The 71,706-nt window shown below is 46.1% G+C and overlaps 2 protein-coding genes across 2 annotated transcripts; one reads left to right on the top strand and one right to left on the bottom strand.

The window, feature by feature from the left end:
* The first annotated feature begins 22,550 nt into the window (after window positions 1-22,550).
* LOC123406036 lies at window positions 22,551-43,007 on the top strand. The gene is made up of 20 exons (XM_045099537.1): window positions 22,551-24,048; window positions 25,988-26,281; window positions 26,383-26,625; window positions 26,750-26,882; window positions 26,976-27,115; window positions 27,202-27,835; window positions 28,356-28,420; window positions 28,500-28,601; window positions 28,802-28,944; window positions 29,449-29,504; window positions 36,414-37,057; window positions 37,159-37,349; window positions 37,468-37,765; window positions 38,869-39,156; window positions 39,244-39,353; window positions 40,039-40,369; window positions 40,918-41,322; window positions 42,013-42,250; window positions 42,355-42,395; window positions 42,887-43,007. Exons 1-19 carry the CDS (start codon window positions 22,615-22,617, stop codon window positions 42,378-42,380), a joined length of 5,775 nt encoding a protein of 1,924 aa, XP_044955472.1. The 5' UTR covers window positions 22,551-22,614; the 3' UTR covers window positions 42,381-42,395; window positions 42,887-43,007.
* Window positions 43,008-54,304: 11,297 nt separating this feature from the next.
* LOC123406034 (L-gulonolactone oxidase 2-like) lies at window positions 54,305-62,561 on the bottom strand. The gene is made up of 2 exons (XM_045099536.1): window positions 61,466-62,561; window positions 54,305-55,590 (listed from the first exon to the last, which is right to left on the bottom strand). The coding sequence occupies exons 1-2, from the start codon at window positions 62,159-62,161 to the stop codon at window positions 54,490-54,492; spliced, it is 1,797 nt and encodes a 598-aa protein (XP_044955471.1). The 5' UTR covers window positions 62,162-62,561; the 3' UTR covers window positions 54,305-54,489.
* Between the last annotated feature and the right edge of the window lie 9,145 nt (window positions 62,562-71,706).

Raw genomic sequence — 71,706 nt, 5'->3', positions numbered from 1 at the left:
GTAAGCTAATTATGTCATTTCGTAGGATAATTAGCCAATTTAGCCTTTCTTGGAGGAATCTAAGCTACGTAGAAGAAGAGATAGAGAAGAAGAAGTAAAATAAGGAGGAGGAGGAGGTGGAGGAGAAGAAGAAGGAAGAGGAGAATAAGAAGAAAAGAAGAAGGAGAAGGAGAAGAAGGAGAAGGTCTCCTTCTCCCTCTCCTCCTTCTCCTTCTTCTTCTCCTCCTCCCTCTCCTCCTTCTTCTCCTCATTTTTCCTCTTCCTTCCTTTCATTTTTCCTCTTTTTCTCTTCTTGCCCCCTTCTTCGGGCTAAATTGGCTAAGAATGCCTTTTTGGAGCTAATTATGTCATTTCGAGGATAATTAGCTAAGTACAGGTCATTTCTTCCTTAAATAGGCCATTTTGGAGCTAACTAAGCTAATTATGTCATTTCGTAGGATAATTAGCCAATTTAGCCTTTCTTGGAGGAGTCTAAGCTACGTAGAAGAAGAGATAGAGAAGAAGAAGTAAAATAAGGAGGAGGAGGAGGTGGAGGAGAAGAAGAAGGAAGAGGAGAAGAAGAAGAAAAGAAGAAGGAGAAGGAGAAGAAGAAGGAGAAGGAGAAGGAGGAAGAAGGAGGAAGAAGTTCCTTCTCCTCCTTCTCCTTCTTCTTCTCCTCCTCCCTCTCCTCCTTCGTCTTCTCCTCATTTTTCCTCTTCCTTCCTTTCATTTTTCCTCTTTTTCTCTTCTTGTCCCCTTCTTTGGGATAAATTGCCTAAGAATGCATTTTTGGAGCTCATTATGTCATTTCGAGGATAATTAGCTAAGTAGAGGTCATTTCTTATTAAATAGGCCATTTTGGAGCTAAGTAAGCTAATTATGTCATTTCGTAGGATAATTAGCCAATTTAGCCTTTCTTGGAGGAATCTAAGCTACGTAGAAGAAGAGATAGAGAAGAAGAAGTAAAATAAGGAGGAGGAGGAGGTGGAGGAGAAGAAGAAGGAAGAGGAGAAGAAGAAGAAAAGAAGAAGGAGAAGGAGAAGAAGAAGGAGAAGGAGAAGGAGGAAGAAGGAGGAAGAAGTTCCTTCTCCTTCTCCTCCTTCTTCTTCTCCTCCTCCCTCTCCTCCTTCGTCTTCTCCTCATTTTTCCTCTTCCTTCCTTCCATTTTTCCTCTTTTTCTCTTCTTGTCCCCTTCTTTGGGCTAAATTGGCTAAGAATGCCTTTTTGGAGCTAATTATGTCATTTCGAGGATAATTAGCTAAGTAGAGGTCATTTCTTATTAAATAGGCCATTTTGGAGCTAAGTAAGCTAATTATGTCATTTCGTAGGATAATTAGCCAATTTAGCCTTTCTTGGAGGAATCTAAGCTACGCAGAAGAAGAGATAGAGAAGAAGAAGTAAAATAAGGAGGAGGAGGAGGTGGAGGAGAAGAAGAAGGAAGAGGAGAAGAAGAAGAAAAGAAGAAGGAGAAGGAGAAGAAGAAGGAGAAGGAGAAGGAGGAAGAAGGAGGAAGAAGTTCCTTCTCCCTCTCCTCCTTCCCCTTCTTCTTCTCCTCCTCCCTCTCCTCCTTCTTCTCCTCATTTTTCCTCTTCCTTCCTTTCATTTTTCCTCTTTTTCTCTTCTTGTCCCCTTCTTCGGGCTAAATTGGCTAAGAATGCCTTTTTGGAGCTAATTATGTCATTTCGAGGATAATTAGCTAAGTACAGGTCATTTCTTCCTTAAATAGGCCATTTTGGAGCTAACTAAGCTAATTATGTCATTTCGTAGGATAATTAGCCAATTTAGCCTTTCTTGGAGGAGTCTAAGCTACGTAGAAGAAGAGATAGAGAAGAAGAAGTAAAATAAGGAGGAGGAGGAGGTGGAGGAGAAGAAGAAGGAAGAGGAGAAGAAGAAGAAAAGAAGAAGGAGAAGGAGAAGAAGAAGGAGAAGGAGAAGGAGGAAGAAGGAGGAAGAAGTTCCTTCTCCCTCTCCTCCTTCTCCTTCTTCTTCTCCTCCTCCCTCTCCTCCTTCTTCTCCTCATTTTTCCTCTTCCTTCCTTTCATTTTTCCTCTTTTTCTCTTCTTGTCCCCTTCTTCGGGCTAAATTGGCTAAGAATGCCTTTTTGGAGCTAATTATGTCATTTCGAGGATAATTAGCTAAGTACAGGTCATTTCTTCCTTAAATAGGCCATTTTGGAGCTAACTAAGCTAATTATGTCATTTCGTAGGATAATTAGCCAATTTAGCCTTTCTTGGAGGAGTCTAAGCTACGTAGAAGAAGAGATAGAGAAGAAGAAGTAAAATAAGGAGGAGGAGGAGGTGGAGGAGAAGAAGAAGGAAGAGGAGAAGAAGAAGAAAAGAAGAAGGAGAAGAAGAAGGAGAAGGAGAAGGAGGAAGAAGGAGGAAGAAGTTCCTTCTCCTTCTCCTCCTTCTTCTCCTCCTCCCTCTCCTCCTTCGTCTTCTCCTCATTTTTCCTCTTCCTTCCTTTCATTTTTCCTCTTTTTCTCTTCTTGTCCCCTTCTTTGGGATAAATTGGCTAAGAATGCATTTTTGGAGCTAATTATGTCATTTCGAGGATAATTAGCTAAGTAGAGGTCATTTCTTATTAAATAGGCCATTTTGGAGCTAAGTAAGCTAATTATGTCATTTCGTAGGATAATTAGCCAATTTAGCCTTTCTTGGAGGAATCTAAGCTACGTAGAAGAAGAGATAGAGAAGAAGAAGTAAAATAAGGAGGAGGAGGAGGTGGAGGAGAAGAAGAAGGAAGAGGAGAAGAAGAAGAAAAGAAGAAGGAGAAGGAGAAGAAGAAGGAGAAGGAGAAGGAGGAAGAAGGAGGAAGAAGTTCCTTCTCCTTCTCCTCCTTCTTCTTCTCCTCCTCCCTCTCCTCCTTCGTCTTCTCCTCATTTTTCCTCTTCCTTCCTTCCATTTTTCCTCTTTTTCTCTTCTTGTCCCCTTCTTTGGGCTAAATTGGCTAAGAATGCCTTTTTGGAGCTAATTATGTCATTTCGAGGATAATTAGCTAAGTAGAGGTCATTTCTTATTAAATAGGCCATTTTGGAGCTAAGTAAGCTAATTATGTCATTTCGTAGGATAATTAGCCAATTTAGCCTTTCTTGGAGGAATCTAAGCTACGTAGAAGAAGAGATAGAGAAGAAGAAGTAAAATAAGGAGGAGGAGGAGGTGGAGGAGAAGAAGAAGGAAGAGGAGAATAAGAAGAAAAGAAGAAGGAGAAGGAGAAGAAGGAGAAGGTCTCCTTCTCCCTCTCCTCCTTCTCCTTCTTCTTCTCCTCCTCCCTCTCCTCCTTCTTCTCCTCATTTTTCCTCTTCCTTCCTTTCATTTTTCCTCTTTTTCTCTTCTTGCCCCCTTCTTCGGGCTAAATTGGCTAAGAATGCCTTTTTGGAGCTAATTATGTCATTTCGAGGATAATTAGCTAAGTAGAGGTCATTTCTTATTAAATAGGCCATTTTGGAGCTAAGTAAGCTAATTATGTCATTTCGTAGGATAATTAGCCAATTTAGCCTTTCTTGGAGGAATCTAAGCTACGTAGAAGAAGAGATAGAGAAGAAGAAGTAAAATAAGGAGGAGGAGGAGGTGGAGGAGAAGAAGAAGGAAGAGGAGAAGAAGAAGAAAAGAAGAAGGAGAAGGAGAAGAAGAAGGAGAAGGAGAAGGAGGAAGAAGGAGGAAGAAGTTCCTTCTCCCTCTCCTCCTTCTCCTTCTTCTTCTCCTCCTCCCTCTCCTCCTTCTTCTCCTCATTTTTCCTCTTCCTTCCTTTCATTTTTCCTCTTTTTCTCTTCTTGTCCCCTTCTTCGGGCTAAATTGGCTAAGAATGCCTTTTTGGAGCTAATTATGTCATTTCGAGGATAATTAGCTAAGTACAGGTCATTTCTTCCTTAAATAGGCCATTTTGGAGCTAACTAAGCTAATTATGTCATTTCGTAGGATAATTAGCCAATTTAGCCTTTCTTGGAGGAGTCTAAGCTACGTAGAAGAAGAGATAGAGAAGAAGAAGTAAAATAAGGAGGAGGAGGAGGTGGAGGAGAAGAAGAAGGAAGAGGAGAAGAAGAAGAAAAGAAGAAGGAGAAGGAGAAGAAGAAGGAGAAGGAGAAGGAGGAAGAAGGAGGAAGAAGTTCCTTCTCCCTCTCCTCCTTCTCCTTCTTCTTCTCCTCCTCCCTCTCCTCCTTCTTCTCCTCATTTTTCCTCTTCCTTCCTTTCATTTTTCCTCTTTTTCTCTTCTTGTCCCCTTCTTCGGGCTAAATTGGCTAAGAATGCCTTTTTGGAGCTAATTATGTCATTTCGAGGATAATTAGCTAAGTACAGGTCATTTCTTCCTTAAATAGGCCATTTTGGAGCTAACTAACTTAATTATGTCATTTCGTAGGATAATTAGCCAATTTAGCCTTTCTTGGAGGAGTCTAAGCTACGTAGAAGAAGAGATAGAGAAGAAGAAGTAAAATAAGGAGGAGGAGGAGGTGGAGGAGAAGAAGAAGGAAGAGGAGAAGAAGAAGAAAAGAAGAAGGAGAAGAAGAAGGAGAAGGAGAAGGAGGAAGAAGGAGGAAGAAGTTCCTTCTCCTTCTCCTCCTTCTTCTCCTCCTCCCTCTCCTCCTTCGTCTTCTCCTCATTTTTCCTCTTCCTTCCTTTCATTTTTCCTCTTTTTCTCTTCTTGTCCCCTTCTTTGGGATAAATTGGCTAAGAATGCATTTTTGGAGCTAATTATGTCATTTCGAGGATAATTAGCTAAGTAGAGGTCATTTCTTATTAAATAGGCCATTTTGGAGCTAAGTAAGCTAATTATGTCATTTCATAGGATAATTAGCCAATTTAGCCTTTCTTGGAGGAATCTAAGCTACGTAGAAGAAGAGATAGAGAAGAAGAAGTAAAATAAGGAGGAGGAGGAGGTGGAGGAGAAGAAGAAGGAAGAGGAGAAGAAGAAGAAAAGAAGAAGGAGAAGGAGAAGAAGAAGGAGAAGGAGAAGGAGGAAGAAGGAGGAAGAAGTTCCTTCTCCTTCTCCTCCTTCTTCTTCTCCTCCTCCCTCTCCTCCTTCGTCTTCTCCTCATTTTTCCTCTTCCTTCCTTCCATTTTTCCTCTTTTTCTCTTCTTGTCCCCTTCTTTGGGCTAAATTGGCTAAGAATGCCTTTTTGGAGCTAATTATGTCATTTCGAGGATAATTAGCTAAGTAGAGGTCATTTCTTATTAAATAGGCCATTTTGGAGCTAAGTAAGCTAATTATGTCATTTCGTAGGATAATTAGCCAATTTAGCCTTTCTTGGAGGAATCTAAGCTACGTAGAAGAAGAGATAGAGAAGAAGAAGTAAAATAAGGAGGAGGAGGAGGTGGAGGAGAAGAAGAAGGAAGAGGAGAATAAGAAGAAAAGAAGAAGGAGAAGGAGAAGAAGGAGAAGGTCTCCTTCTCCCTCTCCTCCTTCTCCTTCTTCTTCTCCTCCTCCCTCTCCTCCTTCTTCTCCTCATTTTTCCTCTTCCTTCCTTTCATTTTTCCTCTTTTTCTCTTCTTGCCCCCTTCTTCGGGCTAAATTGGCTAAGAATGCCTTTTTGGAGCTAATTATGTCATATCGAGGATAATTAGCTAAGTACAGGTCATTTCTTCCTTAAATAGGCCATTTTGGAGCTAACTAAGCTAATTATGTCATTTCGTAGGATAATTAGCCAATTTAGCCTTTCTTGGAGGAGTCTAAGCTACGTAGAAGAAGAGATAGAGAAGAAGAAGTAAAATAAGGAGGAGGAGGAGGTGGAGGAGAAGAAGAAGGAAGAGGAGAAGAAGAAGAAAAGAAGAAGGAGAAGGAGAAGAAGAAGGAGAAGGAGAAGGAGGAAGAAGGAGGAAGAAGTTCCTTCTCCTCCTTCTCCTTCTTCTTCTCCTCCTCCCTCTCCTCCTTCGTCTTCTCCTCATTTTTCCTCTTCCTTCCTTTCATTTTTCCTCTTTTTCTCTTCTTGTCCCCTTCTTTGGGATAAATTGCCTAAGAATGCATTTTTGGAGCTCATTATGTCATTTCGAGGATAATTAGCTAAGTAGAGGTCATTTCTTATTAAATAGGCCATTTTGGAGCTAAGTAAGCTAATTATGTCATTTCGTAGGATAATTAGCCAATTTAGCCTTTCTTGGAGGAATCTAAGCTACGTAGAAGAAGAGATAGAGAAGAAGAAGTAAAATAAGGAGGAGGAGGAGGTGGAGGAGAAGAAGAAGGAAGAGGAGAAGAAGAAGAAAAGAAGAAGGAGAAGGAGAAGAAGAAGGAGAAGGAGAAGGAGGAAGAAGGAGGAAGAAGTTCCTTCTCCTTCTCCTCCTTCTTCTTCTCCTCCTCCCTCTCCTCCTTCGTCTTCTCCTCATTTTTCCTCTTCCTTCCTTCCATTTTTCCTCTTTTTCTCTTCTTGTCCCCTTCTTTGGGCTAAATTGGCTAAGAATGCCTTTTTGGAGCTAATTATGTCATTTCGAGGATAATTAGCTAAGTAGAGGTCATTTCTTATTAAATAGGCCATTTTGGAGCTAAGTAAGCTAATTATGTCATTTCGTAGGATAATTAGCCAATTTAGCCTTTCTTGGAGGAATCTAAGCTACGTAGAAGAAGAGATAGAGAAGAAGAAGTAAAATAAGGAGGAGGAGGAGGTGGAGGAGAAGAAGAAGGAAGAGGAGAAGAAGAAGAAAAGAAGAAGGAGAAGGAGAAGAAGAAGGAGAAGGAGAAGGAGGAAGAAGGAGGAAGAAGTTCCTTCTCCCTCTCCTCCTTCTCCTTCTTCTTCTCCTCCTCCCTCTCCTCCTTCTTCTCCTCATTTTTCCTCTTCCTTCCTTTCATTTTTCCTCTTTTTCTCTTCTTGTCCCCTTCTTCGGGCTAAATTGGCTAAGAATGCCTTTTTGGAGCTAATTATGTCATTTCGAGGATAATTAGCTAAGTACAGGTCATTTCTTCCTTAAATAGGCCATTTTGGAGCTAACTAAGCTAATTATGTCATTTCGTAGGATAATTAGCCAATTTAGCCTTTCTTGGAGGAGTCTAAGCTACGTAGAAGAAGAGATAGAGAAGAAGAAGTAAAATAAGGAGGAGGAGGAGGTGGAGGAGAAGAAGAAGGAAGAGGAGAAGAAGAAGAAAAGAAGAAGGAGAAGGAGAAGAAGAAGGAGAAGGAGAAGGAGGAAGAAGGAGGAAGAAGTTCCTTCGCCTCCTCCTCCTTCTTCTTCTCCTCCTCCCTCTCCTCCTTCGTCTTCTCCTCATTTTTCCTCTTCCTTCCTTTCATTTTTCCTCTTTTTCTGTTCTTGTCCCCTTCTTCGGGCTAAATTGGCTAAGAATGCCTTTTGAGCTAATTATGTCATTTCGAGGATAATTAGCTAAGTAGAGGTCATTTCTTATTAAATAGGCCATTTTGGAGCTAAGTAAGCTAATTATGTCATTTCGTAGGATAATTAGCCAATTTAGCCTTTCTTGGAGGAATCTAAGCTACGTAGAAGAAGAGATAGAGAAGAAGAAGTAAAATAAGGAGGAGGAGGAGGTGGAGGAGAAGAAGAAGGAAGAGGAGAAGAAGAAGAAAAGAAGAAGGAGAAGGAGAAGAAGAAGGAGAAGGAGAAGGAGGAAGAAGTTCCTTCTCCCTCTCCTCCTTCTCCTTCTTCTTCTCCTCCTCCCTCTCCTCCTTCTTCTCCTCATTTTTCCTCTTCCTTCCTTTCATTTTCCTCTTTTTCTCTTCTTGTCCCCTTCTTCGGGCTAAATTGGCTAAGAATGCCTTTTTGGAGCTAATTATGTCATTTCGAGGATAATTAGCTAAGTACAGGTCATTTCTTCCTTAAATAGGCCATTTTGGAGCTAACTAAGCTAATTATGTCATTTCGTAGGATAATTAGCCAATTTAGCCTTTCTTGGAGGAGTCTAAGCTACGTAGAAGAAGAGATAGAGAAGAAGAAGTAAAATAAGGAGGAGGAGGAGGAGGTGGAGGAGAAGAAGAAGGAAGAGGAGAAGAAGAAGAAAAGAAGAAGGAGAAGGAGAAGAAGAAGGAGAAGGAGAAGGAGGAAGAAGGCCATTTTGGAGCTAAGTATAGGTCATTTTTTATTAAATAGGCCATTTTGGAGCTAACTAAGCTAATTATGTCATTAGATGGAAGTCTAGCTATTTTGGAGCTAACTAAGCTAATTATGTCATTAGATGGAAGTCTAGCTATTTTTTATTAAAACACTAGAAATAACATACCTAAGTTAGGGTGAAGCACGGTGGCTCTGGCTTGTTTCACCTGGAGAAGGCTGCCCTGGAGAAGGCTCGACTGTAGAAGGGTCGTGCGATGCGTTTCGGGACATATTCTGCACCAAACGTCGTTTGCAATGTGTAGTTAGCATGAGGACACTCTTAAGATCACTCCAGTGAAATGAAACTCACCGTCCCCGCCACGTTAATGACTGGCATCGGCGGAGGGACTTGGCCGTTCTTCTCGCACATAGACTGTACATTTGGTTTCGACAGGTCAAACTTTTTATTTATTAATGAAACGGACATTCAAATGCAAGATTTTAAATAACATGAAGAAGAAACTTACCACGAAGAGCTCGTATATGGCCCTGGTAGACGCTTCATTCCGTGCCCTCTCCGCCTCCACCAATGCAGTCGTCCTCTCCTCCAGCTCCCTAATTTCCTTATCCTTCTCCGCCATAGCCGCCTGCATTGCCGCTCTCTCTTTCTGAATAGCAGCCTGCAACACAACTCATTGTTAGCAATGTAATCATATTGGTTCCAACGCACAACTTAATGCGGAAAGATAGTTGAGTCCATTAAACTAACCTCGATGGCGAGCTCGACTGGCCGTGGACGACGTGTTATCTCCGGACAAGAGCTCGTTTGGCGTGCCTTTATCTGCCGGAGAGTGCTAGGACAACGTATAAGGCCGTCTCCAATGGCGATCGAGCCATGGGGCCTCCCGTTGCCAGCTATCATCACCAGCTCTGGATCAATAGGCCCCTCGCTCGGGTTAAAGTCCTCCCCTTTCCTCGCCTTCCCGTGATCTCTGTACTTCACGAGCTTGTCGTGGGAGGAGATGTTGGTGAAGTTTTCTGGATGCTCGAGGTCAGACTCAGAGAATGCCTTGACCTTCTTGTACGAGGCAGTATGGGCCATCGCATACAGGTCGTACATCTGTGGCGCCTCCGTCTTATTGTGACGCGCCTAAAAGAGAGAGAGCAGAAAATTGTATTGGTAAAGGGCTCAAGATAGCATTAAGAATTAATTGCATGAGGCATGAAGCAAACCACATACCCAGTTCTCGCCAAATTGGATTAAGTTGACGCTCCCTTGATGGTGTGGCACGCCAACCATTTTGCCACGCCTCTCCTTGGCGTTGTTGTGGCTGGTCTCCCACGTTTCGGAGCACCACTGATCCACCAAGGCCTCCCAACAATCCATCTTATCCACACACCATCTCGGGGGCACCTAAGTTAATAAAGAGAAATTTGAGTGCGTAAGAACCAAATCAAGGAAACTAACTACAAAGCCTTAATAATATGTAATTACCTTCATGTAATTCTCCTTCTCCATCTTAGCATCACGGCACTTCGCCTTATCAATCCTTATACGCCGCATGGCATAGTAGTCTCGAACAGCCTGCACCCGAGCCTCGTGCCGAAAGTTTTGAAGTAGGCGGCGACATTCGGTTTCGATAACCTTTGCCGCGTCGTCCTCGTATCCCTCCTCACACCTGTAGAAGGTCTGCAAACGAGACAACATCGATTAGTACAATAAATAGCTATGGTTAATTTATAATTGTGTGAAAGAGAAATTACCCAGAACTTTCGGATCACCATGTCCGCCCTCGTGTCACACAAAACACCGTCGATCTCCACCTCCGGCGGGGCCGGGGCACCCAAGTAGTGCTCCCAGGTCATCCCTACCTCTCGCTCCCGACCGGGCAACGTAACAAACCCTGGGAAGTTTTGACGGCAAAGAACACCAAGGACGCTGTTGGGCTTGCGGACACCCTTGGCAACAATCCAACCCCTACAGTATGACAAATTGAAGCCAAAACATTAGATATTTGAGAAAACGCGAAGGCAAAAGGTTAAATAAGAGTAAATTAACTTACTTGTCCCCATTTGGCCTAATCGACCACCTCTGGTCGGGGGTCGCTGGCACGAGCGGGAGCCCCGAACTACCACGCTGGTAGACGGTATCCCCCTCACCCAGCTCCTCGTCGCTACCAGCATGGCCAGTTGGCTCAGGCCAGGTATCCCACTGGGTCTCTTGGGACGTACCCTCATCCCTGCTGTGCTCTGCAGTCGTCTGGAAGGAAGCCTCTGGGACACGAGTCTCGTGGGTCGAAGGCTCGTCGACCTGAGGCTCGTCGACCCGAGGCTCGTGAACCGGAGACCGTGTAGCCTCCACCTCAGACGAATCCACCCTAGAAGTCCTCCTGTGCTCAGGTGAATCAGCTTGGGGTGGTGGCGGAGACCGTGTAGCCCTACCTCTCCCGCGGCCACGTGTACCTTTAGTACAACATAAATACCAACATGAGTAATAAAATGTATATAAATACCAATATGCATACAACATGAGTACAACATAAATACCAACATGAATACAACGTGTACCTTTAGTGCCTCTCGGCTTCGCGGGTGGTCGACCTCCTCTCACGGGGGGCGCTCCGTGCATAGTAGAGAGCAATACTCTCCGAAGAGGCGAGGCAGGAATGGAAGTACCCATCCCATCACCCGCCGACGAAGAAGCAGCCGCGGCGTGCTTTCGACCCTTTCCCACCATCTTTCAACACCCGTCATGACAAAGAGTAAATGAAATTAGTACAACATAAATACCAACATGACTAATAAAAATTGAATACCTAACATGAACTCAAAATTTATATATAGTATAATAGTTGAATACCTGACATGAACTAATAACAATCGTCCTCGTCTATATATGCTTCGGGGTCAATAAATGCATCATGATCATCACTATCATCAATAAATGCATCATCATCATCACTATCTAGAAGAACATGTGGAAGGCCACCATTATGTAATCGGTCAAGAAGTGACAGGTCATCCGCAGCAGTAACCTCTTCTTCTTCCAGCTCTTCCTGTTCGGGCTCAGGGGTTAAGACGGATTCACTGTCGCTGTCTACTTCAATGTTCTGGGGTGAAGTAGAGCGGTTCTTGAAACGTTTCTTGGACATACGTGTTTCTTGGAAGAATTCTCCTTCATATGTGTCTGGGTTAATGTGAGGTTCGTAATCCTCTTCATTGAGGGTAGGTGGTCTAAAATGTGGTGGCACTTCATAAACGACATCCCAACCTTTGAGATTTGGATCAGTTTGGCAGGCCCACGGTAGATAGAAAACTTGTGTCGCCTGTTGAGCCGTAATATAGACATCGGGAACATCTAAGTGGGTGTTTTGGTTGATTTCGACTAGTCCTATATGTTCATGAGTCCTTCTAGTCTCCCTCGGCTCAAACCAATAACATTTGAAGACTACGACAGTCGGTGGGTTTTCACCATAGAATAGAAGTTCATAAATTGCTTCAACCCTTCCATAATACTCGGTGTCTCCTTCGCCGATAGCAGAGACAGAACAATTTGTAGTCTTTAGGTCGGGCATAGATAGCTCTTTGCCAAAGGTACGAAAGTGATACCCGTTGATGTTGTATTTGTCAAATGAACGGACCTTATAGTCAAAACCATTAGCGACTTGTCTCAACTCGGCGTCCATAGACTCTGCATCAGCCTACAAGTTTAATACGAAAGAATGGATGCATTAGCCGCAAATTAGACCAATAAATCAAATGGGCCCTTAATGGTAATTAATTACCCTTTGTTTGAACCAAGAGATGAAACCAGGATAGTCGCCTCCATGCTTTGCGAGAAGCTCATACTCTTCGACGGAATCCTTTTCGATGACCGCTCCATCCGAGAATTCGGCGACGTATCGACTATATCAAATATCCGGGAATAAGAGTAGTTCAAAGCAATTAGAAGTTGCGGAACAATAAATTACCGAGAACTTACTCGATATACGGCCGCACTTCTGTTAGGTTGGTGAAGATATACAATGAAATGGTCCGCCATTCTTCGACATCCAACGATTTCCCTTTCGAAGCACCGGATGGTGCGAGCTTACCTTTGAATAGGCTGAGGTTGGATCGAACTTTTTCTCGATCGCCATTATTGTACCGAGGCTTCGGGTTATGCAAATGATGATTTTTGGCTTCGTAGTGTGCTGTCACGAAGTTTGCCGCCTCCTCAGTAATGAATGCCTCGGCCATCGATGCTTCAATTCTACGTTTATTTTTACACTTAGCTCGAAGCGTCTTCTGCATCCTCTCAGTTGAGTAGCACCATCGATTTTGAACGGGCCCCCCCATTCTTGCCTCGGTCGGGAGATGCAAAATCAAATGTTGCATTGGATTAAAGAAGCCCGGTGGAAAGATCTTTTCTAATTTGCAGATCAACTCCGGCACCAACTCTTCCATTTCATCTAGCACGCTAGGCGATAGTTCTTTCGCACAAAGAGAACGGAAGAAATAGCTCAGCTCTGCCAGTACTAGCCATTCATCCTCAGGGATAAAGCCACGCAACATCACCGGCATTACCCGCTCAATCCATATGTGCCAATCATGACTCTTGAGCCCAAATATTTTCAATTTCTCAAGACTCGCTCCCCTCTTTAGATTCGCAGCATACCCATCGGGGAACATCAACCGCATTTTCACCCACAATAGCATTTCCCTCATAGCTGGCCTTTCAAGATTGAACCATGCTTTTGGCTTCGCTATGCTTTGCTTTCCTTTCCGTTGTCGCAAGTTTTGTAACGGTCTATCACATAGAGCCTCCAGGTCGATTCGAGCCTTAGGATTATCTTTTGACTTCCCCTCTATGCCGAACAATGTACCAAAAATGGCCTCCGCAATATTCTTTTCAGTGTGCATCACGTCAATGTTGTGTGGGCAAAGGAGGTCTTTGAAGTAAGGGAGATCCCATAAGCATGACTTGTGAGTCCAGGCGTGTTCCGTATTATACCCTTTGAAGTATCCTGGACGCAAAGGATCAGGCTCAAGAGCGTTTAACTGATCAAGGGTCTGTTGGCCTGTCAACGCAGCTGGTGCAGTGTTTTTGACAACTCTACCTTTGATGAAATTCTTCTTGTCTTTTCTGAACTTATGGTCAGGATCCAGGAATTGTCTATGCATGTCGAAGCAAGAATACTTGCGACCAGCCTGCAGCCAACGGAACTGAAGAGCTGCCTTGCATGTGGTGCACGGGAACCTTCCATGCACACACCAGCCAGCGAATAGCGTAAACGCCGGATAATCATGCGTCGAGTACATGTACCACACATGCATTTTGAAATTTGTTTTGGTAGCCGCGTCGTAGGTCTTGATCCCATTATCCCAGGCTTCTTGCAACTCATCCTTAAGCGGCTGCATGTACACATTCATATTCTTCCCCGGATAGTTGGGCCCTGGAATTATCAACGTCAGGAAGATGTTCTTTCTTTTCATAATCTCTCCGGGTGGCAAATTTAGTGGAATGACAAATACAGGCCAACAACTGTATTGTGCTGCCGTCATACCATACACATTGAACCCATCCGTGCTGATAGCAACTCTAGGTTGCCTTGGATCTTCCGATTTATCCTTATGTAATGCATCGAAGTGCCTCCACGCAAAACCATCTGAAGTGTGTACCAGCATCTTGTTCCCATCCGCATCTAGTTCGGTTCTTTTGCCCAATTTGTGCCATGTCATCTGTCTGGCCGTCTCTTCGACCATGAAAAGACGTTGAAGTCTTGGTACGATTGGCAGATATCGAAGAACACTAATGGGGATTTTGGTCTGATTCTTCTCACCCATGCCATTGTCTACCACAATATACCTTGAAGAATTGCAAATGGGGCAATAGTTCAAGGCCGCATACTCAAGCCTAAATAAGGCACATGCATTCTCACAGGCATGTATCTTCTCATAGGGCATCTTAAGTACACGGAGGATTTTCTCTGACTGGTACAGGTTTGCAGGCAGTACATGGCCTTTGGGTAGAAAGCGTCCAAATATCATCATCATCGCGTCGTAGCATTCTCTGCCTAGGTTGAATTGAGCCTTCAGAGCCATTACTTGCGCGATGGCATCCAGCTGACAAAGCTCAGTCTGCTCGTGGAGAGGACGTTTTGAAGACTCCAGCATTTCATAGAAGGCCTTTGCAGATTCCTCCATCTCATCGTCCGAATCACGAGCATCATCAAAGTCTTGCACCATGTCTTCAATCCCGGTACCATGCTCGTCGGTGCGACGACGAATCACCTCAGCTCTAGCATGTTGGTCAGACTCACCATGAAAAGTCCACACCGTATAATTAGGCGTAAAACCCCACTTCTGCAGGTGTTTACCCATTTCAAACTCTGTCTGCTTTTTCCAGTTGTCGCAGTTGGGACAGGGGCACCATGTTTTATGCTGGCCATTTGCAAATGCGGCTCTCACAAACCCCCTGGTTTTTGTTAACCATTCATGGGTCATGTCTTTCTGACTAGGGTGACCAGTGTACATCCAAGCACGATCACTCATGTTGCCTAGCTACCTATGGGGGCACAAGAAATAAATATATAATTCATCATCTATATTCATACGCTAATCAAGTTTGTCAGTTTTATTACGTCCATGCAACCTACACGCTAATAGGTAAAGATAGGTCCTAATCCCACCCGAGTATGTGTAGACTGGGTTCGTTTTCCCATGCTCTGCTCCAGATGCGACGCAGAATTTCGACAGCACCTCCCCGTTGTTCTCCTGATACACGTCTCGGCAATAAGCAGAGAGGATGTGTACCCGGAGAACAACAGGGGAGGCACTGACGAAATTCCGCATCGGATCCGGAGCACAGCATACGGGAAAACAAACCCAATCTACACATATTCGGGCTGTCCATGGATAATGTTGGACAATTCGAAAGGATGGCGGTTATAAATATGCAAAGAAATGCATATTTATAGATGTCGCCCTTTCGAATGGGAGACGCATACTGGTCACGCATACTCATGATTGAAGAAACCTATAGCTAGCAAGTTTCATCGGCACGAAGACCGGGACAGAGCAAATTAAGGGGGTAGGAGGAGAAGTCATTTGTGCTCACCAACAAACGCAAGGGCGAAGCTCGTCCAACGCACGTGGAGGTCGTCGAACAACTGCACATTGAAATTCACCCGATCAACACAAATACGATGTTTTTATAATTAACATAACTATCTGACCTAACTCATAACTATGTGGGTCAGTGTCATCGGGGGTCGAGGGTCGAGGGTGAGTGTTGTCGGGGGTCGGGGGTCGGGGTTACCTATTATGGATCTGCATGGGGCTTTCATATATACCTTCATGAATCGCTTTACGCCTTGATTTCCAGATAGCCCAAAGAGTTACTATCATGCGCGCAAACTCCTCTTGTGACAACTTCTCATGCATTGTAAAGACCCAAGCTTTAGCATTGAAATTCAGATTTTCACACATGAGCTCCACCGTGTCCTCAAACGACAAAGACCAAAAGCACCTGGCAGTAGTGCAGTTGATTAATGCAGGTTTCCAGCTGTCCTCTGCCAAACAGAAAGAACAAGCTGGGGTGGATGACATATGACGATGGCGTAGCATATCTGAAGTTGGAACTGTCTCCTTGCACAATCTCCAGACAATTTTTTTAGCTTCGACGACGCATTGATACTCCACCGGGGTACCCATGCTTTATTCTCAATCTCAGCCGCTGATGAGCTCCCAATACTCGCCAAATAGTTTTCCCTATGAGGTTTAACCTTGTAACCTGGGGCGCCGCCTCCTCCTCCGACGTGTGTGTCTCTTCCTTGGGTTCCTCCCCCATCTCCTCCCCCTCCTTAAAATCCACCTCCAATTCCATAGGTAGCCCCGCAACCCTTCGGATTCGGACCAGCTCTAGGAGGAAGAGAAAGTGTTGGACCGTGTAATGCCAGCGGCGTGGTGGCATGGCTGACGGGCTCGGAGAGGGAAGTGCTCGGGTGGTGACGGAGAGAGGGAGGAGGCAGATGTGCTAGGCTGGGGGGCGTCGGACGACTTAAATAGCCGGCCCCGACTCCGAGAGGGAGGAGGCAGTTTTATAGCACAAATCTGATGCCTTTTCATTTGTTTGTAGGCTGCTGGTTGGTGGAGAAGTGGAGGCCCTGCACACTGGATGCAAATGCCACAGTCCCAGGTTCCTCTCTGCTCACTATGGCATCAGCATTTTCAGTATTTACAGCTAGACTGCTAGACTACATATCGACAAGTCTATGACTAGTCACGACTAGTCATGACTTGTCTACTTGTCGGTACCCCGGCGACAAGTTGCGATAGGTCGACTCGTAAACCTTGTCATCGCTACACATCGATCCTTAACTGATCAGATTTATGAAGATCAAGAGGTACAACATCTCGGATTGATTTTCCTACTATGAAGCACTCGACTTACGAAAACTGCACGGTGCCATGAAGACGCTATCACCGACAGAAAAAGCCAAGCAAAGAAAACACATGGTCCTACATACTACTCCCTCTGTCCCAAAATAAGTGTCTTAAGCTTAGTATAACTTTGTACTAGGGCTAGTAGAAAGTTGAGACAGTTCTTTTGGGACGGAGGGAGTATAAAATTAAGCAAACACGAACTAATACACGGAATTAGTTGAGGATAATGGATACGAGTGGACGAATCATCCTAACTGATCAGAAACAAACATTGTGTAGTCACTTGACGCTAAAACAATAGATGTTAAACACTAACTGGCTTCGTAAAGAAGAGCGATAGTAATAACCAGCAGGTATTAACGAACAACTAGCCTCAAGGTGTTCTAAAAACTTACCATTGTACTGTAAGGGACAATTATATCACCCGCAGATATAAAGGTTTACAAACTAGGCGATTTAGTCTCGACTAATAATGAAGGATACTTCCCAGTTCCCACCGCCATATATCTAACTATTATGATGTCGATCACTGAATCTCTCCACAGCAACACTCTTGTGTGCAGGTTTGCATGTTGATGACAGTCATATTCATAACAGCACTGACAGCTATTCCCCATCGCAATAACACAATACCACACACATTTGTACCCGATTCGATTGTAACTGTCAAACTCCAGGATTTTACAGGGTTATTTTTAGTGGATATATAAAATTAATCTGAGACTGACACATCCAGCCAATGTAAATGTGGGGTGAGGCGCTGCGCCGGTTTACCTTGGGAGAGGGAGCACCAGCAGGTGGAGTCGACGGCGATGCAGGACTTGAGGCGCGCCGACGCCACCGCGGTGTGCAGTGGCAGCAGCGTATCCAGCCCCGCCACCGCCGACCTGCAGGAGCCCTCCATGTCACACACACAGCCACGCCCATCGATCCATCCATCTACTGGAGCACCAAGCAACATACCTGCGGAGGATGCGGGCGGCCAGGTGGTGGCGGCGTCGGGTGGGAGAGGTGCCGGGTGGGGGAGGTGCCGGGTGGGGGAGCCGCCGGTGGGTGGGGGAGGTGCCGGGTGGGGGAGCCGCCGGTGGGTGGGGGAGGTGCCGGGTGGGGGAGCCGCCGGTGGGTGGGGGAGGTGCCGGGTGGGGGAGGCCTGGGGGAGGGGGCCGTCGCGGGGGAGGCGCCGACGGGTGGGGGAGGCGCCGGTGGACGGGGGAGGCGCCGGCGGGGGAGGCGCCGGTGGGTGGGGGAGGCGCCGGCGGGTGGGGAGGCAAAACTTCGATGGGGGAGGCCTGCGGGAGGGCGTGGGCGGGAGGGAGGGCGACGGGAGGTTGGGGTTGGATCGAGCCGTTAGTGGGGGAGGCATCGCGCGGGCGGGGGCAGCCGTTTAGGACGCCGTCCCCTTTGCCGTCCGCTGTATTCCCAGGCAGACGGCAAAGGGGTTTCCGGCGGACGGCAAAGAGCGGCACATGGCAAAGGCAATGCCTACACCTGCGATTTTTCTTTGTCGTCTGCATTGGTCGTCCCCTTTGCCGTCCGCTGTACTCCAGGGCAGACGGCAAAGGGGTTTTTGGCGGACGGCAAAGAGCGGCCCATGGCAAACGCAATGCCTACACCTGCGATTTTTCTTTGCCGTCTGCATGGGTCATCTTTGCCGTCAGCCGTGTCTTTGCCATCAGCTTGGTCCATCTTTGCCGTCCGCTAGCGGACGGCAAAGAAGCGACTCATGGCAAAGTACTTCTTTGCCGTCTGTCAGCTCTTTGCCATCTATTTTTTTGTAGCTGACGACAAAGAGCTTCTTTGCCATCAGTCAGCGGACGGCAAAGAGGCGGCATACGGCAAATTCTCTGATTTCAGTAGTGATGGATAATAAACTATTATCTTGATACAGGAATTATAATAATAACTATACATTTATTATTGCCTCTAGGGCATAATTCCAACACTATATTGTTTTCGTCATCTTCCATGTCTCGATTTCTTATATTATCATCATTCAGTTCCAAGTCCACTAAAATGACAACTAGTTTTGTTCAGAAATCTGCCATATGATCCTATTAAAGTAGAAATAAGATTTAAATAATGAAACAACATAGAATAAGTATTACATAAAATTTACCTGCGTAGGAGTGTCAGACAAATAATTTCCAGTGAAGTACTCCATAAAATTTATCATCCACGGACCACAAGATGACCTATATATGATTATAGAAATTAAATCAAAATTAACTGAAGTTTAAGATAGATAAGTAATTTACGAATGAAGATGTGAACACACACCTGCATTGCATCCATGTGATCTCTATACACAAACAGAATTGTCATATGCAAGAGATGCACAATTGCTTTGTTGTACTGCCATAGCATCACCTTTTTCCACCCTGTTGACATAGACACATAAGTTAATTTTAATTTTAGCAACTCATGCTATAATAAATAAAAATGTGCAGCTTAAGACAAGTTACTTGCAACAGAACAGTGTCAATGAGACATAAAGTGCAAGAATGTAGTTACATTGAAATGATCCAGACGTCGATAATAATTTTCCTTCTTTGTGGTCTTATCAATTAACTGAAGTTTCTACTACAAAGTATGTGCAGCTCAGATTCACATGCTCAAAATAAATCACTCAAACATTAACAAAATATGGTGCATGGAACCAAGAATGCATGCACACACTTCTGTGTTCCGAGGATTTTATCAGGATAGTATACACACTTAAAACAGAAATACTTATGTTATTCCCTGGCATTATCTCTCAGCTCATCAATTTCGAAGGAGAAAAATAACCTACTATCAGATAGGATATGTACCTTTATGAGCAGACATGAAGTAATGGTTCCGCATATGAGTGAGACGTTGCAGCACCCGAGCTCCAGTGCTCTTTGTATTTAAACATTTTGAAATTCGTGTTTTTAAAGTTTCAAAAATATATGATTTTTTTCTCAGTGATACATATACACATTCTGAATATCTGTGACAAGTTTTGGTACAAAACTCGTTTTATTTTGTGTTACAGAAAAAAAAACAATTTTCTAACAGTGTATAACAAAAAAGGGTGTCATTTTTGTCAGAAATTTCACTTTTTGGTATTTCCCAAAATACAAAGTATTTCGTTTCCAGATTTTTACCAGACCTTAGGAATGTGTTTGTGTATTCCGTATTTGTTTTCATATATTTTTTAGTACCAGAAGTGTGTTTGAAAAAACAAATATCAAGAGTTGTGGAGCTCGGTCGGTTCAAGCACTTTTCGATTCCCCATATACTCTTTTTCCTGTAGAAGAAAGCGAGTCACGAAGCACATGTGAGGGATGCAATACTTACATGACATGTGAGGCAGGAAGCACGTGCGAGGGATGAAATACTTCCACTTCTGACAAATTACTCTGCGAGAAGCAGTGGTCGTTTGCAGTAGAATCAGACGAATTACTCGGCGATCTTCCCCATGGTGAGTGCAACAGCAAACTCTGCACGTTTATGAGGAGAAAGGGGAGATGGAGGGAAGAGTGGCTAGCAGGGAGGATACCGCTGCAGATCTCAAACCGGCAGGGAGCAGAGGGCTCAACGCCGCCGCGCCGTGGGCTTGTTTGGCGGCGGTCACCCTGCATGCCCACTTCGTGCTTAGGGAGCAGACTGGTGCGATCGGAGAGGCGAGGGATGCAGGCGCCGCAGCACCATGGGGTCGCTCGCGGCCTCGTTTGCCGGATGCCGCCCTTCATGCGTCCGCTTCGTGCTGAGGGAGGAGAGCGGTGCAGCCGGAGAAGCGAGGGGGAGTAGTCGCCGCCGCGTCGTGGGAGACTTGTTTGGACGGAGATGGAGGTTAGCGCTAATTTCGGCGACGTGGGTGCGGTGAAACTTTCGTTCACTTCTCGCAGAGTTTTCGTCCGCGCTAAGAAATTGCTAAACGCACCTTCGGATGAGGGTTAGTTTTATCTCTATGATTAGATCTAATTATGTGATCTGATCGTGAGGCTGTTATTGATTCGTGTTTTTACGTGTAGGTTAGGCTGGGTGTACTTAGCAATGAACACGTTCTCATGTTTATTAGTAGTAGAGATATAGGGCTTTATATAATGGGGCCACATGTTATTGGAAACGTGTCATCCGAGATATTCTACCTTCTCGCTATGAGCGAGACATCGGGACCTCCTACACGACGCTGCAGGTGCCCTTTGCCTCCCGTATTGGGCCAGCCCATCTAATAGATCTGGCGCTCGTGCAGGCCTTGAAAAAGTTTATTGATTTTCAAAAAATAAAGTAGACCGATTTTGCGAAAAATGTTGCGAAAAATGTTTTTCTAAAAATAATAATAATCAAATTTGAAAAACGTTTATCACATTTGACAAAGGTTCATTTATTTTCATAAAAAGGTCAGTGATTTTGAAAGACGTTCCTCCAATTTGAAAAAAAGATAATTGCTTTAAAAAAAATCATCAAATTTTTAAAAAGTTCATAGAATTCGTAAAAAGTTCATCAAAATTTTAAAAAGTTCAATAAATATTAAAAACAGTTCATTGGATTTGAAAAAGTTCATCAATTCTTTTAAAAAGTTTGTTGAATTAAAAAGAATCATTGATTTTGGGAAAACGGTTTATCAAATTTCCAAAAATGTTCGTTCAATTTGAAAAAAATTCATCAATTTTGGCAAAAGTACAGTAAATTTGAGAAAAACATCGATTCGAAGAAAAGGATCCTGAACTATAATACAATCATCGAGCCAAGCAGAAAAAAAGGAAAAATAGAAACAAAAAACATAAGCAAAAAAGGAAAACCAAAGGAAGAAATAAGAAAAGAGCAAAAGAAAATTAGTCCATGCATTGGCACGGTGGTTACTGCTTGTTAACCCGAGGTTGAAGATCGAGAGTTCGATTTCCCGCGACGCTAGTCCATTTTCTGTCTTCAAAACAGAAAGAAAAAAAGCTGAGATGGCCCGGCCCCGCGCGGGGCGTTGCAGGCGCCCATAGCAGAAATTCACTGTAACAAACGCCTGCGGCGCTAAATAGGATTTCCCCGAGATATAGCTCGTGCCATCATCATCTTGTTCCAAGTAAAAGCCCTGCCCGAAATCACTAGTAAGCGAGTACACCTTTTAATGGTTACTCCCACCTCCCAGATTGCGACAAGTGGTGTAGTATATGCGTGCCACTTGTCACGACCTGGGAGTTTTTCCTTTTTTGGTAGATTCGTATTTTCAAAACGTTTTATCTCCTAAATCGTGCGTTCAAATCTTGAACTATTTTCATCGTCGGGTTTCTCGCGTCGAGATCTTCAAAACTAGATTCCATATTGATAGGTTTTGACAAATTATTTTTTCACGAAAACACTGGACGAAGAAACCATCGTTTTTTTCCTTTCCGAGATGCATGATCGTGCCTCTCGCGGAAGCAAAACCGTGCCTCTCGCGGAAAAAAGAGGGAGAGAGAGCAGAAAACGCGTTTTTTTTTCCTTTTCCCGTGTCTCTCGCGATAGCAAAAGCGTACACCTTGCGGAAAAGAGAGAGAGAGAGAGAGAGAAGAAAACACGGAGGCATGCCTGTGCCTCTCGCGGCAACAAAACCATGCCTCTCGCGGAAGTAAAATCGTGTCTCTCGCGAAAAAAGAGAGCAGAAAACACATTTTTTCCTTTTGGAGAGGCACGACCGTGCCTCTCACGATAGCAAAACCATGCCTCTCGCGGAAGCAAAACCGTGCCTCCCATAAAAAAAAGGAAAGAGAGAGAGAGAGCAGAAAACACGTTTTTTCCTTTACAAGAGGCACGACCGTGCCTCTCGCGGGAAAAAAGAGAGCGAAAAACACGTTTTTTTTCTCTTTCCAAGAGGCACAGTCGTGTGAAAAAACCTCGAAAAAAATCACTCTAAAAAGCCGAAAACACGTGCGAAAAAATAAAAAAAGTAATATACGAAGGGAACACTCAGAACACGACACATGACGGCGGCTGAGAATGCGTCTAGTGGCGGCGCGTGGGAGCGATCGCTGGGAGGCTCTCGAAGGAGCGCTTGCTAACTAGTTGATCCCAGCCGTGCCACGCAGAAAATAAATAACCGCTGCCATCTGGGCTGTTTTTTCTGTGTGAATATGTGATCTGGGCCTAGGACACGAGCCTTTCGAGCCCGCTCAACGCGTATGCTCTCGGCCCGTGTAGGCCTACTTTGCACCTGGCCGACTGATACAACCGAAGCAACACCGGAAACGAAAGCATCCCAACCTCCGCACCACCGCACCTCGGCGAGACGGCGACCATCTCCCTCATGCCGTCGTCGTCGCCGGCGATGGCATCCCAGCCACCGCCGACGCCTCCGGCTCAGGAGCTCGACCTCGACGCCTTCCTCCCGTCGTCTCCCGCCTCCTCCTCAGCCTCCGACGCCGACGCCGATCACCGCCGCGCCGTCGACGACCTGCTCCTCCTCCTCTCCTCGTCCGACTCCGACTCCGACGACGAGCCGACCCGTAAGCCCACCACCAACCTCAAACCCCTAACCCGTACCAAAGCCCCACCGCCGCCCCCTAAACCTTCTTCCCCATCCCCTCCCGCGTCTGCCTCCGCCTCCGCTTCACCCGGGAGATCCACATCCGCATCGCCGTCGGCGACGCTCTCCTCCCTCGTCTCGAGAACCTTCTCGAGCAACGCAGCTTCCTCTTCCACCTCCTCGGCGAGGCCACTCCCCTCGCTCTTCCGCGGTGTCCGCCCCAGCCCCAAGCCCGGCGCCGCCCTGGCCGCGGCGGCAGCCGCGTCCCGCGCCGTTCTCACCCCGCACGCCGCTGCAATTAAGTCCCGGCGCACCGCCTCCGCGCCCATCGGGAAGCTCCTCGACGAGGGCTCCAGCTCCGAAGCCTCCGAGGGGATCCTTTCCACTGGAAATTTCGAAGCAGAGGAAGTAGCTGAGAAGGTCAGCGAGGAAGTGGTTGCTAGGGTGACCGAGGAAGCTGTCGGTGGGAGTGGGGATGAAGAATTGGAAGAGTACAAGCATGGGGAAGTGGGGACTGAAGAGAATTCCGAGCCCTCCGAATTGGTGGACCTAGGCAATGTCGATTCTGTTGCTGTGGAAAATCTCAACGAGCAGGAGCAACTTGGGGGCGAGAATTTGGCAGAAGCAGATCAAGTTGGGAGTCAAATTGGGCTTGTTGATGAAGAAAATAGTGATGAGGAAATTACTGATGGAAATTTAGTGGAATCTGGTGAGATTGTGGATCAAGATGGGTCAGTATCCGAGGAAAAGACTGATGATGGACTGGAAGTTGAACGTTCTGACACTGATTTGGAAGAGCAACTGGAATCTGAGAGCATCATTGATAAGGTGATCGAAGAGAGGTTGGAGATCACCAGGATGGCTGAAAAAAATGCAGAGAAAAGACCGAAGGTACCGATGAAACCATTGGAGCGGGCTGAGGAGCTTGAGAAGAGGCAGGCCTCATTTGGGCAACACTGGGAGGAGGGAGCAGCAGCACAACCCATGCACCTGGAGGGGATTGGGAAGGGGCAACCAGCTATTGGTTACATGCAGATTGAGGTGGACAACCCAATAACTCGTGCCATGGCATCTCCGTCTTTTAGACAGGACCATGGCTCTCCTCAGGTCTTAGCAGTACATAGGAGCTATATTGCCATGGGCATGTCCACTGGATCTGTTATCATCATCCCAAGCAAATACTCCATCCATCAAGCTGATGATACAGATGCAAAGGTTAGTCATTGCCTCCTTGGTGCTGGTGTGCATATTGCTTGTTTTGGTCAATACTATATGGTTTACTGGCATGCTTCACATGTTGGAATTTAAGATATTTCCGTATTATGTGGTATAAACTTGAAGATGATTCATTAGATAACAATGAGTCGTAGACACTACTACTTGGGGTCACAATTTTGCTAGAGTTGTAGGCATCACTTGGTGTTACAGTTTGCCGGACTTCACACCTTCCTTGACTTGAAGAGAAATTTGGGAGGAAAACAGATGTAGTCATACCAATTTTACTGGGATGACCGTACATTGTATTTTGTGCACCATCATTCTGAAACAAGTCTTGTGATCAGGGTTGTACTTACATCTTGTATAATTAAGTCAATCCAGATTCAGTGTGGTGCAAATAATGATATTGAACTTGACATGCAAACATCTGGTGTTCCCATTACTGCCCTAGTATACCAGACTTGAATACAAACATGTCATTTAGGTAGAATTTCAAAAGCATACAGAATCTTAGATTTGGAGCAGAAACAAGAGATACAATAAGGTCCCCACAAGGAATCTGCTGAAGTGGCTCATTTGTCATCTGAGTCCTATTAACAAGACTGAAATTCCAGTTGCTGCTATGCTATGCATCAGTGACAGTAATACATTGGAATAAATCTACATAGTGGAGCTTGTTATTTTCGGTAATCTATCTGGTTGTTTAATAGGGAATAAAGAAGAAAACACTACATGCAGCACATAATATAAAAAATACTCATCTGTTGCCAGCAGGACTTACGCATCACCCTGTCAGATCTGCGTGTTTTATGGTGCTGCCAGAAGTTGACCATGTGGGGTTTATGTACACACTAAATTTTTTGTGAGGCCTATTCCCTGATCTCATACTTATGTCCAAAGTTCACTAAGGCAAGGCTGTGGGAAATAGGCCAAACAGTACCAGATCCTCCATAGTGGGGCCCACTTATAGTCTTTAGCAGTTGATAGCAACAAAAGAATACAATGGTTGCCTTGATTTTTATTAGATGGCTCCGTACTCAAATATTCATACATTTAAAGCAACTATTCCTTGTTGCCAGAATTTAATCACGCCAACTTTGATTGATTACCATAATTTCTATTAAAAAAGCTGATTTGATTGTATGACATTGATTGCCATGCCATACATAAATGGTAGAAACAGTTGGATGCAGCCAGATGTTTCAGATGATTATGATACATCTCTATGTTCTTCTACGAACAAGGAACCAGACGAAACTTTTTATTTTTAAATGTTTAGCTTGCTCAAATCATCAAGGCACTTTTAACTTATTGTTCCACAGTTCGCCAATTAATCTCTGCGCGATTCACCCTTGTGTTCTCTTCTCTTGCTTGCTCGCTGAGAATTAGTATTTTTCCAATATAGTACATGAACTTGAAAAGTAATCTCCTGGATTGGGGTGTACTGCACATTTCGGGCCTGTTTGGTTGGAGACTAATTTTGCCAAGTCAAAGTGTGGCAAGCCATTAAAGTGTGGCAAGCCACAAAGTGTGGCTGAAAAAACGAACGCCAAACTTTGGCAAAAGTTGGCAAAAAAATTGACTATGACAAATGGGCCATAACGACAATAAAGTGTGGCAAGCCAAAGTGTGGCAAAAACCAAACATATGCCAACTAAACTGTGGCATATAGCTATTAATAATCTTATAACCAAAGTGTGTCAGTCATATAATCATTCAGTGGTTGCACATATAGGCATATAGCTATTAATCTTATAAGCCAGTAGCCATTTGCTGTTCAAAAATCTTGTTGGATGAACTCAAACGTGGAAAATATTAAAACCGTAATGCTGGTTATGAAATGAGGACAGTTGTTGTAGATTAGTGGTTCTGATGTCCTGGGAATTATATGTCGCTTTGATTTTTCGGTCTGTAAAGATTGCTTTTATAATTTCAGATGCTGTTCTTTTGGAACCAAGGTGAGAAAACCCAATCACCAGTGACTGCCATGTGCTTTAACCCGCAAGGGGATCTTCTGCTAGTAGGGTACGGCGATGGTCATATGACAATTTGGGATGTACAGAAGGCTACTGCAGCAAAAGTCATACATGGTGAGCATACAGGAGCTGTAGTGCATGTTTGTTTTATCCGCCAATCTAAAGCCATCACTGGTGATTCAAAAGGGCTTGTTCTTCTGCACACATTCTCTATTATCCCCGTCATTAATCGCTTGACTATCAAGGGAACTCAGGTATGAAGAAACATCATTCTTTCCATTGTACACATATCAACTCCCTTGACCCCCTTTTAAATATATGTCTGCTCTGACAAGACATAGCTACACTTTGCCAGCGCCTTTTTGATGGAAACACTGGAATCGTGCTCTCAGCCTGTCCTCTTCTAGCAGATGAATCCTTCGGTTCTGGCAACTCATCTACGCAGGGCAACCTACCAACTTCCTCCAGTGGTGGTCTTGGGAGCATGATGGGAGGTGTAGTTGGAGTAGATTCTGGATGGAAGTTTTTCAATGAAGGTTCTTCTCCATTGGAGGATGGTGTTACAGTCATGTTCATTATGCATCAACATGCTCTTGTGGTACGGATGATATATTTATTATAATGGCAACATTTTATAATTTTTTCACTATCTGTTATCTTGTGAACTCACAATTACCGTGACTCTTGTACTGATTTATGATGTTATGTGTTTCTCCTGTTAGGTTAGACTCCGTACCAACATTGACCACGTTGACCATATTGAGACCTTTTCTAGACCGGAAGGAGCACGCGAAGGGTCAATTGCTTATGCTGCATGGAAATACACATCGTCCTCCACAGATTCATCATCAATTGGTAAGATTAGACCTCCTTGGACATTGACAATGATTGGTAGTTTCTTATATTGGTAAGTTTTAGTTTCTTGGGCTAAAAATGACAACACTATAGATGAAGAGCGAGTATCTTGGCTTGCGCTTGCATGGGACCGTCAAGTACAAGTTGCAAAATTTGTTAAATCAAAGATGATCAAACATAAGGACTGGAAGCTTGATAGTGCCGCTGTTGGCGTTGCCTGGTTAAATGATCAGGCATGCAAAATTCTCCCCTTTTGGTTATTCATTTAGTCTATGTTCTTTTCCCAGTTGTAAAATCAAGTTACTTTTTTTCCATTCAGATGTTAGCTGTCCTTAACTTAAAAGGGCAGCTCTGTTTGTTCTCAAAAGATGGCAGTGAGCTTCGGAGGACTATCTTTATTCTTGATGGTTTTGTCTTTGATGACAGCATACTGTACCATACACATTTTTCTAACAGGTTTGGCAATCCTGAGAGGCATTTTAACAACTCAGTAGCAGTAAGAGGTGCTACAGTATATATTCTTGGCCCAAGCTTTCTTACAGTTTCGCGACTTCTTCCATGGAAAGAGCGGATTGAAGCACTAAAGAGGGCTGGTGATTGGATGGGTGCACTGGACATGGCAATGAAGCTTTATGACGGTCACACACAGGGTGTTGTTGATCTTCCGAGAGCAGTTGATTCTATAAGGGAAGCCATAATGCCGTATTTAGTAGAGTTGCTGCTGTCATATATAGGTTATGTCTTTGAATATATTTCAATTGCATTGTCAAATCATGCTGGAAAGGGGGGAGCAGCAGATGGCCTGATAGATGCCGATAGATCCCTGCTGACACAGAGAGAAGAACAATATGCTCGTGTAGGAGGGGTTGCTGTCGAGTTTTGTGTTCACATTGGGCGGAATGACATCCTGTTTGATACAGTCTTCTCTAAGTTTGTTGCTGCTCAAAGTGGAGGTAGGCTTGTTCTAATTAACTCATAAGAACTAGCAACCTTCTCATTTTGCTTAACTCTGATGTTTATTCTGTTCATGCCTGAAGTTGAAGCAATCCTCCCTTCCGTGTTTAATACATCTTTCTTTAGATCATATGTTGATACATCCTGTGGTCCTCCTATTTTTTTTCTCTACAAAGAATGCAAAGGAAGATACTTTCCTGCTTCCGTTCCAAGCTGCAGGCATTCTGTAAATCTCTTTTGATGGATGCTTTAATGGGCTCTAGTTGCATAGCCAGGCATTTTTCCTTTCTTTTAGTGCTTTGACTCCATTTAATTTGGAATAATTTTACTTGCACTTTTGAAGATTCTAGTCTTTAAAGGACATTCTAGAGGATTTTATATTAATTTTCATGTGGTATAGTATAAGAATTGTTTTGCGTATGTCAATTTATCTGTTTCCTGATAAGATTGTGCACGCACATGTTTTTGTTATTAAATTACTGCTATAACTTGAAAAGGCTGACATGACATAAATAACAGGTATATTTCTGGAGGTACTAGAGCCATATATATTGAAAGATATGCTGGGTTCTTTACCCCCTGAGGTGAGTGCCACCGAGGATTTTCTAGTGTCAGCACATGAACTTGCAAATGATTATACATTTATGCCAATTTGATTTGTAGATCATGCAAGCTCTAGTAGAGCATTATAGTGGCAAAGGATGGTTGCAGCGAGTCGAACAATGCATTCTTCATATGGATATTTCATCACTGGACTTTAATCAGGTATACATAAAAGTTGCATCCAAATAGTGTAAGAGGTACATTTGTAGAGCTTTCTCGGACATGTTTCATTGTCATTGTCTACATTAATTGACCAAGGAAAAACCCTTTTCAGTATCTTCTGGCACCGTTTTTGTAGTTTGGACTAAAGTGTTGCACAATTATGCATCCGCATGACATTGTTCTACTTGTTCTGTATGCAGGTAGTCAGACTGTGTCGTGAGCATGGGTTATATGGTGCTCTAATTTATTTATTTAACCAAGGGTTGAATGATTTCCGTACACCTCTAGAGGAACTTCTATCTGTCATCCAGAGTGCTACTCGAAAAGATGCTACTTCTACTTGGTATGCCATACTCTTGCCAGTAAGAGTTGTATTAAACTCGCTCATAATCAATCACCTTTCTCATATATGTGAGATAATAGTACACATTATGTTCAAGTTATTGATATGTAATTTGAGCATACTTGTGTTATTCTGAAGTTCCTGATTGAATATCTGTTCTGGTAAATTGATTAATCAGAATTTGGTAATTTTCTTAGCATTAGTTACTTGGTTATCATTGCAATTTACATGACTCTTTATCATTGCAATTTACATGAATCTTCATTTGAAATGCATGTTATGTTTCCCCTGAGATTTCTCTATGACATGCATGAGTGTGAACAATTTTTTTGATACTAAGCAAAAAACATCCCATGCCTTCAAAGGGCATGGTTAGACTTGCTTGATTTTGTTTGATACTGCTAGCGTCCTAGTTTTGTATATGCAATTGGTGTTTCTTTTAGAATAGTATAATACTAGTGCTATACGGTAGGCCAGTATCTTACCATATTTTCACTTTAACAGCTACAGAATGCTTGTTTATCTGAAGTATTGCTTCCAGGGCCTAGCATTTCCTCCAGGTTAGTAATGCGAACCATTCACGTCATTTTTTCTTTACTATTTCATAAATTCTATGCTAGTTTAGTGTTGACCTTAGACTGTTTTTCGTGTGCTGTTCGGCTTTTGGTGGGCCTTGAATCTGGTAGATTGGATGAGACAACTACTACCTCGAATGTCTCTCTCCGCCCCGCTCCCCTCCCTGTTCCCCAGCCGCCTAGCCTAGCCAAGCCCTCCGCCGCCGACGCCCTCCGCCGGTGAACCTCCTGCCTACCCCGCCCTCCCCGGCCCTCGCCCTCCCCGGAGCCATGGCCCCCGCTGACGCTGGCTGTGGCACGAGCCGCCACCACCGCGAGGACCGCTGGAGAGACTCGGACAGCTCCTCGTCGGACTCGCGCTCCTACCGCGACGTGGTGCGCACTCCTCCGCCCCCACCGCCGGCGCGCCAGCCTCCGGCCGCCCCCGCGCGCCCCTGCGTCGACCCGCCTGGGGCCCCGCTCGGAGATCCACCGCGTGGCTGATGCGGCCGTGGACGCGGCAGACGCCGGCGGCGCCTGGGAGCTGCCGAGGAGCAAGCGCCCCCGCCGCGAGGATGCCCCCGCGCCGCGTCTCCGTCGCAGCCCAACGCCGGAGGAGGCCGCCGGCCTCTGCTTCCGTTGCCTCGACCCCAACCACACCGTCCGCAACTGCACGAACTAGGTCCGGTGCCGGCGCTGCCTCCTCAACGGCCACGAGTCTAGAAGATGCACGCCGGAGCGTCGGGCCAGGGACCGCGCTCTGTTGCCGACGTCCACTCCGCCCCAGCAGCGTGAAACCCTGCCGCGGCCCAGCCAGCCCCCGTGCGCCACGGCGCCAGCCGTCGGCCCTGTGGTGCAGCCGCGCGTCTTCATCCCGCGCTCCGTCGAGATCGAGGAGGCGGAGGCGGTGCTGCAGCGCGGGATGGTGGCCACCATCACTGGCTCCAGGCCGCCAGTTACAGCCGACGAGGTCGCGGACACGCTCTTCGCCAACCTTGAGCTGCACCCCGGCGACTTCTCAGTCCACATCCACCACCCGGAAGACTTCCTCATCATCTGCGCCTCCCAGGCCACCAAGGACCGCATCTATGGCGACCACCTCATTGAAGGCCCCTCCTTCACGCTGTCTCTCCGCCCCTGGAGCAAGCTAGCCCACGCCGGCTGCGAGAGCCTGGATCACCGCGTGGAGCTCGAGCTCCGCGGCATCCCTGCGCACGCCTGGAACCTGGACACCGTGGAACGCATCCTTGGCGACTCCTGCTGGGTCGAGCGCCTCCATCCAGGGACGCATTCCCGGACGGACCTCGCCACCTTCCGGCTCTCCGGGCGCGCCCGCGACCCGGCGTCCATCCGCCGCCATGCCACCCTCGAGATCGTGGAGACCATCCCAGCACGTGTCCCCTCCCAAGCGTCCGCGGTGCGCACTCTCACGTACCGGATCTCCATCCGGCTGGTGCAGGCCGAGCTCGACAGGCCGGTGCCCCCGCCGGGCGACCATGCTGGAGGCCGCGGTGGCGCCGGTGGGGCACCCCCTCCTGGGCGCACCGATGGCCGCGGCCCGGATCATCGCCGCGGGCGCAAGCGTCGCCGCCCTAACGCGCCGGCCATGCCCGCCGGCCGGGCCTGCGACGCCACCCTCGATGCCCTGACCTGGTCGGCCGCAGGGGGCTCGCGTCGGGCCGACGGGGTCGCCATGGAGACTGACTGGCGCACCGCCGTTTCCCGCTCTCGTACGGCGCCGCCGCCACCCCAATCGCGGCCCGCCACCAACGCGAGGAGGATGTCACCATGGCCTGGCCAGGAAGGGGCCCGCCGTCCTCGTCGCCGAGCCAAAAGAGGAAAGTGGGTCTGGCAAAAGAAAGCCCGACAGCCTGATCCTGCAGATGCGGACCCCCCCACGGTCCAAGCTGCGACCGAACCGCCTCTGGCCGGGACAGCTGGCGCCTCCCAGTCCACAAGCTGCCCCACCACGCCAGCTTCGGGGCCCGCAACTCCTGTGCACCGTTTGTCGCCTCCCTCACACGACCAGAAGCTGACCGGCGACTCGCCAGGAACGCCTGTCTCGCGGACCCGCTCGCCACCAGATCCCACGATTGGCAGCTGCGACATGGTCCCGGATTCGCAACCAGACAACGGTGGGCCCACTGGCTCGCAGCCCCCCCTGCCGCCCCCGATCCCCAAAGACGATACTTTGTCGGGACAAAGCGATTCTTTGGCGGAGTCATCCGCTGCACCCGAGGAAGATCCCACGTCGGGGCCACGCGATGCTCTAGCGGCGTCATCCACTGGCGCAACGCACAGTCCCGCGGCCCCGCCTGCCAGCGCTACTGGCCAGCCAGCCAGCGACCACGCCCCCGCGGGTTCGAATAGCGCAAGCAACGGGTCGGGCCCCGAGGCGAGCCCACAACAAGTGCCCTCGGTTGGGTTGGGCCGTGACGCCACCGCCGAGCCTTGCTCCGGGATGAGGACACCCAGCCCCCTCCCTGCGAAAACGGCCCGCCCCACCCCTGACCGTTTCGCCTCGCCACCGATCACGATGAGGAGAGCGCGCCGGAGACCAGGGTCGCACCCAGCTCCCTGGACGCTGGGAGACTTCCTCACGGCGGCCACCGGACAGCTTCGGGCCGCCCTGCCTACACCCGGGAAACGCCCGCGCCGCCAATCCCTCAACTTTGCGCCGCGGCGCGGCCGTTCTGCAACGACGAAGAACGCGGCCTCGGCACCCCCCACCGCTGAGCGGCGTGCTCGCGTGCAGGTCCTGCGCACCCTGGGGATCGTCGGGGCCGACCAGCCCATCACGGCCGAAGCTATGAAGGTCTACGACGGGGTCTTCGCGACCGAAATCTCGGCTGAGGTGATCGCGGCCATTGCCAAGCTGGTCGACCGCGAGCCACCGGCGAGCCTGGCCGCGAGTCCACATACACCTGTTCCTGCTGGCTGCCTCGTGGAGGTCTAGCCTGGAGTTGTTTCCCATCGTCGAACATGTTAGTTTATGGCTTACAACCTAAAGTTCGTGATTTGGAACGTCCGTGGCCTCAACGCACGCGCGCGACGCATAGCGATCCGCTCCCTCATCGCTACGTCCGACGCCTCGGTCGTCTGCCTACAAGAGACCAAGATGGAACTTATTAGTTCCTCCATTGTCCTAGAGGTGCTCGGGCCGGAGTTCGACGGCTACCTATACCTGCCCGCGGAAGGTACACGAGGAGGAATCCTCCTGGCGTGGAAGAGCCGGGTCGTGACCATCTTCGACCCAATGCTCACCACCAACATCCTTACCGCCAGGGTCGATGCGCCTGAGTGTACTCCGTGGTGGATCTCCGTGGTATATGGCCCCCAGGATGACAACGACAAGATCGCTTTCCTCCATGAGATCCGGGAGGTGCGTCGTGACTGCCCGGGCCCGTGGATGATCTGCGGTGACTTCAACCTGATCCTGCACGATGAGGACAAGAACAACGGGCTCTTAGATAGGCGGATGATGGGCCGCTTCTGGCGCTGCGTCAACGACCTCGCTCTGAAAGAGGTGTACCTCCACGGTCGCCGCTACACATGGTCTAACGCTCAATCCCCGCCCACACTGGTACACCTCGACCGCGTGCTCTGCACGTCGGACTGGGAGGATGCCGTCGGCATAGGCCACCTGCACTGCCTAGCATCTGTGGTTTCCGACCACAGCCCCCTCTTGCTGGACTGCTCCCCCACGCCTCCCGCCCACCGCCGTTTCCGTTTCGAGGAGTTCTGGCTGCGTCTCGACGGATTCCAGCAGACTGTGGCGCACGCTTGGGCGTCAGTGGACGATGCTGATCCTTTCCGGCGCCTCCTGCTGCGCCTGCAGGCCACCGCGAAGGCGCTCACCAGCTGGTCTGCGCGGTTCGTGGGCAGCGTGAAGCACAAGCTCGCGCTATGCAGGGTGCTCATTCTCAGCTTCGACAAGGCCCAAGAGGAGCGTACGCTATCGCCGCTAGAAGTATGGCTGCACAAAGACCTGAAGCTGGCCTACCTGGGCTTCGCATCGCTGGAGCGGACCATCGCGCGGCAGCGGGCGCGCATCGCCTCGCTGCGAGATGGGGACGCCAACACAACGTTCTTTCACCAGCAGTGCTCCTACCGCCGGCAAAAGAACACGATCTTCAGCCTTGCCACTGCAGACCGGCTCCTCACCGAACAGAGCGAGATGTCTGAGGCCGCGTTCACGCACTTTGACACCCTCATCGGCACCGCCACCGCCCGCGACTGCACGCTAAACCTGGAGCACCTGATCGACCCTGCCGATGATCTCCAGGACCTTGACGCTCCATTCACGGAGGAGGAGATATGGGACACCATCAAGCGCTTGCCCGCGCGCAAAGCACCGGGGCCCGACGGCTTCACCGCGGAATTTCTCCGCGCCTGCTGGGGCTGCATCAAGCACGACATCATCGCCGTCTTCCATCAGCTCTTCCAGCTACGGAGCAAAGGATTCCACCGCCTCAACCAGGCCATGCTCACGCTCTTGCCAAAGCGCCCAGATGCCCAGGCCATTGGCGACTATAGACCCATCAGCCTCATCCACCTGGTCGCCAAGATATTGCCAAAACGCTGTCCCTACGATTGGCACCAAAGCTGGACAGGTTGGTCAGCAGGAATCAGAACGCCTTCATCGCCGGCCGCTCCCTTCACGACAACTTTGTCCTCGTCCGGCAGTCGACGCGTCTCCTACACCAATTGCGCGCGCCCCGGGTCTTGCTCAAGCTCGACCTCGCGCGCGCCTTCGACACCGTCTCGTGGCCCTTCCTGTTCGAGGTACTCCGTCAGTACGGCTTTGGAGGCCGATTCCTCGACTGGCTGGCCCTCCTGCTGGCGTCTGCGCGCACGCGAGTGCTGATCAATGGCGAGCCAGGCCCCCCTATTTGGCATCGCCGAGGGCTGCGGCAGGGTGACCCGCTGTCACCTCAACTGTTCGTCCTTATCGTGGACACACTGGGGCGTCTCATTAAGCGGGCCGTGTCGCTGGGCATCTTGGAGCAGCTGCACCCGCACCGCCCCGTCCCGGAGATCTCGCTCTACGCTGACGACGTGGTACTCTTCTGCCACCCATCCCGGAGTGACATTCCTGTGATCAAGGCGATCCTGGAGCTGTTCGGTCGAGCCTCGGGGCTGCGCGTCAACTACAACAAAAGCTCTGCCACCATGCTCAACTGCGATCCGGGAGATACAGACCTGACCACAGAGCTCCTTGGGTGCAAGATCGCGACCCTACCGCTCACATATCTCGGGATCCCCCTCACCATCAGGCGACCCTCCAGCGCCCAGCTGCAGCCATTGGTCGACAAGGTGGGGGGCATGCTCCCCGGCTGGAAATCTCGGCTCATGAACAAATCGGGCCGCCTCGCCCTCGTCAAGTCAGTTCTCTGCGCGATCCCCATCCACCAGCTCCTCGTCTTCGCCCCCCCCCCCCCCCCCCCCCCGAAGAAGACCACCAAGCTCATTGAAAAAATTGAGAGAGGATTCCTCTGGGAGGGCCGCGCCACCGCAAACGGTGGCAGCTGCCACGTCAACTGGCGACGCATCTGCCGGCCGCTTTCCCTCGGCGGCCTGGGCGTCCAGGACATGGAGCGCGCGGGGCTCGCCCTAAGACTGCGGTGGCTCTGGTTCAGCCGCATCGACGAGGGCCGGGCTTGGCGCTGCCTCGATCTCCAATTCTCCAAGGACGAGCAGGCCCTGTTCTTCGCCTCCACCACACTGGCCGTCGGGGATGGCAGAACGGGGAGATTCTGGGAGGATCGTTGGATCGGTGGCCGCTCCGTCAGCGAGGTCGCGCCAAGGCTATACGCTTGCATCCCCAAGCGACGGCGCAAACAGCGCACCATTGCAGAAGGCCTCCTCAACCACACTTGGGCTAGAGACATCCGCGGCCACCTAGGCATCCATGAAATAGGCCAATACTTGCTGCTGTGGCGCGAAACCGAAAGCTTCGTTCTCACCGAGGGACCGGACCAGCTAATCTGGAGGTGGACTTCAAATGGCTGCTACTCTGCGCGCAGCGCGTACCTCGCCACCTTCCAGGGCTCCACTAGCTGCGATGCATGGAAGCTGACCTGGAAAAGCTGGGCGCCACCCCGCGTCAAGTTCTTCCAATGGCTTGCCAATCTAGACAGGTGCTGGACAGCGGACCGCCTGCGCCGCCGCGGCCTTCAACACCACCCGCGCTGTGTCCTTTGCGACCAAGAGCATGAAACGATGCGCCACTTGCTAGTCACCTGCCCCTTCTCGCGGCAGGTGTGGCATGACACGCTCTCCTGGCTGCGTTTGACATGCCGGCCGCCAGACCAAGAGGCCTCCCTAAACGACTGGTGGATGCAAACCAAGCTGGGCACGACTAAGGCTATGCGCAAGGGCCTCGCCACGGCAACCCTCCTCACAGCATGGATGCTTTGGAAGCACCGCAACTCATGTGTGTTCGACGGCGAACGGCCCTCCACTGCCGTGCTTTCGGAAAAGATCAGAGAGGAAGCCTCCCTTTGGATTCGGGCTGGGGCAACCGGCCTTGGGACGATCGTGCCGCCCACCTGGGACATGCACTAGTCTTGTGCAGGCCTTTCTTTCCTTTTCCTTTTCTTTTCTTTCTTTTGAGCCCCTGTAGCCTCCTTCTCGAAGGCATGTACTGTTCATATTCTCTCCCTTTTCAATGAAAAGAAACGCAAGCCTTTGCGTTTTCCCGAAAAAAAATCTGGTAGATTGTAAAGTGTGTTAGCATACTATGTGCTTCAATTGTAATTTTCTAAAATTCGTAAGTCTAGATTTACTATAAGGTGCTGGTGTTGTCATCTTCACAGGAACATCTGCATACTTCCAACAGGATTATGTTCTGAACTAGGAATACATATGACAATTCAACTCCATGATATGTAATCACATGATCTATTTTTGCAGGGCATGGAACAATTCCCCGAGCCCAGCTTCATGCAGTGAGAAAAGAACTTCTGCAATTCATGCTCGAGGACTCTAAATTGCTCACTTCTGAAGTATTTAAGGGTTTTAGTTCTTCTGGAAAATGCCCAAACATATGCTATCTTCTATGGATGGATACGGAAGCTACTTTGGAAGTTGTCAAGTGTGCTTTTGCACAAGAGAATTTTGAACCTACTTCTAGTACTCTTGATGCATCTGTATCTAAGGATAAAGAAGATACTGATATTCAAAGCCCAGATAGTCAAATTATTTTGTTACAAAGTGTAGTTGACACCATCATTCATATTGTTGGTTTAGAAAATGAGGTGATCCATTCCGTTGTTGTGGGTACTGCTGAGTCAGAAGAATCGGAACTTTGGCCTTCAGTTAATGACTTTGGTCATATAATTGAATTTGTGTCCTTTTTTGTTTCCCATAAAAGGGCAAACGCATCTCAAAGAGTTCTCAAGCACATTCTTAAATACCTCACGTCATCCCCTACATCATATGATGATAAAAAGATGCCACCTCAGAAAGAAGTTCTTCAGCTCTTCAACGTGGTTCCTCAAACTGACTGGAATTCTGATTATGTGTTGAATCTTTGTTTAGATGCCCATTTTCATCAGGTTTGTCACCACTACCTTTGGAAAGTTCACCTGTATAACATAGCACTGCTGCTCAAAAATATCTTTCAGCTTATGACTGTAAATGTGTTGTTACTATACAGGCTTGTGGCATGATATATACAGCCAGAAATCAAAATTTGGCTGCCTTAGATAGTTACATGAAGGATACAATGGAACCATACCATGCATTTATCTTCATCAACAAAAAGTTACTTCAATTGGCGAGTGATGAAGCTTTGTCGTTTCGTTCCACAGTAATATCTCGTTTTGCTGAGCTAGTCAATCTAAGCAGGTGAGCTTGTTAATTAATGTTTTAACTAGTAATATTCTCCCCCCTTCAAATTTTCACTTGCTGGCTTGTCTTTCTACTGAATGTGCTCAATTTCTCTCCTATCCTTTCATTTTCTTAGGGAGTGTGCATTTGTCTTGGTCATTGATCATTTTCACGATGAGATCCAGCAAATATTGGCGGAGCTTCGTTCTGATCACCACAGCCATAGCCTTTTTCTTTTCTTGAAAACTGCAATCGAAGTACACTTGTCAGGAAAACTTGACTTCAGTGAACTTACTGCCAGAAACTATGAAATTGTTGAAAGTCTGTACTCTGGCGAACTCGAAGATTATCTTCAGAGATTATCAAATCTCCCAAAGTTGTTTGATCGCAATCCTATTTCTATGACTGATAAGTTAGTTGAACTCTATCTGGAGGTATGTTTATTAACAGATTTTTAACATTGGTATATTTGAAATAGAGCTTTTAACCATAATGAAATACCTTCGATTGGAGCCTTAAGCCATCAGTCTAGACTTTAGTAGAGCCTTTCACCACTATATTGTCGCAAAAGTTGTACTGGGAGAAGAATCTATCGGCAACCAGTAGCACAGTGATTTGCCATAACCGTTATATTGAATCAATTAGCAGTATGTGCTTTGAAAATACAACACAGACATACTCCCTCTGTACCATAATAATTGTTGTTGGGGAGAACTAGTCTAGTTCTCCCCAACAACAAATATTTAGGAACAGAGGGAGTAGATGGTTTTTACAGGCTTTGGTGTTAGTAGGACTCCCTTGTTGGACATATCAAGCACATCACATATTCCAAAGTTGTTTAATGTTAACCATTATAAATGTTCCAAAAGGCGATGTTAAACATTGTCTACTCACTAGCCGGAGCCTGGTTATGGCGCTTCACCTCTAGGCGACCTTCGAGGGGCGCCAGTGTGGAACCAGCACTATTTTGAACCTTGAGTCCTTGACCATTATACTGCACAAAATGTTCTAATCTTACCAGCAGTTGGTTGAACACTAAGTCAATATCATGACATGAAAACAGGAAGCAAAAATTTCCTTGCAACTAAGATACGATGATGAGGTACTTCACATGGACTCCGAAGTCGGGTGGTATCATTATATCCTTGTAGGTTTGTATTTGGCTGACCTTTGGCGCAGTTTTGTAGTTCAGGTCTAGAGTTGATTGTTTGGTTACAATGAGAGTCCTGGTGAGATATCATGGTTGGAAAAACCAGAGGATTCCTTGAGAGTATATTTGGGGGCAGTATTGCACTCTAGTTTTTTTGGAGCTTTAGAATCTGATATTATATTTAAAACTGTTATTGTCAAACCAATATGTCAATTGCTGTTTCTTCATTTTGTTACGGTGAATGGTACAAATTTTGCCACTTTTCTGAAGAAGCGCACAGTTGACCTTACTGATGCAATTTGTTAGGTTGAGGTTTTCTTAGTGGCAGCACATGCTTTGAGAGATCATCATCCTTTTTTTGTTAATCAAATACGCCTTCTTGCACAGCTTCTGTGTCGGTATGAACCAAGGTCAGTCTTGAAGTTTCTGGAGACTTTCGATAGCTACAGATTGGAGAGGTGTTTGCTCCTTTGCCTAGATTATGGAGTTACAGATGCTGCTGCATTTCTGCAAGAGAGGGTTGGTGATGTTACGAGTGCGTTGGAACTTGTTCTAGCTGGACTAGATGAGAAAGTTAACCAGTTTATCGCTTCGGTGGAAAATGCGTTCTCTCGGACATCGTCAAAGAGTATCTCTCAAATTGAGCAAGCAGACATTGTTCTAAACATGAGCGAGGTTCTTTTTCTTGTGTCCATTGAGATACTAACCTATATTTGTATCCTCTGTTGTATAGTTGGTAACATATTTGATATTCTCATTCAGGCTCGTCCTGTGCTTGATGTGTTACGTTCCTCCATTGGATTGTGCCAAAGGAATTCACAGCGTTTAGATCCAGAGGAGTCTCAGTCACTTTGGTTTCAACTGGTTGACTCGTAAGATGTGCTAATATATAGTTATATGCATAACTACTTTATTTCAAAATCATTTCTCACTGCAATGTATTGTCATTTTGTCCTATTATTTGGATCTATAACTAGAAATTTGATAGCCGTTGCTGGTTTTTGTTAGTACTGATTTATTATTTGGCAGATGTGAATCATGTAATATGGTTCTCTTTTCACTAGTAATTTAGCATGTGCACTGTCCAAATATATCCACCTTAAGGCACCATCTCTATTGGTCATTGGCCTGGGGCACTGCCACAGGAGCTGGGCATGGACAAGTGAGAATATAACATAGGATCAATTAAATTTCACAAAGTGATGATTAACTTTCCACTCTCTTGTAACTGATGCAATTATGAGGTAATTTGCAGGGGTAGAATTTAATTTGTGAGTCTGATCTCATCGTTGCTTAAGAACATTTGGATCACACCCTACTTGTACCTTGTATAGTTGTACAGATTGCTAGGAATATGATCCTAAAATGTGCTGGCTGCCGATCTTATGCTCGAAACTAATACCGTTCAATTATCTCAAGCAAGGCTTATTATTAAATACTGATAGATATCTGTCAAGCAGTGTAAAGTATTGTTGCACTTTTAGTTTGTTGAGCACTTTTAGTATTGTTGCACTTTTAGATACAATTTCTGCTAATGCCATTATGTTTTTGGTGCAGTTTCTCAGATCCACTGAAAAAGTTGTATGGAAGCAAGGTTGTAAATGGAAAAGGTTATTGGTCCGAGGGTGGTGAAACGACAAATGGGCATCGTACAGGCAAAGTATTCTCACAACAAATGGTGAATTCAGCTTATCAAAGGTGTTTGAATACTCTGCGGAGAGTTTTCTCACAATTTGTTGGAGAGATAATTGAGGCAATGGCTGGGTATATACCCCTACCAGCAATTATGGCAAAGCTATTATCTGACAATGGGAGTCAAGAGTTTGGTGATTTTAAACTTGTCATACATAGAATGCTCTCTATGTATCTCTATGAAAAAAGAATACTGGTACACACATACTGATTTTCCTTCCTTTGCCGTTTACTTAGTAAGTAGGAGTATTACATGCATGGCTTTCGATGCTTTGCAGAACACCAATCATTGGGCAATAGGCCATTATCTTTGACATAAAAAAATACATATTCCATTGAATAGAGCAGAGTTGTTACATTATGTCAAGTTGATTTGTATCCCTTGCCCTGAAGCTTGCAGTGGTTAAAGTGATTGAAAGTAACCCAAGGCTTTTAGTACTACAATTTTTAGCTAAATTCATGAACCAGGTGCCGTAAAGCGCGTATACACTTGATGGATCAATTAACACATTCCTACTGATCTGACTAGTGTCGAGACAATGATATCTTGAACTAATTTTTTAATTTGTTCAATTAAATGTTGTTTCTTCAGTATTTTCTTGCAATATTTCCTATTCTATATGGAAGACCTGTTAAGTTAACTATTGTGAAACGAGTTCATTACCTTCTTTGGTTATTTTCTTCTGTATTTTGTCAAGTAGTAAAAATTCTAGCGCCTCTGATACCTTGCGCACCTGCTTGCAGGAAACAGCCAAGTCAGTTATCGAGGATGATTCGTTCTATACGTTGAGCTTATTAAAGAGAGGGGTTTGTCATGGATTTGCTCCACAGACATTTGTCTGTTGTGTATGCAACTGCTCACTTTCTAAAGAAGGTGCTATTTCAGCAATTCGAGTATTCAGTTGTGGACATGCAACACATCTTCATTGTGAGTCTGAACAAAGCAAATCATCCAATAGGGATTTTAAAGATGGATGTCCAGTTTGTCTCTCAACGAGTGACACACAAGCCCGGAACAAATCACCTATAATAGCTGAGAATGGGCTACCCAAGTATCCCGTTGTTGAACATGAAGTACCATATGGCGCCCATCATAATCACGAGACAGATCATGTCGAGAGATCTCGTGGGCTTCAGCAGATGTCACGGGTAGGAATATCTTGAGATATCTCTTTTCTGCTAGTATAATAAATTTCTCTGTTATTACCAGGCGCTTTCCAAAAACTTGACTTGTGATATTTGAAAGCCATCCAGTTATAACTTATGATATCTCTCTTGTAATGAATATGATATTACATCCCTGTTTTAGTTATCTACTCCCTCTGTTCCTAAATATAAGTCTTTTTAGAGATTTCAATGCGGACTACATACGGATGTATATAGACGTACTTTAGAGTGTAGATTCACTCATTTTGCTCCGTATGTAGTCCGTAGTGGAATCTCTAAAAAGACTTATATGTCTTTGTTTGTTATTTCCCTACACACGTGCACACATTATATTGGTCTTTGGTCAGTGATATAGAACTTAGTGTCCACTCTAATACTTTAAATTTAGTTAACAACAAATCTAAGTTAATCTGTAGTTTCTCAATGGTGATAAAATGGATCTGGCCCTATACTCTGTACTTGTATAGTACTACTTGCTAAGGCCTTAATTGGATTGTCGTTTTCAACCCTTTTACACCTGTAAAATGTACAGACCATGACCCGTCGTTTTTATTCTCTGTTGGAAATCATGCATGACCAGTAAAATACACTTGTAAAACAAATACGGGTGTATTTAAATTCACCGATTCCAAGTGGCGCCTAAGGTTTTTGCCATGATATTTCCTTTTGCAGTTTGAAATACTGAGTAATCTCCAGAAAGGTCAGAAGTCTTTTCATGTTGAAACTGTACCCCCGTTGAAACTTTCTCCGCCAGCCATATATCATGAAAAGATACAAAAGAGAGTAAGTTTGGTGGGAGAATCCAGCAGACATTCAGTTAGAAGTGAAAAACCACAGAGAATATGGCACATGAAGGAGCCAAAATCAAAGAAATCAGGGAATTGGCTTCCACCAAAGTCAAGCATATTCAGTAAGTCTCTGATTCTCCCGGTTGACTGAATAAACATGAACATCACAGTATTGATTTTATCTTGGATTCTTATTTCTCTATTTACCTTTTAAAATCTTCTGCAGGTTCTGACAAGAATCAAGTGCGGTAGACTACTGATTGTATGGTATGTAGCTCAGTAATACTCCCCCTGTAAACTTTTATAAGACGTTTTAGGTCACTAAAGTAGTACCTAAAACGTCTTATAAAAATTTACATAGGTACGTAGTATTTATGTGCTGGTAATTTTGTTGACAGTGTTTGTATATGCTACTGTCATCTGTGAGATCACTATTAACATTTTTTCTAAATGTCGAGACTCGATAAGATTCCCTCACTGAGCAGATTCAGGCTTAATTGTTTTTCTTGGAGAAAATGATTTAGACTGCTTGTTTAAACTTGTACAATAAGCAGAATTAGCTGACATGACATTTCGAAACTAACAGAGATGTAAAAGATAGCATTTGTAGTGGCAAATTGAATGTAAATAAAATTAAACATGTCTACTCCCTCTGCAAAGAATATAAGGTCGTTTAGATCACTATATTAGTGGATACTAGGGTTCTTGTCGTACTGCTCAATAGTGAAGCACTGGACCTTTCTTGTTCTGTGCTGCAGCCAGACTATTTGCCACTACGGCTGTCGAAGCTTCAACCAATCTGATGTGCTCGAGCTGCACAGGATTCTCCTGTGTGATGTGTCCTTGGACTAGCATGGTTCTTCTCTCCTGAGACAATGTTTGAAGGTAGAGGATACTTCTTTTTTCATCTTGTAATGATCCGTGCAGGTTTGGTCATCTTGCAATTTATTGTCATCCATCTGTTTCAGATTATTTCTCGGTTAACTTGCTTGGAGCAAAGGAGAAGAATCATGTAGGAAGGGGAGACAATAGATGCGAGCGAACCCATGACCATGAGTCTGTAAATTAGAAGACTATAACTGACAAGGAAAGGAGTTTTGAGGCAGGACAGGAGCACACATTTGATGAACATGATCCACACACCATTTCACTGTAAATGACTTGTTCTTTCATTGTAAAAACCATGAAGAGCTGCAGGAGACACGACGACTAACTGATACAGTAGTTTGGTAAGCATGAACAAATATATATATCTGATCAAAATGTTGTACAGAGTGACCTGCAGGAGACACGACGACTAACTGATACAGTAGTTTGGTAAGCATGAACAAATATATATATATCTGATCAAAATGTTGTACAGAGTGACTTGTTCCTTCTTTTTCCCCTACGTTTCCTAGAAGAAGCATATATGGCTGCCGTCCTGGTTGAAATAGGATGTTGTAAAATATTCAGATTTCCTTTTTCTTTGGCGGGTGAATATATTCTGGGTAACAAAGGTCTCGTCTTGTCAGAGGAGCATTTTCAGCACTGCAGCATCATTCTAGTCTGGGCCAAAATCTCGATCGGCCGATCTGCTTAGTCTAATTTGATTCCGAATGACCTCAGATTATGGGGAAAGATCTGGATCGGCTGACCGATCTCATGCATTTCCGGTCGCTTTCACGGACGCTACGAGTCATGTGGGGGCCCACACACGTGGGCAGCCTCTGACACTACGTGCCTCACTACGAGCAAGTACAATAAGGTACAGTTAGCAGGTTGTAAGGATTAAATACTATATTTTTGCTGAGTTGGATGAGAAAGAAGAGGAAAGAGAAGGGAAGCGGGCTCTTCGTGAAGAGCCAGCTCTAGCACGTGCTCCTAGATGCTTTGTGCGAATGAAGGTGGACCATATATGATAAAAGTAGTACTTTTTTATACCTAACTATTGTACAAGCTAGCTATAAGATGAGCTATAAGACTGCTTATAGCCAGCAGTTGGCTATACTATTAACCATGCTCTACTAGGGGTGCAAGCCGCGCCCGCAATCCCGCAAAAGCCGCCCCGCATAAAACATGCTTTGTGGGACCCTGCGGATGACCGCATAGTTAGGCTGACTATAGTGGGAGTAACTTAGGTAGTATCATGGTTTGAGACTAGCAAACATGTTGATGTGGCAGACAATTAAAGAAGAGAGAGGGTTAGAGTAACATAGGTAGACACCGTAACATGTTAAATGCTATGCTAGTATGTGTCATGCATGTCAATAAATAAGACCATTTATGATATCACTTTATGATACTATGCACTATGAAGGTAGTATCATACAATAGTATTATATGCATGGTACTACTATATGATACTCCCCACTATGACCAGCCTTATGCGGTCACTTGCGGGCTGTCCACGGAAACCCACATCGTACCCGCATAGGTGTTTCAATTTGTATTAGTATCGCCGGTATTGTAAGTGTGCGTTAAAATTTTGATTACAGTCTGCATTCTCTACGGTTCCGCTCCAGCACGCACTGGTCTTCTTATCGCCCCTTGACGCTGTCGTGGCCGTTGCTGTTGGCTTGATGAAGCAGCGCAGCGAACTGCCCAGACCAACACTGTTGCTGCTGAACGAGCTGCGCGCTGGCATTGCTATTGCACCTCTGTAACCCGGCGTTGGTGTACCACGAATGCGCTGAAGCACCTCTGCACCTCTGCAGCCCGGCCACGGCTCGGAGACCGCCAGAGTGAAGCTGCTGAAGCTGTTCGCGAACAAGCTCGCGGGATGGGTCGTGGTAGTGGACGAAGAGAATAGTGAGGTGCGGATGGCGCTGACCGGCCGATGAGAATGACGACTAATCATGTGCATTAGCGAGACACAAAACAAGAAAATATGTGGCATGACGGCTCATGCTTAACCCGCACATCCCGCATCGCGGTCAGCCGCGTAGCCCACATATCGTTCGCGGGCAGGATTACGGGACTGCGGGACGACCGCAACCCGTCCCACTTACACCCTTACTCCCTACTCTCCGGCGTCCCAGTTTTGGTGGGAGTGTTCATGAATACTACTCCTTCTTTACCTAAATAATTGTAGTTGGGAAGAACTATTTAGGTGTAGAGGAAGTAGAAAGCACTCCACCCCCTTTCCATTTCTTTCCCGTCGGTTGCCAAATCGGTAGGCCGAAAGGGTGGGAAATAACTCCAAGGAGCCAAGGGCGGGGGCGCTCTTCGCCATCAACATCATGGTTGCTTGTTGTCGCGTCCTCCTTCCCCTTGTTGTGTAGTTTTTTTAGAACCGGGCTTCTCCCCTTTCCATTATATGCGTAACGGAAATACATCGTTTTGCTCCGAAACCAGAAAGAAAGAGGGAAAGAGGGAGAAGCGAGCTCAGAGCAATGCTAGGAAACCCACCACCCTGCGCCTGTCATCAGGAACACAAGGCTATGGGGCGAAAACCTAGCATCACCCAAAACCGTACCACGATCAGTTCTACCCCAACAAGAACCAGGGGCCACCAGAACTACGACAGACCACGCAGGGCCGAAACAAAAGTAAACATCGCAGAACCCACAAAGGGGGGGGGGGAGGGAGCCAAACTTCTCTGCATCCGTCATCACCAGAACTTCACAGCCGAGTACATCACCATTCGTCCCAATTGTCGTTTCCCTCATTCAGATCACTGGGTTCTGGCATTGGAGGTCCACATAGCAGCAACATTTGTGAAGCATTTGCTTTCAGCATCTCAGCACCTTTTTTCATCACCTCAGTCAGCTCCGGTTTCTGCAAACCTGTCCAATATAATATGAAAGCACAAGCTGTGAAAACAATTTCAAACGGATTATTGATCCATTTCCTCTCAAAGGTAGCACGGTTGCGTGCCAGCCATATTGCCCAGCATATAGCAGCCAGTCCAATAGTATACATATCAGGATAAGAAGGCAAGAAAGAATTGATCCAAGCATAATATTGCCACATAGAATTAGGAACACATTCAGTACCCAGCATCGAGCCAACTGTCCTCCAGACAACTCTAGCAACAGGACAAAGAAACATTATATGTTGAGCAGATTCCATCTGATCACAGAAGGAACATGTGGGATCACCTTGCCAGTTTCTCTTTTTTAAATTGTCTCTCGTTAGGATAGCATCTTGGCACATCTGCCACATAAAAATTTGGATTTTCAAAGGTATCTTAGATCCCCAAATCCATTTATGATTTGACCCAGCCAAATTTCTTTCTAGCCAACGATACATAGACTTGGTAGTATACTCATGGGAACTATCCAATTTCCAATATATTTCATCATCTTTCTCCCTGTCCAACTTACTCATAACATAATTTTTGAGCTCATCCCATCTCATTTGCATATCACTGGTAAACCGTCTACGAAAAGAATTGCAAGGATTCATCGATTCTATTTTATTCACAGTATTATTTTGCTCAATGCAAATCTCAAAAAGATCAGGGAATTTATCTTTCATACTAAAATTGTCACCCAGATTATCAGACCAAAGGCTGGCAATATCACCCTTATTAACCCTGATTCCCCTCCCAGCCATATAATATTCCCTAACTTTCAAAAGTGCTTTCCAACAGGGGGAATCATTTGCTTTCTGTTTAACCAGCATAGCAGATGATTTTTTGAGATATTTAGCTCTCACTATGTCTTGCCACAACCCCTTCCTTTTCTCTAGTTTCCACTACCACTTTGTGAGCAAACTAATATTTTGTTTTCTCAGATCTTTAACACCAAGACCTCCTTTATTTTTAGATCTACATATTCTCCCCCATTTTACCATATGGTAACCTCTTTTATTACCATTACGACGCCAGAAAAACTTCCTTCTGGGCTAATCCCATTTCTCCAGGGTAGACTTATTGATAAAAAACATAGACATATAATAAGAGGGGATATGTGAAAGTACAACATTAACTTTGATGAGTCTGCCCCCACTGGACAGTGTTTCACTGATCTAGGATTCACCATGACTAACAAACTTGTCATCCACAAACATCCAGTCACAGCCCTTGAGACCAGCATAGCTGATAGGGACTCCCAAGTATTTAATAGGAAAGCTACCAATCTCACAGTTGAACATCTCAGAATATTTTCTCACAGTATCATCATCAACCCCTACTGAGAAAATTTCACTTTTTAAGAAATTAATCTTCAAACCTGACATGATCTCAAAGAGATATAACAGGAGTTTGATGTTCAATACTTCCCTAGGATTATCTTCGAAGCAAAGAATAGTATCATCTGCATATTGCAATATAGCAACCCCATGTTCAACCAAATCAGATGCCAACCCTTTAAAAATACCATTTTCCTGTGCATTAAGGACCATCTTGGTCAGGCAATCAACAGCTAGGTTAAACAAAAAAGGGGAGAGGGGGTCCCCCTGTCTCACACCTTTAGCACTTTGAAAATATTCCCCCACTTCATCATTCAGTTTCACACTAACTGTCCCTCCTACCAAAATGTTCTTAATCCAGCCCACCCACTTGGGATTAAAGTTTCTCTTAACATGGCATTCAAGCAAGAAGTTCCAGTTGACTTTATCATATGCCTTTTCAAAATCAAGTTTAAGCACAATCCCAGGTTTCTTACGACTATAAGAATAGTGCAAAATTTCATGGAGAGACATAATCCCATCCATAATATCTCTATCCTTAATAAATGCATTCTGGTGTCTACTGAACAAAGTATCAACAAAAGGTTCAAGCCTGATGGTAAGAACTTTAGTGATCAATTTATAAATGCATCTAAGCACACAAATGGGTGTGAACTACTGAATCTTATCCGCCCCAACCACTTTGGGTAACAAAGTAATAATCCCATAGTTGAGTCTCTCCACATCTAATTTATCGTCATAAAACCAATCAAAGAGCGTTCTCACATCATCTTTAACCACACCCCAGCAGCTTTGAAAGAATTCAATCGGAATATTATCAGGACCTGGAGCTTTATTATGTTTCATGGAAAATAAAGCATTCCTGATCTCTAGCTCTGAAAAAGGTCTAAGTAATATGAAATTGTCAATATCTCTTAATTTCTCTTGTTCTTTCCACATATTACTGTCAATCCCACACAAGTTCCCAGGAGCAGGGCCAAAAAGTTCCCTGTAGAAGTTTGTGGCATGTCTCAATAGATTCTTATTCCCTTCAATAACTACCCCATCAAAACAAAGAGATACAATAGTGTTTCTTCTCCTCCTCCCATTTACCATCCTATGAAAATAACCAGTTTTCATGAGATTTCTGTATCCAGGATATTTCCTCTTCCATCAAGAGATTATTCAATTCTACCTCAAGATCTACTTTCTTACTATATAATTCTGGTGATAAAGTATCAGTTTCTTGCAACATTTCCAAGTGACCAAGTTCCTCTCTCAGCCATTTTCTTCTCAGCCTTGCTTTACCAAAGTTATTTGAGCTCCATCCTTTGAATTTTTTCTTAAACCTCTTCAGTTTGATATTAATGATATCAATAGGATTCTTAGAATGGACAGGTTGCATCCAAATTTGTGCCACCAAGGGTAAGAATTCAGGATTCTGTAGCCAGTTCAAGTCAAATTTAAAACCCCTAGTCTTAATAGGAATAGGAATGTTATCTTCAGTATTTAAAATCAGGGGACAATGGTCTGAAGTTTCCCTCACAATTTTCCTGACAAAAGTGAAAGGGAAAAGATGTTCCCAGGAGCTAGACATAAGCACTCTATCCAGTTTCTCAAGTGTTGGAATATTCTGATTATTGGACCAGGTGTATTGGCCACCACCCATATCAACCTCTCTCAGAGAGAAAGTATTTATGATAGTATTAAAGAGATCCGAAGGATGACCCAATCTTACTCTCTTATTTTTTTCACTGGTAAATCTCAGGATATTAAAATCCCCCAATTACGTAAGGGCAAGTCACCTCCCTACACATATCAGCTAATTCAGTAAGAAACTCCATCTTATGTTCTTCATGAGCAGAACCATATACTGTCATAATGCAACACGTACCCCTTCTACATTTGTCCCAAATTTCAAGTCTCAGAATATATTTGCCAGCAGAACAGGTTTGAATATCAAAGTAGTTATTCCTAACTCCACAAATAATGCCACCAGATTTCCCTACAGTAGGAATCCAATTCCAACAAAAGTTATCTCCAGGATCAAATTTCCTCAAGAACTTAGAGGAAAAGTCCTTTTTCATTGTTTCTTGAATCCCCACAAAATCAAGATTGAAATCTCTAATCAGATCACTTAAATAGGTTGCCATACCTCTTTTTCCCATCCCCCTATAATTCCAGAATAGGCACATCATTTATTTTTATTTTTAGGGGATTGAGTTTTATTGCTAGGTTTACCAGGATCCATGGTCTTACCTGCAATTCCACTCAATTTTTGGTTTTGACTTCTAGTTATAGGTTTAGAAATCACCACATTAACTTTCTTTTTTTCTCTTTTTCTAGATGTGACACTTTTAAATCCTTCCTCATCTATATCTTCCTCATCCCCCCAGGTTGTGTTAAGATTAGAGGATTCCCCCGCAGCATTAGTAATCAACAACACCTCTTCTTGTTGTTTATCATCAGTATTAATTTTCTTAGCTATATTTGCTCTAGATTTCTCAAGTTCTCTAATAACATCAATAACAGTAAAGTCATCATCAGGGATATTCACTCCCATATGTGAAGCCATATTTATAATTTCCATATTGGATAGCACATCAAAAGAGTTTTCAGATATAGGTTCATTACCTTGTAGATTCCTCTTTCTTGCCATCTTCTCAGCCCTGGCACCAACATGTTCCAGATTGATCCCAATAGTCATTTTGCTGAATCTGGCCTGCACTTCTTCCAGAATAGAAGGAGTAGGCACAACATCCACATCTTCACAGGATTCCCCAGGGGATTGCACAAAGTAAGTTTGATCTTCCTTCTGATAGTTCTTATCATCATTTTTCATCTCAGTAACAGTTGGTTCTCCCACACAAGCATCCAAATAAGAGGAAAATTTTCTGTGAATCACAGGATTGGGAACAATCTGCATAGAGTTCACCACAATTTTCTCATAGGAGATACCCTCAGTAGACTTTTTTTCAATTTCTTTCATGTGACTTTCTTCTGCTTCAGCAGCCATAGAATCTATGAGCAACATATCATCCACATCCTCACTTTATTCATCAGATTGTGTTTCCTCACATTTTTCCTGATTCTGTGTCATCTCAGCTTTTTCCTGAATCGTGTCCAACTTTACACATCATATTTTTTCCTCCAGACATGCCAGAGGGAGCCGAAGACTCCCCCATAGTAGATGAAGAAACATTCTGCCCATCAGGTCTAATATTTTCATTGAACTTAGTTCTTTTTGGAGAGTTTCCCCCATCACCCTCCATTTGCACATTAATTTTTTCTTTAGGAGGATTTTTCACAAGGATCTTATCCACAGAGAAGAAGAAGTCATAAAAATGACCCCCCAAAACTCCTTCAGCAGATGCAGGGATATTTCCAGCATCTCTACAACCCAACTTAATTCTGACCGATTCAGGTCTGTTTATAGTAGCCTTATCTATTTCCAAAGTAACACCAACCAAGGAACCCACATATGCAATGTTTTTTTCATGTCTTTTATCTAAAGGAATATTTCTAACATTGACCCAAGCAATGTTAAGTATACCCTTGGCCCCCACAGATTCTGACCACTTCCTCAGATTAATAACAGCCCCACAGCTCTTCACATTCATACTTTCAGCAAAACAAGCTTTATCAACATCCCTAGGTGATGGAAATCTCATCACAAAAGTTTTTGGACCGATAGATCTAGCAGAACATCTCGAGTTGGTGTTTATATAAGCATTGAAAAATTCCTCAAGCTGCCTACCAGATGCTTGTCCCTCAACCACAGATATAACAATGAACCTATTCCTATCAGTATTCTGGTTCGGAGTGCTATGATCATGTATATAGAAAAAACCTTTCCCTCTAGCTTGGAATCCACACATCGGAGCCACACATTCCCAAGGCAGCACCGTGTTGCACACCGAGACCAAATGACCATGATTCCCACATCTACCACAAACAACACGAGGACAGAACGCAGGTAAATGGCCTGGATCCTTGCAAGTAACGCAAACCTCAGCACCACCCACTGGTGGGGCGGCGTTCCTCTTGCCAGGGGTGGGATGGCGACGGTCTTGAGCCTGGGGTTGCCTTCCACATGTTGCTCCAGCGATCGCGGTGTTGTTGCTGTTGTCGCCCCACTTCTCAGATCCGCGTGCGCCTCCTTGCTCCATCGCATCTGCGTCCCACCTCGCCTTGTCAGACGACCCATGGCGTGGATCAACGTTGGAGGAGCCGCCTTCGTCGTTGTCGCGCATTCACACCATGCTGCAGCCCCCGCCTCCACCACCACGCTCGCGACCACCGTCGCGACCAGAGCGACCACCACCACGCCCGAATCTCCCTTCCGCCGCTCCATCTCCTCGATTGAAGCGGCTGCCTCCATCGCGCCCTGCCATGGACTGCGTCCGCGGAGGCGAAGCAACCACCTGCGCGAACGACCTCTGATCCCCTCCCACCTTTCCTTCCCACCAGCCGAAAGTAGAGGAAACCCTAGGAGAGCTCCAGAAATGGCTGAAAAGGGAGTCGAGATCTAGATCGAAAGTGGATGTGGCGAGGGCGGCGCGGGGATGGTGGTGGGGGGTGGGGTGAGCGGATAAGTAGTCTCTCCCTCTCTCTTTCCTGTAGCATCGGGGCCCCCAAGTGTCTCGACCGCATCGGCCGGGCGCGTCGTGGGTTTGGGCCCGAGAACCCCTGGGTCGAGCGACCGGGGCGGTACATGGCCTCCACGCAAGGAGACGTGCACGCGCCCGATAGTCACTGCACGCTCGGATGGTGGCGCCGGCGAAGAGGATCGCTGCTCAGGCCGTATCGTCGCACCCGGGGAAGGAGACGATGACATAACTGTCCGTCTTCACACGCCATCCCTTGCTGTGTAGTTGATGGCGTGTGGCGCTGTGTGGAGCTGCAATGGTAAACGCCGAGCTATGGTGCTACGAGTGCGAGCACGGCGAGTTGCAACCGACCATGTCAGGAGAAGCAACAATGGACCGGGGTGGGAGGTTGCATCCGGCGAGGGGTTTTGATGAAATAATGGTGACATCGTATTAGAGATTGACGGCGCGAGATGCTGGAACCGGCTCGACCGTGAGTTGCAACCGCTTGGAGCTGCATCTGACAAGTGGTATCCTGAAACGGTTACGACATGATTCTATGATGGATGGCACGAGATGCAACCGGCTCGGTGATGCCGTGCCTGCTATGATGGACCGTGTTTGTATAAGTAAGTTATGATGCATTTGTGCCTTCTAGACCCTAGACATGACCCATCCTCGTAGGAGAGACCGGGCATAAACAGTACCATGATTTTTAATAGAAAAATGGTTCAAGATTTTTTGGTGCCCGGGTTCAAATGAACGGTGTTTTGGCGCCCGGGCTCAAATTCCAATTTTTTTGTGTTGCAAGATGCTCCTACGCAAACTCCGTGCAATTTTTTTTGTGAAGTTTGAGAATTTCAGATGTCTGAGAAACTATTGAAAATCACATTGTTCACGTTTGATTTTGTCTTTTTTGCCAGGAGCTCTTCGAATGTTCAAACTTTCCAAAATTTTGCACCGAGTTTATGCACAGGAGCATTTTGCACCACAAAAGAAAGTTGGAATTTTTTGAATTTTTTCCATCTTAAGTGGGGGTACTATTCATCGGACACATCTGAGCCCGGGCTCCAGCTTGAATTATCGTGAATTATGATCTTAACCATTAAAAAAGTGCACCATTATTTTTGGATTGATTATCATTAGAATGGTTGGGGGCGCTTTGCTGCATCGTTGGTGTTGTTGAATTTTTATATTATTATTTTACTCATTATGTTTCAAAAATATAAGGTGTATTTTTTTTTTGGAAGTCAGTTTTATTTAAGTTTGATAAAATTTATGGAGAATTATATAGATATCCATAGTACCAAATTGGTATCACGACGTTCAACGAAATAAATTTTCATATTATATATATTTAGTATTATGGATGTCGAAATACACCTTATATTTTAAAACTGAGAGTATATGATTTGGCAAGTAGGAGAGATGGAGTGCTTTTTTATAATGCGTTCTTCTGGTGGCCTTTCGCGGTGTGGTTTTATATTATCTGCTAATCAACATATATTTATATGAGAATTTTTTTTTGGATTGGACGGCGATCAATTTTTTGGTCTGCATGTACTATATATTTTTGCTTTAGCTTGCAAATGGAGTCTTGAACTAGCCGCAGCTTATGAAGTATGGACGGCGATCAAATTCAAGTTCGAGTAGGGTGATACCGTGATACTATCGAGCCTACTTTTTATGTAAGGGAAACTTTCCATCTGACAGGACAAAACCAATGAAACGAGTTGGTGTAGTGAAGGCCGGAAACTGAACTGAATATATAGATGCAATGCCTGTGACGTACTCCGTATTATATTTTTATGAAGGATACACGGTGATGAACGTCCAATCCAAACTAAAACATGATACAGTACACTCTAGTCTCCAGATTAAATCAGATTAAATACAACAAAGCATTCGGCCGCACAGCTGCTATCTATATCTATACCTATTAATAATAAAGAATATAAGTATTCTTAGTCCGTCATATTATTTTATAGAAACCTTCCTGATGTTTTTTAACATTAAACTCGTAGTATATATTGATTTTTTTAAATACTCATATCTTTTAAAAACCGTAACTTCAAATTTAACATATTATATATATAACTTGATTAGAAAAATATGTAGAATTTAAATATGATGTCATTTTACCTGTTAAACATTTAATACTATCTAGGGTGCAATCATAATAAATAAGTCATTATTCATTTTTTTTTCATACCGGTGCTCATCCGGATTGGGGATGAACACGTCAATAAAATTAGGATTGGAGATGAAACTGAAGGTCACTTGCTCAATTCTTTGTACGTATTAAATCTACATGCAAGCCGAGTTAAAATAAAAGACCTATGAAATTTTGAACTGCATTTTTGTAGGATAAGACCATCTTTGTTTGTGCCGTAACTACACATTCTTAGATTATAGACCATTATTTTATAAATTAAGAGCGTGTGATATTTCTTTCTCCCGTTACAACGCACGGGTCCTTTTGCTAGTGTACTCTAAAAAAATATAATAGCTTGTTTAGATCATTACTATGATGGAAGTATGTGTTACTGCTAACTGGAATTGTATAAATTCTAGCAGTTGGTGAGGTTCCGAATTCGACCCAATGTGTGGTTTGTGTCAAGCCCATCCTACCGTTCTTCCTGTAATTCAGATGGACGAGACGAGACGAGACGAGACGACTACACTTTGGTGCAGACCCTGGCATCCTTGTACACCTTGCCGGGCCGGCACACGTAGCCCTGCTCCGGCGCGCAGTGCGCGTCCCGCGAGCACACGCACATCCCTTCCAGCGCGCACCCTGGCGCGTCCCTCGTCGGCGCGCCGCCGACGCCGAGCATCATGTCGCTCCAGCCGCTGGAGAAGAGGCCGTCGGGGTCGTAGGCGTTCTTGACGCGCAGGAACCGGCGCATCCCGGGGTACTTGCTGGCCACGCCGGCGAAGGCGAGGTTGCGGTTCTTGCCCCAGTGCGGCAGGCCGCCGTACTTGAACAGCCCCATCTGCTCCATCTCCTCCAGGAAGTCCTCGTGGAGCCGCGCCCTCCGCGGGTCCCGGCTGCGGTAGTAGGTCATGTCGAAGTCCACCATGTCGTCCGGCTCCCCGGCCGCCGCCGCCGCCGGCTTCCCGAGGTGCGCCGTGGAGGACTTGACGTAGCGGATGAGGATGCCGTCGTAGAGCTCGAGCCCGCACAGCGCCTTCGGGTTCACGTCGCGCAGGCGCTGGACGTCCTGGACGAACGCGCCGGCGCGGCTCAGCGGCAGGCTGAAGGTGGTCTGGTGGAAGAAGCTGGAGTCGCGCACGCGCGGGTCCCAGGCGCACGCGGTCTGGAGCGCGTCCTCCGGCGCCGTCAGGCAGCCGCCCGACGCCTGCATCCGGTCCTGCCGCCCCACCACCGGGTAGCCGGTGAACAGCCCGCCGCTCCGCCGCGCCAGCCCGTAGCCGGCCACCGACAGCGCGGCGTGGGTCACCCTCGCGGTCAGGCACTTGCCGCCGCTGCCGCCGTTGCCCACCCGCTCCGACAGCTCCTCGGCCAGCCGGTTGGCCTGGATCACCGCGGACGAGGTGGGGCGGAAGCCGATGAAGTCGAGGACGCCGTCGCCGGAGGCGTTCATCGGCAGCCTGTCGTCGATGCGGTACACGGCGCGGCCGTGGCCAGGGTACCAGGCGATGTCGGCGAACTCGTGCTGGTACCCGAACTTGGTCACCTGCTCCGCCAGGTCGTTGTCGTCCCGCTCCGTGTACGTCGTCGAGCGCTTGAACAGAGGTTGTAGCGCCAGAGTTACCTGCAAACCATCGTACAGAATTTGTTGGACCTTGCACAAAATAGAAAGGACGTGACTAGACCTCAGTCCACTTAACTACTCCAGTCTTTTAAGATATTTCACTAGCAGTCTACATACGAAGCAAAATTAATGAATCTACACTATAAGCATGTCTATATACATCTGTATGTAGTCCACTAATGAGACCTCTTTAAAGACTTATATTTAGAAACAGAGAGAGTAAGTCTTAACCAAATGATAAAACATATACTTTAAAAAACAAGCAATAAGAAAAGGACGCTGCTACAAATCGGGTTGGCAGCCGTACGATCTGATGTTCCCAGCCGTATGATCGTACGCTTCCATGACAGCACCACACACCCGACTCCTTGGTTGCAGCGCTGTGATCGAGCCGGCGGCGCTCCATTGTAGCGTTGACACCGTCGAAGTTTCGGCGACCTCAGGCGTGCTTCACTGGAGCTCCGGCGCGCTTCATTGCAACTCCGACGTCTCCATTGCAACCCTGATGAACGACCTTCCGACATGATTCACTGCAGCTGCGACGATGCGCGGCGACGGAGCTCCAATAACCCGAAAAGTGCTCCAATGCAACTTCACCGCCGGCACAGAGCACACAGCACAAATGCAACTCCGCGCAGCGAGCTTCATGGCAGCACCTCGACGTGTGCCACCGGCGTTGCTTCACTGCGCCACGCCGACGCGGCGAGCTTCATGGCAGCACCTCGATGGCCACCGACGAAGCTTCAATAAGGTGCTGCCACCGCGCACGACGGTGCTCCATTGCAACCCCGATGAATGACCTTCCGACATGATTCACTGCAGCTGCAACGACGCGCGGCGACGGAGCTCCAATAACCCGAAAAGTGCTCCAATGCAACTTCACCGCCGGCACAGAGCACACAACACAATGCAACTCCGCGCAGCGAGCTCCATGGCAGCACCTCGACGTGTGCCACCGGCGGAGCTTCACTGCGCCATGTCGACGCGACGAGCTTCATGGCAGCACCTCGATGGCCACCGACGAAGCTTCAATAAGGTGCTGCCATCGCGCACGACGGTGCTCCATCACAACGCGACACCGGCGGACACTATTGCACCCCTGCAACACGCGCGCGGCGGCGTCGCCTCTTCCTCGCATCACATGAGAAGAGAGCCCCCATGGAGGGGAAAACGGAGGAAGAAGATGAGGATGGCGCGACTGGAGGAGAATGGATCAGAAAGGATAAGATGGAGGAAAAAGCGGTGGGACGGGAGGGGCACGTGTCGATGCCTCGAGGAGGCTTAAGCCGCGCTGTAATCAGCCGGTTGATTTTAATGCTTTTCCATAAGAAATGGGCAGTGCTCTGCGCCGGTGTACCGGTCAAAACTTTCAATCGGCCGCGCGCGGACCTCCCGAGCCGCCAGCTGCACGCGGGCCGCACCGTTAGATCTCCATGCAGCAAAATTTCTCGATGAAACAAATTTCGTCCACGATGCAACAATTTTCGTCCATGGTTGCAACAAAAATATAGTTGTAGCAAAAAATATCAACGTGGTCGTAACAAAAAACGAAGCTGATGATGCGTGGTAGCAAAACAAAATAAGGATTGTAGCAAAACAATCCGGTGAAATCGGGTTGCAACTCTGACGAACGTGTATGCAACCTTTTTTAGTGAACGGTTGCAGCAAAAAATGATACCGGTTGTAGCAAAAATTTACACGGTTGTAGCAAAAAACACATCGGTTGTAGGAAAAAATCCGACGAACTGAGGTTGCAACCAAACGTATATGCAGCTTTTTTTAGTGGACAAATGTAGCAAATTTTGACACCGGTTGTAGCAAATTTAAACGATCATCATAGGAGAAAATGTTGCATCGCCATACCCGCGGGTCGCGCGCGAGACGCATGGACAGCGAGCGACCGACGCGTTGCTTCCGCCGACGCGCCGAAGGAAAATGTTGTAAATTTTGCACGACTAAAACTAGATTAAGTTTCAGCCAATTGAAATTTAGCAATCCTGAAAAGGAAAAATAATAGTACTCCTACGTCTTTTAGGTATGAAGCTGTACAACTGCTGTGCTCCTACATACAGATTTAGGATGAACCAATCTGTGCTTGGATGGATGGATAGAAACGCTGGTATTCTCAGCTCATCAGGATTAAAGTTCTGATGCTCACATTATTTCTGAATTTATTTTAGGATTTTCGTCGATACACATTCAATGGAAGGAGACGTTTTCGTCGACGACCAGCCACGACGACTTCATAATCTTAAGGTAATATGCCGGTTCGGTCGAAGATATTCATAGAGATAGGGCATGTATGCGTATATTTATAAGGATGAGTAGATGCACATTTATATGAGCGCTTGTATCTGTATTATGTTATTTTTTTTTTTACAAATTTAGGTCTTCACGTGGACATTTCAAAACCAATAGGTACTTGTATGAATTGTACATTCATTTGGGAATCATATTGCCGTTCAGATTTACCTTTCAGATCCTCTTTTGATTCAAAGGATTTTTTAAGGATTCTAATCTTTAGGATTTTTTTCTTAGTGGGTCGTTCAATTCATAGGAATTTTTTCATAGAATTCACTTATAGTAATTTCCATAGGAATTTTTCATCTACTCTAACCTCATGTAACCTATGTTTCTTCTATACACATTCAAATGCTCATATCAATCCTAGCTACATGCCACTCTGTTCTTATGTTTTTTCTATTCCTACGTTTTACAAATCCTGCAAATCAAAGAGGCCCTCAATCTAGGGGATATGCTTATTGTTCTTAGAGCATATACAACAGTATTTAGCAAGTATGATCCCTAAATGCCCGTGGATGCGTCCGGTCAGTGGCCGAGCATGTCTATTTTGAGCTGCTGTTTTTTCGTCCGCGCATCCACACTTTTTATTATTTTTTTATATGTACGGTCATTTGCATGAGATTGATGGAGAAGAAGAGAGAGAAAGAATAGAATGAATAAAAAAGAGAAAAGGTGGTTCGGGATGGGGTCGCGTCCTACGTGGCGGACTGACCGAGTTTGTCCCTCTGTGTTCGTGAGCCCTCATATCGTTCTCAGATTTGAGATAGATATTAGGGATGCCGATTAGTCTGGGTGTTTAGAAAGGAAGTGAGGGGTCCAGTTGAGTTAAATTTTTCTGACCGGACACTGGGAGGGTATTTCGTACGTTTGAGAAAGATATAGGGGGTTCCGCTGTAGATGCTCTTACTTCTTTTTCTATACTTCAAGAACCGACACATACATGATATGACGCATGCACGAAGGAAAGAAATTACGCTAATACCAAAAAATGCGGAAACTCGTATGAAACATCACCACACAAACGTTCAATAAGAATAATCGTTCCTCGGCTTTCCTCATGTCGAAGTCGTTCATCGTTGTTGCGTCGACGACTCAGAGAATGGTGTGGATCTTAGAGCACTCGGTCTAGCGTGATTAGTGTTTATTCAAGGCGGCGACGACCTGCAAAGGGGGTGTTGTTGTGATATGCTTTTGTTCTCCAGTTACATCTCGGCATGTCTAAGCTCAGCCCGGTATGGCTCGTCGGAAAATTTGCGAGGTTTATGTCTCCCTCCTCCGTCTAGCAGAGAGTTGAGATTACTTCTGGCCCTTCTTAGTCTACATCGATGGTTTCCTGAGCGGCGATCTATCGGGTTCGTGGTCGTCGACATCTCTTGGTCTACATCGATGGTTTCTTGAGCGGCGATCTATCGAGTTCGTGGTCGTCGACATCTCTTGGTCTACATCGATGGTTTCCTGAGCGGCGATCTATCGAGTTCGTGGTCGTCGACATCTCTTGGTCTACATCGATGGTTTCCTGGTTGTCGCTTCTACAAGCTCATGTATGTCAATAAGGTTGCTCCGGTGAGAGCAGACCTTGACGCGGCAATGAGATTTGCTCACGGCACGCCACCGGTGAATGTAGAAGGAAGATGGTGATGATGTAGAAGGGCCAAATTTATTTAATATGTGACCTTTGCCCTTTGTACAAAAAAATAACCGACGTTGATGCGAGAGGGAGAGGGGGGGGGGGGGGGGTAGGGATAGAAATGGGAGGAATAAGGAGCACAAAAAAGAGACGTGGATGTTTTTTTTTGCGAGTGATGTGGAGATGTGGAGGATGCTGGTGGAGCATCAGTCCACCTCTGCACCTCTGCATCATATAAATGTACCTTTATATAAGGTACATTTGATTTTTTTAAAGTCAAATGAATACATGTTTGATCAAGTTTTAAATTTTTTTATCAATGTCCTCAATGGAAAGTTTATATCATTCGATCCATCATGAAAAGTAGTTTCATATTTTGTCTATTATGTATTGCATATGTTGTTATTTTACTCTACAATCTTAGTCTGACTTGCACAGAAATAAATACATCTTATATTCGAGGGAGTATTTGTGTTCACGTAGGCACTTGCTTGTGGGTTTGGCCATGAATCGATCGATTTTTGGATTGTATTCAAAACTAGCACAAGTGTTAATTATGGTCCGTTAATAAATACTCCCTCCGTCCCAAAATAAGTGTCTTAAGCTTAGTATAACTTTATACTAGAGTTAGTTTAAAGTTGAGACAGTTATTTTGGGACAGAGGGAGTACTATACAAAATGTGAGATAAAATCTCATAAGTTACCCTAAACTTTTATGTACCAAAAAAAGTTGTCCTAAACTTTACAATAACATATGTATGTAGTGGACAACAACCCTCTCTGTGTACTGCCTGAACTACCTATCTCCCATTTCATTCTATTAATATTTTTTATTGTGAATCATTCGTCGTTTAAGTGCAAGTGTCGGTCCAAAAAAATAATAATAGAGTAAAAGTATAAACTTTGCATGATGTCGGCACGTGAAGGCAAGCCAGACACTACACACAGCATGTTTGTCTACAGTACCTTGTTCCAAAGGTGTCCTTTTAAGTGTAAACTATAATGCCAAAAACATTTAAAGTGACATGATTGCGACACACCCCCAGCCTGTGCGCTGCATGTTTGTACTTTTTCACGAATCATGTTTTGCACTCCAAGTATCATCGATCGACCGGCGCTTTCTTGAGCCCTAAATTACCTACTCATCGACATTTCGCTCTAAAATACATTCCCATGATCAGCATACATTCAATGTTGCATCAAGTACGTACGTGCATGCGTGCATGGTTGAACTGCTACTGTATATAGATGGAGTAGCACCCAATAATACATGTCTACCTCTAATATACTCCCCCTGTTCCTAAATATAAGTCTTTTTTAGAGATTTCACTAATAGACTACATATAAATGTATATAGACATATTTTAGAGGCTAGATTCATTCATTTTGTTTCGTATGTAGACCTCTAGTGAAATCTCTTAAAAGACTTATATTTAGGAACGGAGGAAGTACATGTCAGCTCAGTTAACGTAAGTAATACTTTCCCCGTCTCAAAATAAATGTCTTAAGCTTCGTACAACTTTGCATTAAAGTTAGTATAAAGTTGAGACAGTTATTTTGGGACAGAGGGAATATTAATAATGTTAATCAAACGTATGTATCATTGAGGTTAATGCAAGTCAAGGACTAGATCGGAGACATTATTAATAGTATAGTACTATCATATACTTCATCCGTTCCTAAATATAGGTCTTTTTACATACGGAATAAAATGAGTGAACCTATACTCTAAAGTATATCTATATATATCTCTATGTAGTCTTTCTAGTGAAACCTCTTACAAGACTTATATTTAGGGACGGATGGAGTGTATGACTAAGACAGTGTGACCTGTGAACAAACATATGCTGAAATACTTAGGGCCGCTGATGTAAATGTACTACCTCGCGTCATCATAGTATGTATGTATGTACCCCTAGAACATAGGGTGTAAGATTACCTTACCTGAGAGACGACACCCAGGACGCCGAGGGAGACCTTGGCGGCGTCCAGCTCCGGGTCGGCGGCCGCGAGCACGCGCACCTTCGCGTAGCCCTCGGCGGCGGGCGCGGGCGTGACGATGCGCATCCCGACGACGTACTCGTGGACGGCGCTGCCCTTGCCCCAGAGCGAGCTGCCGTGGGCGCCGGTGCCGAGCATGCCGCCCACCGTGAGCCCCCACCAGTAGGGCGCGTAGGGCAGCGCGAGCCCGGCGGCGCCGGCGGCAGCGACGAGCTCCCGCAGCGTGACGCCGCTCTCCACCTTGATCTCCGACCTGGCCGCGTCCACGGCCACGACGCGGTTCAGCCACCGGGTGCTGATGGCCAGGCCCCGCCCGTCGCCGGAGCCGGGGCACGCCAGCGGCGGCATGCTGTGGGCGTACCTCGTGGTCACCTTCATCTTGGTCTTGGCGGCCGTGGCGTTCGCCACCGCGCGCACCAGCTCCGCCTCCGTGGTAGGGTAGGCCACGGCGGCCGCGCGGCACGTGGACCGGTCCGGGAACACGCCGTAGGCCGTCGAGAAGGTGCAGTCGGCCGTGCCGCCGCCCGACGAGCACTGCACCGGGTCCGCCGGGGGGCTCGCGGCCGCCCGGTGAGCTCCCGGCGCGGTCAGTATCACGACGAGGAGGAGGAGAACGACCGGCCGCTGCACTGGACTCATCTTGGTTTACGTGTGGCCAACGACGTCCGTGGCTGCTATATGACGACCACTTGGAGCACTGTACCCTACATGTGGTATTGTAGGATGGGCTATGTATGCAACGAATTAGCTAGCTACGATGAGAAGACGAGTGAAGAAATGAGATGGATGGAGTTGGGTTCATTATTCTAGTAGTCAGCACACATGCATGGTTGTATGAAAGTTGCTGGAGGTAACATGCATGCGCCAAAGAAAAGCACATCTGCTAGTACCTTTTCTTGATGTGAAATTCCTTGATGCAGATTTGAACAGGTTGGACTTTGCTTTAGTGGGTGTACATGAGTGCACTAGTTCCGTAACAAAAATTAGCGTGCAATGCAATGAAGGAAACTAGCCAGTGCAAGGCATGGTTCCACTTCTTCCTTGAAAGGAATGCCTTCCAAGTGGATTGTTGCACCATGCCTATGCCTATGCTTGCTCGGTGGACAATTAGCTAGATAAGACTTGAAGCATTATCTCCTTCATGTGGCGTAGCTGCACGCGCGCATACACATGCATGTGTAAGGATCCACCGGCTTCTTGCTGGGTGCACTGGACGTACGTACGTACGTGTGGATTTTTAGATGGTTATATATTACAGCAAAATATAACCTTTTAAACATTCGCGGACGCGTCCGGTCAGTAACCGAGAATGTCTTTCATCCATACTTTTTGATTGTTTTCTCCGGTCACTTACACGTAATTGATGGAAAAGAAGAAAGAAAAAAAAGGTGGTCTAGGGCGGTGTCGCGTCCTACGTGGCCTACTGACCTGACGCGTCCGTAAGCCATTATATCATCCTCATATTTGTTCTTAATATAAAGGTTCACGGACAATTCAAACGTATAAAGATGATATAAGAGGTCTGGCTGTGTTTTTTTATCCTTCTTTCTTCTGTTCGGTTATTGACCGGATGCGTCTGCAGCCGTATGAAAGATCGTTTGACCCGTTGGATTGTAGATGTTTTAATATGTCAAAGCTGGGGTTGAAGTGCTCGGGTGCACGCCTCGCCGCGCGCCGGCCGGTGGTGGACTGGTGGATATGATTGTGGTCTCGGTGGATTGGTCATTTCGATCTATATTGCTGCCGGATCTGCCGGTGTTGGTGTGGTCGTGCGCGGCCACCTGTTTGTTGGGCACTTTTATCAGTGCTTCCTGCAGATTCTTTTGATCATGGTTGGATTGGTGGTGAAGCTTTTGAGGCGGGGTGGAGCTGGTCAGGCACCGACAGTAGGGCCGGTTGTGGTGTAGTGAGACTGTGAAAAACCACTACATAAAAGGCCGTGAACAAGATCGATGCACATGTTATTCATCACCTCGGCCGCATGGCCGTGGAGTCACCGGCGGACCTAGAAAGTATTTGAAGCGGGGCCCATCCGAAATTGCACCTAGGCCTTTGGTTCAAAACCCATCAAAATTCTAAAATTCTCATGAGTCATGCATGCATGGCTGTGTGTGGAGCAAAGTAAGACTAATGTTTAGTTCCATGTCGTTAATTGAAAGAAAGTTGCACCACCTTATAGCATCTCCACTTGCCCCCCCCCCCCCCCCCCCCAAAAAAAAGAGGCCCCTTCAGGACCACTTTATTGCTTCGGCGGTAAGAAAACGTCCCGATCGTGCCTCCAACTCCTTACTTTTTGTTGGATTTGGGAAGAATTAGAGCCGGCACTCGCTTGTCAAACTCAACCCATCGAGGGGCACTCGGGGGGCCTTCGACGCTATCTTTTTGCATGCAAATAGCCTACCGTCAATCGCCCATCCCCTTTCTCTCAAGTCTGTCTCCCCTCTCTCTCTTTTTTTTTCTGCATGCAAATGGCACACCATCAGTCGCCCATCGTCCATCTGGTGGTTGGGAGTGCAACGACTGCAAAAAGGTTCGCCCCCAGAGCAAAAATTTACGCTGGGATAACCCCAACCGGCCCAAAATAACGCCTCCCGAGGGGCTCAACGGTTGAAGATGCTCTTATAAGGTGAGCTCTTCTAGCATTTGTACGAGCATGAGAAGAGGAGACTTACACGCATGCTCCTCCTCGCTCGCCATGTCGTGTGATTGAGCCGAGTTCATACCTACGAAAGAGGGGCGATCAGGTTTTTAGGGAGCACACTCGCGCGACTGCTGGCAGCAACTTCTTCCCCGATCTCGGAAACCTCTTCATCAACGACATGGGCGACAATATCAACGCCAACAGTTCTGCTCCCGCCGCACTGTATGCAATTTCGCCTTCTCTATTTAGGTCATGCTAGAATTTATATTTCTAGTCAATGTCATATATTCGATCTATTCATCTACTATACTAGTTTGCATGATTAGCTTAGTCTCTGTTACTATCGTCATGATTTATTTACTGTTTATTTAGATTAAATCTTGTAGTAATTTTCTCCTATACTCAACAATCCAAAAACCTGATTATAGGCAATTTACTCCAAGTGATTTTGCTGCGCATCTGAAGTCGCCCACCTTCAAGAGGGTGCAATATAAGAGGTGGCACACGAGATCAGTCTACTGGTTTTAAACCATGTACTGCTATGACGCCACCAAGGGCAAACCTGAGGGCGATCTTAATCAAGCACTGCATGAAGCTTTTGAGAAGATCGATACCCTCTTCAAGGACGCCTTCTGAGTGTTCTTGATGATTCCATTGTGGATTCGTATATGTCATTTGACATCACCAAATACATATGGACTGCGCTCGAGGTCAAGTTTGGGGAGTCGGATGCTCACAACGAATTGTACGTCATGGAGCAATTCTATGACTACAAGATGACTGATCAGGTTTTTGGATTGTTGAGCCGAGCCTAAATCATACCTACGCGTTTATTTTGGCCGGTCAAGGACAGAGAGTACATGGTGTCTACTTCGCAACTTTATTCTTGTAGACGTTGTTGGGCCAAGTGCAGAGTTTTGTAGGACACAACAAATTTCCCTCAAGTGGGTGATCTAAGATTTATCAATCCGTGGGAGGTGTAGGATGAAGACAGTCTCTCTCAAACAACCCTGCAATCAAATACAAAAAATCTCTTGTGTTCCCAACACACCCAACACAATGTGAATTTGTATAGCTAGGTGCACTAGTTCGGCGAAGAGATGGTGATATAAGTGTAGTATGGATAGTAGATATATGTTTTTGTAGTATGCAAATAAATATCAAGATATCAAGTGACAAAAGTGAGCATAAACGATGTTGCAGTGCTTGGAAGTAAGGTCTAAGGTTCATACTTTCACTAGCTAGTGCAATCTCTCAACAATGCTAACATAATAGAATCATATGATCATACCTCAACGTGCAACAAAGAATTACTCCAAAGTTCATAAGTACCGGAGAACATAATATAAAAAAATTGTAGGTAGTAGAACCACCTCAAAGCTATTCTTTCTGATCAATCCGTTCAGCTATTCCTATAAGTGTCACAAACAGCCCTAGAGTTTATACTAGAATAACACCTATGATACACATAAATCAATCATAATGTCACCTAGATACTCCAATGTCACCTCAAGTATTCGTGGGTTAATTATTCGACATGCATCAAACAATTTCAGATTCAGCATATTCAATCCAACACAAATAACTTCAAAGAGTACTCCAAAATTTCTATCGGAGAACGTAGGACAAGAATGTGTATCAACCCATATGCATAGATTACCCATTGTCACCATGGGAATCTGCAATTTGAGTACCAAAACATATATCAAGTGAATAAATAAAACACGCCATTGTCAACAAGGGGTATCCACACACAAGACATACAGCAAGTGATCTCAAATCCAATATTCAATCCGATATAACAAAATCTCAAAGGGAAAGATTCAATTCACGACATCAAGATAGCAAGGAACAAACACCATATGATCCAACTATATTAACAAAGCCCGTGATACATCAAGATCATGACATCTCAAGAACATGGTAGAAAAGAGATCAATCACATAGCTACTGGTACATACCATCAGCCCCAAGGGTGAGCTACTCTCTCCTCGTCATGCATGGACACCGTCGGGATGATGAAGATGTTGGAAATATGCCCTAGAGGCAATAATAATTAGTTATTATTATATTTCTTTATTCATGATAATCGTTTATTATCCATTCTATAATTGTATTGATTGGAAACACAATACTTGTGTGGATACATAGACATAACATTGTCCCTAGTAAGCCTCTAGTTGACTAGCTCGTTGATCAAAGATGGTCAAGGTTTCCTGGCCATAGGCAAGTGTTGTTACTTGATAACGGGATCACATCATTAGGAGAATCATGTGATGGACTAGACCCAAACTAATAGACGTAGCATGTTGATCGTGTCATTTTGTTGCTACTGTTTTCTGCGTGTCAAGTATTTGTTCCTATGACCATGAGATCATATAACTCACTCACACCGGAGGAATGCTTTGTGTGTATCAAACGTCGCAACGTAACTGGGTGACTATAAAGATGCTTTACAGGTATCTCCGAAGGTGTTCGTTGAGTTAGTATGGATCGAGACTGGGAATTGTCACTCCGTGTGATGGAGAGGTATCTCGGGGCCCACTCGGTAATACAAAATCACGCATAAGCCTTGCAAGCGATGTGACTTAGTGTAAGTTGCGGGATTTTGTATTACGGAACGAGTAAAGAGACTTGCCGGTAAACGAGATTGAAATAGGTATGCGGATACTGACGATCGAATCTCGGGCAAGTAACATACCGAAGGACAAAGGGAATGACATACGGGATTATATGAATCCTTGGCACTGAGGTTCAAACGACAAGATCTTCGTAGAATATGTAGGATCCAATATGGGCATCCAGGTCCCGCTATTGGATATTGACCGAGGAGTCACTCGAGTCATGTCTACATAGTTCTCGAACCCGCAGGGTCTGCACACTTAAGGTTCGACGTTGTTTTATGTGTATTTGAGTTATATGGTTGGTTACCGAATGTTGTTCGGAGTCCCGGATGAGATCACGGATGTCACGAGGGTTTCCGGAATGGTCCGGAAACGAAGATTGATATATAGGATGACCTCATTTGATTACCGGAAGGTTTTCGGAGTTACCGGGAATGTACCAGGAATGACGAATGGGTTCCGGATGTTCACCGGGGGGGGGGGGGGAGCCCACTCCGGGGAAGCCCATAGGCCTTGGGGGTGGCGCACCAGCCCTTGGTGGGCTGGTGGGACAGCCCAAGAAGGTCCTATGCGCTAAGGATAGAAAATCAAAGAGAAAGAAAAAAAAGAAGGAGGTGGGAAAGGAGAGAAGGACTCCACTTTCCAATCCTAGTTGGACTAGGATTGGAGGAGGACTCCTCCTCCCTTGGTGGCGCAGCCCTTGGGGCTCCTTGAGGCTCAAGGCAAGCCTCCCCTCCCTCCTCCTATATATATGGAGCAATTAGGGCTGATTTGAGAAAACTTTTCAAGGCAGCCCGACCACATACCTCCACGGTTTTACCTCTAGATCGCGTCTCTGCGGAGCTCGGGCGGAGCCCTGCCGAGATTAGATCATCACCAACCTCCGGAGCGCCGTCACGCTGCCGGAGAACTCATCTACCTCTCCGTCTCTCTTGCTGGATCAAGAAGGCCGAGATCATCGTCGAGCTGTACGTGTGCTGAACGCGGAGGTGCTGTCCGTTCGGCACTAGATCGTGGGACGGATCGCGGGGCGGATCGAGGGACGTGAGTGTTGGAAATATGCCCTATAGGCAATAATAAAATGGTTATTATCATATTTCCTTGTTCATGATAATCGTCTATCGTTCATGCTATAATTGTATTAACAGGAAACACTAATACATGTGTGAATGAATAGATCACAATGTGTCCCTAGCAAGTCTCTAGTTAGCTAGCTCGTTAGTCAATAGATGATCATGATTTCCTGATCATGGACATTGGATGTCATTGATAACGGGATCACATCATTGGGAGAATGATGTGGTGGACAAGACCCAATCCTAAGCCTAGCACTAGATCGTATTGTTCGTATGCTAATGCTTTTCTAATGTCAAGTATCTTTTCCTTCGACCGTGAGATTGTGCAACTCCCGGATACCGTAGGAGTGCTTTGGGTGTATCAAACGTCACAACGTAACTGGGTGACTATAAAGGTGCACTGCGGGTACCTCCGAAAGTGTCTGTTGGGTTGGCACGAATCGAGATCGGGATTTGTCACTCCGTGTGACGGAGAGGTATCTCTGGGCCCACTCGGTAGAACATCATCATGAGCTCAATGTGACTAAGGAGTTAGTCACACGATGACGTGCTACGGAACGAGTAAAGAGACTTACCGGTAACGAGATTGAACAAGGTATAGGTATACCGACGATCGAATCTCGGGCAAGTTCTATACTGACAGACAAAGGGAATCGTATACGGGATTGATTGAATCCTTGACATCGTGGTTCATCCGATGAGATCATCGTGGAGCTAGTGGGAGCCACCATGGGTATCCAGACCCCGCTGATGGTTATTGGCCAGAGAGGTGTCTCGGTCATGTCTGCCTGTCTCCCGAACCCGTAGGGTCTACACACTTAAGGTTCGATGACGCTAGGGTTATAGGGAATTGTTATACGAGATTACCGAAAGTTGTTCGGAGTCCCGGATGAGATCCAGGACGTCACGAGGAGCTCCGGAATGGTCCGGAGGTAAAGATTGATATATAGGACGGATGGTTTCGGAGACCGGAAGTGTTTCGGGCATCACCGGTAACGTACCGGGACCACCGGGACCACCGAAGGGGGGCTGCGACCCCAAGAGGTAAGATGGGCTAAAGGGGGTGGGAACCAGCCCCTAGTTGGGCTGGTGCGCCTCCCCACTCAGCCCATGGCGCAGGGGAAAGAAAAAGTGGGGGGAACCCTAACTCAGGTGGGCCTTAGGCCCACCAGAGGGGTGCGCCACCCCCTCCTCCCCATCTGGCCGCCACAAACCCCATCTGGGAGGGCTGCCGCACCCCCTAGGGTGGTAACCCTAGGGGTGGCACCCCCTCTCCCCTTCCCCTATATATAGTGGGCACTTTTGGCCTTTGGAGGACACAGTTTTCCCTCTCCCTCGGCGCAGCCCTGCACTTCTTCCTCCTCCTCTCTGCCGGCGCTTGGCGAAGCCCTGCCGAGAGACCTCGTCTCTCCACCAACACCACGCCGTCGTGTTGCTGGTCTTCTTCCCCAACCTCTCCCTCCTCCTTGCTGGATCAAGGTGCGGGAGACGTCACCGGGCTGCACGTGTGTTGAACGCGGAGGTGCCGTTGTTCGGCACTAGATCGGAATCGCTGCGAGTACGACTCCATCAACCGCGTTCTAGCAAACGCTTCCGCTTAGCGATCTTCAAAGGTACGAAGATGCTCTTACCCCTCTCTCGTTGCTGGTCTCTCCATAGGAAGATCTGAACATGCGTAGGAAATTTTTTGAATTTATGCTACGTTTACCAACAGTGGCATCCGAGCCAGGTTTCCTATGCGTAGATTCTATGCACGAGTAGAACCCAAAAGTTGTGGGTGATGGTTTGTCAATTTGCTTGCCGTTACTAGTCTTATTCTTTTCCGGCGGTATTGTGGGATGAAGCGGCCCGGACCGACCTTACACGTACGCTTACGTGAGACTGGTTCCACTGACAGACATGCACATCGTGCATAAAGGTGGCTAGCGGGTGTCTGTCTCTCCTACTCTAGTCGGATTGGATTTGATGAAAAGGGTCCTTATGAAGGGTAAATAGCTTTGGCATATCATCGTTGTGGCTGTCACGTAGGTAAGAAGGCGTTCTTGCTAAGAAACCCAAATCAGCCACGTAAAACTTGCAACAACAATTAGAGGACGTCTAACTTGTTTTTGCAGGGTTTGACATGTGATGTGATATGGCCAAAGTTGTGATGTTGCATGTATGATGTATGAGATGATCATGTTATTGTAATAGGTTTCACGACTTGCATGTCGATGAGTATGACAACCGGCAGGAGCCATAGGAGTTGTCTTAATTTATTGTATGAGATGCAACGCCATGTGCTTGCTACTTTTACTTCATTGCTAACGGTTAGCCATAGTAGTAGTGATAGTAGTAGTTGGCGTGACGACTTCACGAAGACACGATGATGGAGATCATGATGATGGAGATCATGGTGTCACGCCGGTGACGATGATGATCATGCGATGCCTGAAGATGGAGATCGAATGAGCAAAGATGATAATGGCCATATCATGTCACTATATGATTGCATTGTGATGTTTATCATGTTTTACATCTTATTGTTTAAAACGACGGTAGCATAATAAGATGATCCCTCCTAAAATTTTGAGAACGTATTCCCCTAAGTGTGCACCGTTGCGAAGGTTCGTTGTCTCGAAGCACCACGTGATGATCGGGTGTGATAGATTCTAACGTTCGCATACAACGGGTGTAAGCCAGATTTACACACGCAAAACACTTAGGTTGACTCGACGAGCTTAGCATGTACAGACATGACCTCGAATATAAGAGACCGAAAGGTCGAACATGAGTCGTATGGTTGAATACGATCAGCATGAAGTTGCTCACCATGGTAACTAGTCCGTCTCACGTGATGATCGGACACGGGTTAGTCAACATGGATCATGTATCACTTAGATGACTAGAGGGATGTCGATTTAAGTGGGAGTTCATACTTAATTTGATTAAATGAACTTAATTGTCATGAACTTAGTCTAAAAGTTGTCTTTATAAATATTGTAGATGTCCAACGTCAACCTCAACTTCAACGCATTCCTAGAGAAAAACAAGCTGAAAGATGATGGTAGCAACTATGCGGACTGGGTTCGCAACCTGAAGCTCATCCTTGAAGCAGCTAAAAAGGCTTATGTCCTTAATGCGCCGCTAGGTGACCCTCCCGCTCCCGCAGCAGCGCAGGACATTCTAAACGTCTGGCAAGCGCGAAGTGATGACTACTCTCTGGTCAGGTGTGGCATGTTATACAGTTTAGAAACGGGGCTCCAAAGACGTTTTGAGCAACACGGGGCATATGAGATGTTCCAAGAGCTGAAGCTAGTGTTTCAAGCTCATGCCCGTGTCGAGAGATATGAAGTCTCCGACAAGTTCTTCAGCTGTAAGATGGAGGAGAACAGTTCTGTCAGTGAGCACATACTCAAAATGTCTGGGTTACACGGTCGTCTGACTTCACTTGGAGTCGAACTTCCGGATGATGCTATCATTGACAGAATCCTCCAGTCTCTCCCACCAAGCTACAAAGGCTTTGTGCTTAACTACAACATGCAAGGGATGGAGAAAACCATCCCGAATTGTACTCGATGCTCAAGTCTGCAGAAGTAGAAATCAAGAAGGAGCATCAAGTGTTGATGGTCAACAAGACCACTAGTTTCAAGAAAGGCAGGGGTAAGAAGAACTTCAAGAAAGACGGCAAAGCTGTTGCCGCGCCCGGTAAACCAGATGCCGGGAAGAAGAAAAAGAACGGACCCAAGCCTGAGACTGAGTGCTTCTACTGCAAGGGAAAAGGTCACTGGAAGCGCAACTGCCCCAAATACTTAGCGGACAAGAAGGCCGGCAACGTTAAAGGTATATATGATATACATGTTA

Source organism: Hordeum vulgare, chromosome 6H (genome assembly GCF_904849725.1).
Source record: "Hordeum vulgare subsp. vulgare chromosome 6H, MorexV3_pseudomolecules_assembly, whole genome shotgun sequence".
NCBI classification, from domain to species: domain Eukaryota; kingdom Viridiplantae; phylum Streptophyta; class Magnoliopsida; order Poales; family Poaceae; genus Hordeum; species Hordeum vulgare.
The sequence above is the reverse complement of the archived record's forward strand: the minus strand, read 5'-3'. Positions and strand labels throughout refer to the sequence as shown.

Bases quoted from the DNA above. Each gene is read 5' to 3' on its own strand.
- LOC123406036 (XM_045099537.1), top strand. From the start codon at position 22,615: ATGCCGTCGTCGTCGCCGGCGATGGCATCCCAGCCACCGCCGACGCCT. The intron at 37,766-38,868 runs GTATGTTTATTA...CTTCTTGCACAG, and splicing joins TAGTTGAACTCTATCTGGAG to CTTCTGTGTCGGTATGAACC. The intron at 42,251-42,354 runs GTAAGTCTCTGA...AATCTTCTGCAG, and splicing joins ACCAAAGTCAAGCATATTCA to GTTCTGACAAGAATCAAGTG.
- LOC123406034 (XM_045099536.1), bottom strand. From the start codon at position 62,161: ATGAGTCCAGTGCAGCGGCCGGTCGTTCTCCTCCTCCTCGTCGTGATA. The intron at 55,591-61,465 runs GTAAGGTAATCT...GATGGTTTGCAG, and splicing joins TCCTGGGTGTCGTCTCTCAG to GTAACTCTGGCGCTACAACC.